Consider the following 72,089-nt stretch of genomic DNA (forward strand, 5'->3'; position numbering starts at 1 on the left):
TAATCGTATAAAGAAATAGTATATTTTTTATAATTATATATATATATATATATATATATATATATATGAGATAAAATCTCGTTTTAAAATGAGATTATTATTAATGGCATATAAATATTAAAATTGTATTAATGTATTAATTAAAATACATTATTAGAATAAAAAATTGTAAGAATTAAAATAACTGAAATTTATTAACTTTAATTAGTAAAATTAGCATAAAATAAGAAAGAGATGATTAAAAAGATTAAATAAATTAAAAAATATTACTGAGCAAAGCAAATGTCACAATAATTATATTACTAATTTAAAAAAAAATTAATTCAATCCACTTAAATTTTTATTTAAAATAGATAATTAAAGATCACCATTGAATAAAAATAAATGAGATATATATAATAAAGAATAATTTTGGTAGTATAAATAATTAAATTAAACTATTATATACAATTTTTACTTTTTATCTTATTATTATAATTTAAGTTAATATTAATAGTAAAAAACTAATTTTAAATAGTCTCGATTTGTATTTTACAACATAATTAAAGTACAATTCATACTTTTTTATTTTGTGATTAGCCAACATTTTTTAAATTTTTTAGTTAAGTCTTCTGTATTTTATGGTTGATAAATTTTTTCTACAAAACACAAATTTGTGATGAATTATTACAATCATAATTAATTAAAAAATCAAGAAAAAATTATAAAATAAAAAATAGAGTAAAAATTTAATTTGAAACTAAAAAATTGTCAATTGTGCTAGAAATTCTAAAAATTTGTATCTTATTATATAATCAATTTTGTTACTCACTTCAACTTGATTATCCCTTTGTGTTCAAAAAAGTATATAATGTCACACTTATTTTAAAAAAGATGAAACTCTTCTAATACACGATATAATGTATAATTTAAGAACAATAAGATAAAAAATATCAAAAATTTTATAATAATATTTAAAATTTTCAATGACGATAATACAAAGAGTTTAAAATTCAATAGTTACCCTTTCACATCTTATTTAAATTTGAATTTTAAAATTTAATTTGTATTTTCTTTTTTTTCTAATATAAATTATTTTTTGACAAAAAATAAGAAAAAAATATTAGACAAAAAAATTATTCTATCAAAGAATTATTATAAGAAGATTTATAATTTGAGAAGAAAATAATAAAAGCATTAATAATAATAAAGAAAAATAAATAAAGCTCATATTAAAAAATGTTAGAAAAGAAATAATAATGTTCGTATTAATAATAATAATGCTGAGGAATAATGTTGCTGCTTTAGGCTTCTAGCCTTTGTCTTTGGCCATCATTTTTTTTCTTATTTTGTTTTTTTTATTTAAATTATTAAGTCATACAAAAAAATAAAGAACAATTCAAGAAAATGAAAACAGCAAGATCAATAGTAACTATACAAACCAAAATACATAGGAAAAAAATAAACCACTATATGATAGAATTAACATGAGTATATTTCATCATTAAATAAACAAAGTTAACGCAAAACAAAATTACACGTAAAGAGAAAAAAAAAGAGTTAAAATATCTAAAGTGATAAAAAAATTATTTTTACAATTTTATTCTGTCATATATATATATAGACTATAGAATAATGAACATCTAACTAGATTAAATTGTATTTATTATTATTGGAAAGGGTAAGAGAGAGAGCAGTAGAGAAAAGATTTGTGTGTATTCAAGTTGTGTAGGATGATACAATATAAAAAGGGATTTATAGGTGCTAAGAGAATCGAAATAATAAATACGTAATATCCTATAATAAATATTCAAATATGTTAAATAATGCTAATTGATCTAATTGATCCTAATTATACTCTAACATCCCTTCTCAAACTCAAGTGACAACTTGAGTTTGAAACTTATTTGAAACAACTAAATAAAAAATGCATAAACTGATAGAAGAGGTGCAGATGGAACTGTCTGAAAAAAGCGCAGACAGAACTATCAAAAGGAAGCACAGACGGAATTGCTGAAAAGAAGTGCAGACAAAACTGGCAGAAGAAAGCGCAGACGAAACTGTCACAAGGAAGCGCAGACGAAACTGCCACAAGAAAATGCATACGGAACAACCACAAGGAAACACAGATGGAACTTCTGGAATGAAGTGCAGACGAAATTACCGGAAGAGAACACAGACGAAACTGTCGAAAGAGAACACAGACGGAACTGTCGGAAGAGAACGCAGACGAAACTGCCGTAAGAGTGGCCAACTGTCGAAAAACTACTGAAAAGATGGCGAACTAGCTGCAAGAAAACTGTTGAAAAGCGACAAAGTACAAAGAGATGACAAACTATCGGAAGGTGACGAAAAACATATGGTTTTTCCATGAGAATAAGTAAGTAGTGGATGAGCTAATCGGTAAAGTCAGAAAAGTATCAAAGCATCGATAAAAGAGAAGGAAAAAAATGTCACGGAAGAAAAGTATGAAAAGTATGGTGATTTCAACAGAAGAAAATAAACTTATCCTTCTCAAGAAGGATACCATGGCTCTGATACCTTATTAGAAAGGGGAGATGGAGCAATCGAAAAAATGTTTGTGAGTATTCAAGTTATATAGAATGATACAATATAGAAGGGTATTTATAGATGATAAGAGAATCAAAATAATAAAGACGTAATATCCTATAATAAATACTCATATATGTTGAATAATGCTAATTGATCTAATTGATCTTAATTATACTCTAACTATTATATTCAATTAATTGATATACATAATATTAAATCGTGTGATGCTTAAATATCTAATCAAATTAATTAGTTGTTATAATTAAGTCATTGTAATGAATTGTATTTGATGAGTTAAAAGAAATAAATTAAAAAACACTCTTAAAAATATGACACATCAGCTTTATCATTAAGTGTATTTGTGAGTATTCAAGTTATGTAGAATGATACAATATAGAAGGGTATTTATAGATGATAAGAGAATCGAAATAATAAAGACGTAATATCCTATAATAAATATTCAGATATGTTGAATAATGCTAATTGATCTAATTAATCTTAATTATACTCTAACAATTATATTCAATTAATTGATATACATAATATTAAATTGTGTGATGCTTAAATATCTAATCAAATTAATTAGTTGATATAATTAAACCATCGTAATAAATTGTATTTGATGAGTTAAACGAAATAAATTAAAAAATACTTTTAAAAATATAACACGTCAACTTTATCATTAAGTGTAAAAACCCAATTTTTATATAACAGAATAGATTTCTTCTCATTGATAGTTGAATTTCTTATAAATTTTATATTCTCATATTAAGTTTTTTCTCTCTCTCTTATTTTTTGGGTCAAGAAATTTTTTTTCTCTTAATTTCATATTTTTTTAGATTTTATGACTCAAACTGCCTAGCTATTATTTATTGTAGTTGCATCCGATGTTATATTCTATGCTACATGGTACATAGTGGCCCATTTTACGACTGTGGGCTTATTACTACGATAAATAATTTCTCTTGCAAAAAACTTTTTGAGGGAGCACAATTTTTAGTAACTTACTAGTGGTTATGGTATTGGAGAAATAAGAAAATTTTCACACTTCTACTATAAAGACCATCAAACTCGACACAAATAATAAAAAAACATGTAGAGTAAATTAAGGTGATATTTGAGAAGAAAAGATTGCTGAAAGAAACATAAAAAAGAATAGAAGTTTATGTTGGCTGGAAAGAACTGCTATAAAGCTGGATTAAACTTAACATGGATGGAACAGCAGATAAAAATTCTAGCATTGCGGAATACGGTGACTTATTGAGAAACCACTTAGGAAGATGAGTTGCAGGCTTTATGGTCAATATTAAAAAATGTACAGCATATATAGTTGAGTTATGAGATATATATCATGGATTGAAGGTTGTTTGAAACATAGAAATTCAAAAGGTTATTATAAAATCATATTCTGCAGTAGAAACTCTGGTTCATAAAGAAAAAATAGAGGAACATCCTGAAGCTTTGGTGCATAGCATAGGAGAATTCATGAAAAGAAACTGGCAGATCAAGATCAAGCACACTTACAAAAAAAAAAAGAGCGGTAGATTGGCTCGCCAAAAAAAATTTGACATATACCTAGAGTTTGTGTTCATTGATCAATCCCCATAAGAGCTAAGAAGGATTCTTGATAAAGACATTAGGGGCACGATGTTGCCAAAACTAATTTCTGGTTGTTAATTTTTTTTTTTTTTTTGTTGAACGTAAAGTCCTTTTATTTACTGAAAAAAAAACTTTTTAAAGAAGCAAATGATAAATTTTACGAATGAGGACAACAACAAAAATCCTAAATACAAATTTTAAAATATCCTAAATATAAAATTAAATTATAATAAATTTAAATATTTAAATTATATTACATTAAGTTAGGAATACATGTTTTAGCTTTAAAAAATTATATTCGTAATAATATCACCTAAACTAAAATTATACTAATTAAAATAAATATAAATACATTAAAATAATTAAACTAAAATTATACTAATTAGATAATATTGTTATGAATATAAATTAAATTACAATAAATTAAAATATTTAAATATAATATAAAAGAAAAAAATAAAAATAAAAATAATATAAAAAAATGAGCAAGAAGGTTTGAATGAATTGCATGCATACTACCTAGATAGCCTAAAACTTAGACAGTTTGTGTAAAGCTTGGGTAATTTGCATATATATAAACTTATTTTAGCAATAATGAATTATTTTAATTTATTTAAAAAATTCTTATAATTCTCCAGATGTTTTATATTTGTTACAAATCGCATTTTTATTGATAGTTAATAAAAAAAACTATTGAGAGAGAACTTTAACTGGCAAAATACTGATTGTAATTGAGGAAGTCGTTGACAAAAGAAATAATAATAAATCTAACATCGAAAAAGTCGTCTTGGAAAAAATTGCCTTAAAAGAGTCTTATTATACTCAATAAGACTCTTTGCAAGTGAATGGATGCAGCCATAAAAGTTTTTGTATTTTTGAAGTAGGGTTCGTTTGAAAAGCATCAAAATAATTTATTTAAATTTTTGACTTATGAAAAGTAATAATATGAATGTTTAGTATAATTTTTAAAATTAAATTGCAGTTTTTTAAAAAACTATTTAAAAGGAGAGTTACTTAGATAAGACGCTGAAAAAGTCTTTTTATAAAGATGTTTTTTAATAATTAAAATTTAATACATATAATCGATTAAATCATGTTATTTTTGTCAAATTTAGGTTAGACAAATTAATTTGACCGAAAAATAGTGAATTAAATTTTGAACTGATCTAAATTAATATTATTTTTTTATAGAAAATAACTACAATACCCTATTATATAAAATGACTAAAATACTTCTATTATATATATATTAATTTTGAGAATCCAAAATTTTAGTCTTTTATTTTTCTATCGTAGGGTTAGGATTTAAAATTTTTAAAATTAATATATATATATATATATATATATATATATATATATATATATATATATATAATAAAAGTATTTTAATCATTCTCTATAATAAGGATATTGTAGTCATTTTTTATAAAAAAATAATATTAATTTAGACCAGTTCAAGATTTGATTCACTATTTTTTCGGTTAAATCAATTTGTCTAGCCTAATTTTGACAAAAATAACATGATTTAATCGATTATATATGTTAAATTTAAATTAGTGAAAAATATCTTTAAAAAAAGACATTTTAGGCGTCTTTATTTGAGTGGTTCCTTATTTAAAAATTTATAGAGAAGTTAAAAAAATGACTTCTCTCATAATACTACTATTTTTTTATCATATTTCTATAAAATAAACACTTTTAAAACTAAAAATTCAAATACAAAATAACTTATTTATAAATTACTTTTAATATAATTATTTATTGTTTAAGTTATTTTATCAAAAAAAACTTAATTAAGCTGTTTATCCAAATTGAGCCTCAGTTATACGGGTGTCATTAATAACAAGTGATTTTTGCTTTACACAAAAGTAAAATAATTATAGAGAAAAATAATTTGTTATGTGCATAACATCCAGGGGCGGAGCTAGGTACAAGCAAAGGGGGGCAATGGCCTCCCTAATTTTAATTTTTTACATGTAAATTATATGTAAATTTCAGTTTAGCCCCCCCTTAAAATTTTATTTTAGTCTTATTTTATTGTGTAAATATTTTTTGCCCCCCTCCAATATTTTATCTAGCTCCGCCCCTGATAACATCATCGAAATTTTTTAAATTTTTCCTATAACGCATTTTTAAATAAAGTTAGGGTGCAGTATTTATTGAGTTTCTTCGTTTAAATTTAATCATTGAATCTCGTTCCTTGATGAGATTAGGGTTCCAAACCGTTCCAATCAGTGGATAATAATAATAATAATAATAACATTTAATGAGGGGATATGGTCAAACTCCAGAGATTCGTGGTGTCAACATATTCCACCATGATAATGTTTCATCAAGTGCTTAGAATTCGTCAAAGCTCGATTATTTTAATTTTTCCATTAACATATACCAAGCTATCATATAAAAAATATTATATAAGGCGGCGATGTTGTATTACTCAATATTAATTAACTTTATATTATTAAAAATAGAGTTTTACGTGTTCATGGAGAACACACAAAGGAGACTCAGAGGAGACTTACTTTAGAGAGTGTGTTAGTGACTGAGTGGGTGTTCTGGGTGAGAGAGAATTAGGTGTATATATACTTATAGTGATCTGTAGTTCGGTTCGATTCGGTTCGGTTATAAAAATTAAAATTGTAAATCAAACCGAATAGAATGAAAACTGATTAAAATTCAAAAATCATTTAAAATTGAGCAATTTATTTCAGTTTTCAATTTAGATCGATCCAGATTTGCAATTTTTTGGGTGGATTTGGATATGATCATTTCTAATATTGGACATTTTGTGTCGTAGTGAGATTAGTAGTAATAGATATTTGATTATGTTTTTTTTAAATATATTATGTATAGCGGTTGACGGTGCATCACAATTACATAAAACCTTTAATCATATTCCTACTTTTGAAAGATGCAATGAGATTACAAGGTGTGGAAAGTTGGTGTGGAAAATTAAAAATTTTGCATTACATAAAGGATTTCGCTAGGGAGACAAATAATCATCTGAGTACAAGGGATAATAAACATCTTCTCGAAAAATTAGTTTAATTTTTGGATTCACCAAAAATCGAACTCTTGACCTTTCGGATCTAGCACTTTAATACCATGTCATGATACTACTCATCCCAAAAACCTCAGCTGATAGAAAAATGTAACACTAATAATTATATCTCTAATACTCCATAAACCTCCATTGTACATATTGTATAAATATTTCATTGGCTTCTCATACTTTTCCTTACAGAAAACATCATCATGATTATTCCATCTTTAAAAACGAGAGCAATACCCAAGTTTTCATATGCTAGCACTTTTGCGTTACTGAATTAATTAATGCACAACTACTTCTAAAAGTTGATCTTTTACTTTCGGATTAGATTTTATACTAGATAGATATATTTTCTACAAATAAATTTGTTTTCAAATTATCGCATAATACGTATAAACAAACACGAGATTCTGTGTTATTTTTTTTCGAACTGGTTTAATCGAAAACAAATGATGAAAACAGTCCGGTTTAATATCTAAATCACAAATTTAAAAACCGTTTAAAAACTGTTGAATCAATAAAAAATCGATCAGTCGATTCTTTCAAAACGGCGCCATTTTACTTAAATTTTTTTTTTTTTTTAAAAAGAAACTTACCCCATGCGTGACCCCTTTCCCTAACACCCCCTTGGAAAGTTTATCACTTAGCCATAGCTTCTTCAAAGTTTACAAATCACAACCCAAACCAAAACTCTAGCTTTTTCAACGGTTCTGCTGTTGTTGTCTGTAGTTGTCAGCGCCTCCGCAACTTTCTTCTTCTCCCTGTCCCAAACCCAAACCTTCTATTCTAGCACAGCACGTCGTCTATTCTCCTGTGACTTTTCTGTTCGACGCTTCCAGCTGCTTGTCACTTGTCGTCGTCTCACCCGTCGTCGTTGTCTCTTTGTCGTCCTATTCTTCGTTGAAGGTTAGTGGAATTTTTTACTTTTTTTTCTTTTGTGCTCTGCTCTGATTTCTGAATGTTTGATTAGTGATTTCTAAATGTGAAATAATTTATTTTGTGGTGTTGTTGAAATTATTTTTAAAAATGAATTTATTATGCTGTTGCTGTTTTTAAATTTTTGAATCTCCTGTTTTTGAATTTTTATTGATAGATAATAGATTTATTGATTTCAGGGTTTAGGGTGATTATTTATTGCTACTGTTCTGTAAAAAAAAGTTACTTTTCCTTTTGGCTGGTGTAAAATATTATTTTTATTTTAGTTTTCTGCAACTATTCATTGTAAAAATGTATTGTCATGTCTATCATTTACCATTATAGTCAAGGTTCCGAAAATCGGACTATCTGTCCGATCGAGTTAACCAGGAATCGATCAGTTGGTTGGTCCGGTTAACGTCTAAAACCGACCTACAAAAAATTGGCAAAAAAATTGGCCGAACCGTTGGTTAACTGATGAACGGACTGAATTGACCAGGTTTTTTGAAGGTCTGGTTCTCCTATTCAGCATAAAGCGACGTCGTTTTGGTTCAAAAAAAAAAAAAGAAAAACGCACAGAAGACTCCAATCCCCTCTCCCTTCTATCTCACTCTCAGTCTGACCAAAATGGCAAAATCCCTAACCCTATCAAAGCAAACAGCCGCCGCTACTCTGTGCTCGCCGTGAAGTCCGGTTCTGTCCTCGCTGTCGTTGGCCGCCTCTTTCTCCTCATCAAAAATGCCTTTGTCTCTGAGCCATCTCTCTCTCTCTCTCTCTCTCTCTCTCTCTCTCTCTCTCTCTCTCTCTCTCTCTCTCTCTCTCTCTCTCTCTCTCTCTCTCTCTCTCTCTCTCTCTCTCTCTCTCTCTCTCTCTGTTAAGCACCACTTTCTGTGCGTAGTGCGAACGAACCTGTACCACTGTGGACTCTTTGCCGTAGCCGTGAGTTCTTCAATCTTCGCTGTCCCTCAACATCTTCATGCTCTTCTTTATTTTCAGTTTTTCACTGATTTTTCCCTTTTTCACTTTAGTTTTTGATTTATTTTCTCTGTTATGAGCGGAACAAGATTTTGAAAATCAGTTTAAACTGACCAGTCAAATCGTGAATCGTTGCCAAACACGGTTTAAACAGAAATAAAAACCATCCGATTTAATTTAAAAACTGACGATGGACAAAAATCATACTTTTATTTTTCGCCTCTTTTTTTCCTTTCAATTTTATTATTTTCTTTTACCGTAGTCAATCATCATTCATACCTATATTTAATTATCAGTTAACATCTTGATTCACTTTCTTATCTTACCAATAAATTGTTAAGAATATTTAAAGAATCTCTTCTCTTTCTTAAGAAGCAAACAGTATTTTTTCACACCTTCTTCTTTGTATAATTTTTATGCAAATAATTGACATCCAAGTCCTTATTGCTCTTAGTAATGAATTCAAAGTCATGTATGTGTACAAGAAAAATGAATGCTAAATTTATAGAAATTTAGTTGAAAGAAAATAAAGTGATTATTGACTCCAAAATAATCATGTCTTAGCACTTAATTAACTTGTGGAAATTTGGTCACAGTTTATTAGATGTGCTTAGCTTTTTTCTAAATTCAAAGTTGTGAACATTAATTGATGACTTAGTTATGTCTCAAAAGTAGACTCATATGGAATGAATTTAGTTTGATTAACGTAAAAAATAAAGAGGTTAGCCAACAAATCGAATGGATTAGCTCGATTTTTTTGAATACTGAAATAATAATATAGAAATACATGCCAAATAAAGTATAACTTTTATCCTTTAATTTCTTAGGAGACTAGAACATTTGTCGCGATTTTTTATTGGTATATGCATAATATATAATGAATATTATCATTTTTTGATATGATTTATGTAAGTTAGCTTTATAGTTTGTTAAAAACTTCATAACTTTTTTTTCTCTACTAATATGATATAATTGAAGGATGAAGTTGAATCAGCCATATGCATGTTAGAAATTATTATTACAGGCTATGCATTTCTTTCCTTCTCGGCTTTTTTTTATTGTCACAATGACTTATAATAATATTAAGAAAGATATGTGATAATTAAATTTTTAAGTACTATTTTAATAATTTAATTTCAAAAAATTTAATAAAGCAGATACATCATTTTACATCAAATCAATATCAATATAATTAGTCTTTTTTTCTTTTTTCTTAGAAATTTATATACAATACTAAAAAGAATGTACATATATCATTTTACGTCAAATCAATATCAATATAAAATTATAAGGTAAATTCTAGCCTATCCTTCCTATAATAACATGTAATTTACTCTCTGTGACATGTCATCTTTTAATTGGTTGTTATGTTAACTATGGTTAAATTATTGGTAATTAAATTATAGCCCAAAGTAGGTGATTATGTAATTAAATACCTCCAAATTTAATTTCAATGCCATCCAGAAATCCCATATCATCATCACCATCACCATCATCATCATCATCATTATTTTCATTTTCTTTTTCGTCTTCCCCTTCTACACTATCATCATAAAAAGCCATCATAATCAATTTCACGTTCTTAAATTTTAAGATTTTTTGCATTTCGCAAACGTAAACTTAGTCTCACCTGGGCTAGGTTCACAAAACAAAAGCAGTTTTTATAACTAAACACAAAGAACACAAAACACAGAACACGATCTTACTTGAACAGGATCTGTTCTATAGGCTCGTACATCTGTATCCTTGAGTTCTAAGAAGACTTTGGTTGAACTATGACCGTGTGGTCAGAGCGTGATTAATTGTTCCAAAGCGCATGCCATCTGAACGGTGGAGGATTGTTCGCGCTACAACCTTGTGGTCGAGATGGTCTCACGGTGTTCTGACAGACTCAAATATTTTTCCCTGGCCATTTAATTAGTTATTTTCTCTAAATACTTAGTGTGTGTTTGGATTACAGTTTGCAAACAGGAGTTTGAATAAAATTAATTTTGCAAACTTGATTTTGATGAAAAGTAAGTTTGTATTAAGTGATTTATGTTTGGCAATATTTATATCAAAATGAATTATAGTAAAATAAATGTTGTTTGGATTACACTATTCAAAATCACTTTTAGATACAAAATTACTAAAATAGACATCAACTTAAATAATTTTTGTATATTATTTTAATTTAGATATTTGAATAGATGTTATTAATTAATTCTATAATAAAATTAATATTTATACACTAAGATAAAAATAATATATAAAAATTGACAAAATATACTTTTAATTAAAACTAACAAAATATAAATTTTAGAGAGTACTAAAAATAATAAAAAATTAAATATTTATTTTGGTAGTAATTGAAATAAATCAAAAAAAATTTATGATATTTTTTATACAGTATATTTTTAGTACTCTTAGTACTCTTTTTTAGTATGTTATAATTTTTTATTATTATTATTTACAATTAATTTTTTGTTTAATTTACTTTCTTAACAGGATCAATATATTATATTAAAAAAATAAAAATAATACAAAAAAATTATAATTATAAAAGTGTATAATATCAAATAAATAATTAATAAAAAAATAGTAAATAATAGAAAAAGATAGTTCATATAAATAAAAATAATATAAATAATACAATAGTATGCATAAAGGATAAAATTGGTAAAAAATAAATAAAGATTGAGTATTGATGGCTAAAAGCCCGTTGGTGAAACGCAGAAGCTTAAAATTGTTGCTTCTTGAAAACGTGGTTTTGAATGCAAAATCACTTCTGGGTTCATGAATCAAAAATTTGCCAAACCAAAAATTACAGCTTTCAAGATATCTAAACGTACTTCTTCTCTTTGAACGTAGTTGCCAAACACACCCTTATTTCCTGGTTCATCAAAATATGGAACACCCAATGAGTTGATTTTTTCTTTCAATTTCAGAGAGAAATGGGACTGGGGTAAATTGAATTTCTACACAATGATAAAAATATAACTTTATTTTTTAATGTTTATAGAAATTATATATTTATCTCTCTTATAAAAATATTTAATTACAAAATTACCCTACTCTAATTAACATATTAACTCTTGTTGAGTTAAATTAACTAAAACTAAAACTAAGCATCCAATTAAAACATGTCACGTCACGAGGGGTAATTTACATGTTGAAATAGAGGGGGTTGGGTAGAACTCACCAAATTATAATACTTCTAATTTTGTTTTTTTTTTCTTTGCATGTAATTATATTTTCTTAATAGTAAATAGTAATAATAATTACGAAAAGTGACTTTCTTTAAAATTTTGAGGTTAACACCAAATTAGTCCTAAATATAATGTTTGTGACTTATTTTTTTTTTTTATGGATAAAGTAAAGGATCCTAAGCCTTATGATTTTTAAGTTTTAACCTTGGCCTGCTAAAGGGGGGTCAGCAAAAGTATATACGACAGCATATGGCATATTCAACGGAAACTATTTTTCATATGTCTATCTATCCTCTCTTAATAATAATAATAATAATAATAACAATAATTTATTGTCTATATATAGAGTCTTGGACAGAATTCTTGATAGTGGAACTGGAAGGCTCCAGCTTTTGTGTTGCGTCTATGTCCATACATTGTAAAGTTGTCTTGACCAATGAGTCCAATGAGAGGAAACATGATTCATGAATGGGAAAAGGACACATTATTGATTATCCCACCAGCGAGCAATAGCAATGACTTGTTGACTTCATCGCTTGACTTGACCCAAAACCATTAAAAACGTTATGCTTTTACTATCCAAAAGACTTTATAAGCTTATAAAAAGGGGTAAGGAAGTTTCATTGTAAGTAACAAGAACAAACACATAGAATATGAAAGTATATAAAAATATAAAAAATACAACTACTAAAATTAATCACTAATATATTTATCTATAAATATATGTAGTTTAATTTATTTTTAATAATTTATATTTTAATATATATTTTATACTAATAATTAATTTTAATAGTTGATTTTAAATCCATGCATAAGAAAGAGGCCCCACAAAGATTTTTCAAAAAAAATTAATACTTACACTTTCATATATATATATATATATATAACTTATTATATTATGTTTATTTTAAAATAAAATATAAATAATTTTTTTGTATTTTATATTAAAAAAATATTTTATTAAATTTAATTTAGTATAAAAAATAAATAAATAAACACAAAAATAGTGATAATTAACTTTATTATATTAGTTAATTAATTGCTAGTTAAATTAAAATTTAGTTTTTTAATTAAATACAACTTAAATTATTAGTAATTTTTTAAAAATTCTTTAAGATAAAAAAATATGTTATTTATATGTTAATATACTGTAATTATTTTGGTTAAAAAATTTATTTATACCATAAAGATTATAATAAGTAGATTTGATAATTAAATATAAGATAATAAAAAATAAAATAATTGTTTAAAAAATTAATATTTAGTCATGTTAAAAATAAAAAAAATCGTTATAAATTATTTTTTTATTATTTTAAATATTATACTGTATGTATGAAAATATATTTTTATTATTTTAAATATTATAATAAGTGATTGTATATATATTTTTAGTTCTTATCAATATGTATACATAGTTCTCATTTAAAATTTTAAATATATCTAAACCAATTTGGATTGGTCAAGTGATAGCTTAGTCATCCGCTTAAGTAAGTATATTGGGAGTTCGAATTCCATCTCGTATGTGTAGCACGTAAATCATTGCCGGTCAATTGCAGACTGTTAAATGGAACCCAAATTTACGATGAATTAGTCCTCAACTTGTTGGTGTAACACCCTCACTACCAGAATGTGACGCTTCCGGCTGCGCTACTTTTGATAGCAAAAAGTATTACGATTACTTTACATATTTAATACTAAAATAGGAGCCTGTGACTCAACACCGTATCGCTGATTACTTTATAAACCGGGAATAAATACTTCATCAAAAATAAACAAGCAGCCATAGATTCATATACAAGACTTCTTACATAATATCTTATAATATCATATATGTATATAAATCATACAACTACTATCCCTCTTACAAAATTATAATAACAAAGACGACGGAAGAAAATAATCTAATTAATATAACCACATATAAACCAAACGCAGTATAACCCTTCATAATGCTTCTTCATCCGGTTCCTGAAAAGGTAAAGCTGTATGGGGGTGAGAACCTAACCACACGGTCTCACCACAGAGTTTCAAAGTTGTCATAAGAAGATATTTAATAGGAAAATTGTTTTCAAGCTCAATGATTATCATTGCCTTATGAATCTTTTAAAAACCAATAGGTACTCGTTCAAAACATTTTTAAAAAAAAATAATGTTGAATCTTTCAGAAATAAAAAACCTTTCCTTACTTATAAGAAAGTCTCAATCAGAAACCAAACACGCAATCAAACAATACAATCATTAATTCAGCACCAAAGTTCATTCTCAAATGTAGCACGCTAGGACAAACACAAGCAAGACAGACAAGAAAAGCATAGGTTTAGGTAGCAATTACAACAAATAGTTCAAGTAGTAGTTAAGAACAGTTTAGCAATTAGGCAAACCAAAACAAGTTCAAACCCAAGCAAAGCATACAAATGCATATGATGCATGCCAGTCCTATGGCTGATGAGGCTCATTTGTCGATTATCCAGCCAATCCGATAAGTCTGAATTGTACTCAGACTGTCCCCCGACGTGCATCCCCAAGAGTCTATGCATAGTTTTTTCTCAAATAATCAATATTGCTCAAGGGGGTAACATTCCCGAGAATTTATATAGTGTTTGATCACACTTATGTCACAGGGTCAACAGAGTATCGGGTTTTAAACCTGGTACACGTGGTGGCAAGCCATGGTACTTTATCCAAAGAACTTCGTATCTCAGATAATTCAAAATCATAAGCCATATGAATAATTCAAAGATCATATCTCAACATTCTCAATCGATATCTCAACATCATAATCATTCGTCAACCCAAAACATAACTCTTCCTTTGATAAATGAGGTAATCTTAAATCATATAATACTTAAAATTAACCCTTTTAAAATAACTACTTCAAATGAAACTTCTAATTTTGTAAAATTTTGGCAGCATCTCCTCTAAAACTCGAATTCTGCCACTCTTTTCGGGTCCCATCAGACATTTCTCAAACCTTTTTCTCAACCATTCCAAATCTCATTCATTTTCCAAAATTCAACCAGTTCCAATATCAAATTGTTTCCAAAGCGAATCAGTGCCAATAATAAATCTCTTTTTAAAATCAAACCAGCTCAAATATATACTAAATCGTTTATAAAGTCAGACTAACTCAAAATTAAACCATTTCCAAAATTAATTCAATTTCATATTCCAAATCATTTCCAAAGCCGATTCGTTTACATTATCAAAAATAACTTCAAAACTAAGAAAGCCATTTTTCATAATAATCAACTAAATAACCTTTCAAACTAATTTCTTTTCAGCAATCACAACTACTGAAGCAATCAATCAATCAACCATTCAGTCCAGTAAACCACCACATTTTTAAGTCAATCATAATCACAGACATATGTTTCTCACATTAATATCTATATATAACAACTCTGTAATGAAAATTAGATTTAAAAAAAATTCTACCTCAATTAGCTGAATTCACATAGATTAAATGTGGTAACTTCCTTTTCTTTTAATTTTTTATGGTAGCAGCAAGCACGCAACCGAAAAAGCAGCATTGTCAATCTCTTATGGCAGTGACGATGGTTGAAGCGAGACAAGGATTCGAATTGGATAAGAATCAAAAGCAAACATAGCTCTGGAAGATTCAAAACAATTCAAAGACCAGAATTGAATTAAAACAAGAACATGACAATTAAAAGTGACAAAATAGAACGTGCCAAATAGGTCAGAACCAAGGAGAAGAGCACACCAGAATCAATGTAATAGGATTCAAAACCAACAACAGCAACGGTGACATCAGTTCTCTCAAAGCAAGAACAACAACGATCTTAGCATCAATTATGCCTTTTTCGAACGGTAAACCAGCAACGACTAAAACAGTAATCCATAATTCTATAATTAAGCCAAGAAGGAACAGAGGAACAAGATAAAAACAGAGCAAGGTTTAAAGCGTTACAGTTTCAAGAATAGGACAATTGAAATCAGAACAAAGCTGGTGCTGTCTTCAACTCTGGTGGCAGTGCACGACTCACTGGCGACTGAGGCAGCGACGTAGACAAGACTTCCCCTCGGCGGTGAGAAGCGGCGGTGGCATGTGGCGGTGGCGGAACAACAACGAATGGCGGCGCAACACCTTTCTCTCTCACCTGCGAACACTTTTTCTCTCACTTGTGAGCTCGACGGCAACGGCCAAGGAAACTTCTGCTCGGCGAGCTTGACGGCGACTGGTACAGTGGCGACATCTCCCCTCTCTCCACCGTGGGCTCTTTCGTTTCTCTCTCACTCTCCCTCAGCTGGCCCAATTGACAGTGACGGCGACGCGGGTTCAAAACGGCGATGCCTCTCCTTTGACACGGCAGGATGGTGACGCAACACGGCACGGCGAGCGGCGGCGAGTTAGCAGCGCAATCTTCTCTCTCTTTTCCTTCCTCAGCTCTTCCTCTCTCTTCTCTGTGCGACCTGACGGCGCGGTGGCAGTGACGCTCGCCGGTGCCGCCCTCACTCTCCCCTCCCCTTCTCCCGCAGATCCCTCTCCTCTCTTCCCTTTCTGTTTGGCTGAAGTTCATGTGTTAATGTGGGCGTTGTTTCTTTTCCTTTCATTTACTGGAGGGGGGAAAGGCGGCTTAGGATTTCATTAGGGTTTTAGAATTAGGGTTTCCAATTTGGGAATTAGGGTTAGGAGTATTTCAGTCATTTCACTAAAATTAGGAGTAATTGAAAATCAAAAACCAATTTTTAATGTTTGTAAAAATACTATTTAATTATTTATTAATTTATAAATTATTTTTAAATAAAGACTCTAATTCAATAATTTGAGATAATATAATTAATTTTTTTTATTCATAAAAATTAAAATATATTAAATTCCAAAATCTCAATTCTCTAAATTAATTTATACGAAGTTCTTATTATTTTGCAATTACTAAATTTTATAGTTCAAATATAGAAAATTATCCAACAATTATAAAATTAGAGAAAAATTCTAATTTAATTATCAAAACTTGATTTAATTAGCTTTAATTAAATAATTTCTAAAATTAAAGTCTTTAATAAATAATTAAATTAAAATCAATTTAGAATAAGGCTTTTCAAAAGTTTTGGGTCTTACATCCTACCCACCTTATAAAAATTTTCGTCCTCAAAAATTAAAAGAATACACAAGAGAATACCAAGAATCAGTACTCTACTGTCCAAAAACTTTTTAGATAAGAAAATTTAGCATATTATAAGAAATATCACATGATTTTAATACCTTTCTTTTAAATACTCTAAAAAAACAAAAAGATATATATATATATATATATATATATATATATATATATATATATATATAGGGGTGGCAAACGGGCCTAAATCCGCCGGGCCGGCCCGCGTAACCCGCCAAAAAAGGCGGGCTGGGCTGGAAAATCGGGACCGCCAAATAGCAAAAGCCCGCCTAACCCGCACCGCTTAAACCGCGGATTTTGGCGGGCTTTGGCGGGGCGGGGCGGGTTTCCCCGCCGGGCTAAGGTTTTTATTAGTGAGGGGGTATTTTTGCAATTTTTTTGCCAATACCTAACTTTCCCCAACCTAACTTACAAGAGTATGAAGATAAAAATTGAGTGTTTTGAATTATGTTTATGTTATTTTGGAGACAATATTTATAATTATGTTTTGGATTATATTTATTTTGCTTTGGAGAGAATATTTATACTTATATTTTGAATGAAAATTTGGTTTATAATTATATTTATTAGATATTTATAATTACAAAGACTTTAATGTTTGTGAATATAAAAAATATAATTTTTATGCCATTAGAAATTATAAATTTATTAATATGGTTGTGAAATTATATATTACTTAGTAGTTAATAGTAAAAAAAAAAAAAGAGGAGCTTTGGCGGGCTTAGCCCGCCAGCCCGCCAGCCCGCAGTTAGGCGGGGCGGGCTAGGATTCTAGGACCGCCTCACTAGGCGGGGCGGGGCGGGCCAGCCCGCCAAAGGGCGGGCTTCTGGCGGGGCGGGGCGGGGCGGGGCGGGCTTCCCCGCTTGCCACCCCTATATATATATATAACCATAAGACTTAGAAATAAATGAAAAGCATGGTGTAAAGCAGAAGTTATAAGATAGGCTCAAAAGAAAAGAGGTTACATGGTGTCAACCTTAAGGGTTTTAACATAGCTCACTATCACAACTCCTTTTGATGTTACATACTTATAAGCTTCACTTTCCACGTTCACGAACCGTGTCCTAAAGAACTACCGTGTTACAAGTTTCACCTTACACCTATCTATCTCACGTTGCTCCGGTCACTTAGCTAACTTGTTGCGAGTCGTCATTTTACACAAATGGAGCTATCGAAAATTTGAATATCTTTTCAACAATACTCATTTCCTGAAATTTAAACGTCATAACCTACGGCGTTTTCAAACTTGCCAAAGTTCACCTCCTCATCTACTAGTCATTCCCTGAAAATTAACGCTTCGTTTTTTTTCTAGGGACCACGTGTGACATTGAGATAAGCACCAGTATATTCAAGGAGTTACAAATCTAAGAAAAAGATGAATAAGTGACAAGGATAAAATTCGTATAAATTCAGGAGGATGCGTAAGATTGCAACTAAGTAACGATTTACAGGCACGAGAAAATGTTTTGAAAAGAAAATTATTTTGTATGCAAATAGGAAATTTGAATCCAGGAACTCCATAAGAAATAAGAAAAAGTAGTGATGATTTAAATTGAAATAAGTTCAAGCCAAAACAGAGGAACACTAAGTTCACAAAAGAGGAATAACTGAATTAATGATATCATTTGCAAAACTCAAAAGCATGAAAAAAAAATTTAAGAAAGTGTGATTTCTCATTCTAAAAAGAAAAGATATAAAATAGATATCTTTCAAGAGAGGTAACAGAAGCGTAAATATTGGGTTATGTTAAAATAAAATCAAGTTAAATTAGATTTGTACAAAACTTGAAATAATGAAAATTAATTGAGCTAAAAATGTTGAAAAATCTTAAAATATCATAATCAAACAAGGATATGCATAAAAATTTATATCAAACTTAGAGGTAGAACTAAATTCTATTCAGAAGAGAAAATCCGAGGTAAATTAGTCAATAAAAGAATACTTAGTACGTTACAAACAAATAGATTTCGATTGCATAAGAAAGTTTTAAAGCTTCATATCAGTGAATATATGCTAAATTCCAAAACGATTTTGTTGAAATTTAAATTAGGGCTACGGACAGAATGCAACAAAAGAACTTAATTGAATTTTTTTTCAATGGAATCCGAAACAAAAACCTTAGAACGTGATTATAAAGAGTGGTATGTTGCACCAAAATAAGTTTGAAATTTACTCAAAAGAATACAAATTTTGATAAAGAAGAATAAGCAATCAAAATGGTGTTTCACAAAAATTTAGAAAAACGCTTGAAATTATAAGCAAGGAGGTACAAAAACAAGAAGATGTACCGAAAGGGAAAATCAAGTTATAACCTATGAAGGAATAAATTCACTTTTCCAAAATGATTACTAGAAGTTTTAATAAGGTATTGCGTCAAAACAATCCAATTTAAAATAAATTATTGGAAGTTTGTCAATTAGAGATTAACTAAAATAGAAGCAAAAATTTCTTATCAAGAATCTTAGAGTACATAATCAAGTAAAGACATATATAAAAATTTGAGTAAATATTGGAGGAGAATCAAATTGTGTTCAAAGAAAGAAATTTAATGTAAAGTGTTCCTATATAGTTAATAAGAGTATAGATAGTACCTTTAAAAACAAGTATGTTTTTAGCTACATAAATGATTTATTTATTTCTTGTAGGAAAGTACATGTAAGATCAGAGATAGTCATATCCAGAATTCAAAGAATGGTTACAGACAAGATCAGATAAAATAAAAAGATCAAAACTCTTTTTAACGAAGATTTCAAAACAAAAACTTTGAAAGAATATTACTAAAATTGTTATCTCATACCAAGACAAACTCGAAATTTTTACTAAGGGGAGTACTTTATTCATTTAGAGGAAAACAGGATAAAAAATTGTAACCTGGGCAAAATACGCATAAGTTGTAGAAGGCAAAGTAGAAGAACCAAATCACACAATTAGCTTGCTACGAATCGTAACTCTCACATTTTCAAATCACTCAAGTATTAAGAATTATGTGTTACACTAGAACAGATTTAAGATAGAATAAAAGGATACAGAATTTATGAAAAAATGAATAAATAATAACAATGATGGATAATCAAATCTGGTTCCAAAAAGAATTGAAACAAGGAGTTAAAAAAATGATAAATCGAAGAATAAGCAATACGCGCATCATGTGGCATGATTAAAGTACCTACCTCTGGTGTAAACTAATCAAGGAATAACATCTGATGTTTTTCAAAGAATTAAGGACCATTATCATGCGAACAAAGTTCAAAACCAACTCAAAAGAATAACTCATGATTCATGAAGAGAAATATGAGCAACACCAAGGGTAAAGGTTCTAAATTATTTTTCAAATGATTTAGGAATCAAGGATTATACATTACACCAAAACTAATTCAAGATCAAATAAACAAATACTAAATTTATGAATAGTGTTAAGGTTGAATGTTCCTTAAAATTCAAGCAACAATTAAGAACATAATCAAGCTATATATATATGAATTAGATGATATGGTAGAAAAATATCCAAAACACATTCCAAGAAAGAAAGTAAGAACTAGAGATTCCAATACGATTGATAAAGAAAGAGATAACATCAAGCACGAATAAAGATTATATGTCGAAACAGAAATAATCTCTAGAACTTAGTTTCTAATGTTCTCAGAACCCGGGACTCGCGTTATATATGACTCGCATATCGTCTATGATAACCTATTAGTTTTTACATATACATAATTCATTAGTGTTAAGCTGGCCAAACTTAATACCATAAATTATGCAATGCAAGACTAATGGCATTAATCAATAGACCGTCATGTGCATAAAGCTCTATTCTCGTTATTCAAACAAGACCTACTACATGACAGACTCTCAGAGTATGCAATTGAAGCATAATCAGTCCATTCTCAAGGCTCTACAGGAAAGACTGCTCTGATACCATAATGTAACACCCTCACTACCAGAATGTGACGCTTCCGGCTGCGCTACTCTGATAGCAAGAAGTATTACGACTACTTTATATATTTAATATTAAAATAGGGGCCTGTGACTCAACACCGTCTCGCTGATTACTTTATAAACCGGGAATAAATACTTCATAAAAAATAAACAAGCAGGCATAGATTCATATACAAGACTTCTTACTAATATCTTATAATATCATATATGTATATAAATCATACAACTCCTATCCCTCTTACAAAATTATAATAACAAAGACGAGGGAAGAAAATAATCTAATTAATATAACCACATATAAACCAAATGCAGTATAACCCTTCTTAATACTTCTTCATCCGGTTCCTGAAAAGGTAAAGTTGTATGGGGTGAGAACCTAACCACACGGTCTCACCACGGAGTTTCAAAGTTGTCATAAGAAGATATTTAATAGGAAAACTATTTTCAAGCTCAGTGATTATCATTGCCTTATGAATCTTTTAAAAACCAATAGGTAATCGTTCAAAACATTTTCAAAGAAACAATGTTTAATCTTTCAGAAATAAAAAAACTTTCCTTTCTTATAAGAAAGTCTCAATCAGAAACCAAACATGCAATCAAACAACACAATCATTAATTCAGCACCAAAGTTCATTCTCAAATGTAGCACGCTAGGACAAACACAGGCAAGACAAACAAGAAAAGCACAGGTTTAGGTAGCAGTTACAACAAATAGTTCAAGTAGCAGTTAAGAACAGTTTTGCAATTAGGCAAACCAAAACAAGTTCAAACCCAAGCAAAGCATACAAATGCATATGATGCATGCCTGTCCTATGGCTGATGAGGCTCATCTGTCGGTTATCCAGCCAACCCGACAAGTCTGAGTTGTACTTAGACTGTCCCCCGACGTACATCCCCAAGAGTCTATGCATAGTTTTTTCTCAAATAATCAATATTGCTCAATGGGGGTAACATTCCCGAGAATTTATATAGTGCCCGATCACACTTATGTCGTAGGGTCAACAGAGTATCGGGTTTTCAACCTGGTACACGTGGTGGCAAGCCATGGTACTTTATCCAAGGAATCTCGTATCTCAAATAATTCAAAATCATAAGCCATATGAATAATTCAAAGATCATATCTCAACATTCTCAATCGATATCTCAATATCATAATCATTTGTCAAACCAAAACATAACTCTTCCTTTGATAAACGAGGTAATCTTAAATCATATAATACTTAAAATTAACCTTTTTAAAATAACTACTTCAAATGAAACTTCTAATTTTGTAAAATTTTGGCAGCATTTCCTCTAAAACTCGAATTCTACCACCCTTTTCGGGTCCCATCCAGACATTTCTCAAACCTTTTTCTCAACCATTCCAAATATCATTTATTTTCCAAAATTCAACCAGTTCCAATATCAAATTATTTTCAAAGTGAATCAGTGCCAATAATGAATCTCTTTTTAAAATCAAACCAGCTCAAATACTAAATCGTTTATAAAGTTAGACTAACTCAAAATTAAACCATTTCCAAAATTAATTCAGTTTCATATTCCAAATTATTTCCAAAGCCGATTCGTTTACATTATCAAAAATAACTTCAAAACCAAGAAAGCCATTTTTCATAATAATTAACTAAATAACCTTTTGAACTAATTTCTTTTCAGCAATCACAACTACTCAAGCAATCAAGCAATCAGCCATTTAGTCCAGTAAACCACCACATTTTTAAGTCAATCATAATCACAGACATATGTTTCTCACATTAATATCTATTTATAACAACTCTATAATGAAAAATAGATTTAAAAAAAAACCCTGCCTCGATTAGCTGAATTCACATAGATTAAATGTGGTAACTCCCTTCTCTTTTAATTTTTATGGCAACAATAAGCACGCAACCGAAACAGCAGCATTGTCAATCTCATGGTAGTGACGATGGTTGCAGTGAGACAAGGATTCGAATTGGATAAGAATCAAAAGCAAACATAGCTCTGGAAGATTCAAAACAATTCAAAGACCAAAATTGAATTAAAACAAGAACATGGCAATTAAAAGTGACAAAATAGAATGTGCCAAATAGGTCAGAACTAAGGAGAAGAGCAAACCAGAATCAATGTAATAGGATTTAGAACCAACAGCAGCAACAGTGACATCTGTTCTCTCGGAGCAAGAACAACAACGATCTCAGCATCAATTATGCCTTTTTCGAACCGTAAACCAGCAACGACTAAAACAGTAATCTATAATTCTATAATTAAGCCAGGAAGGAACAGAGGAACAAGATAAAAATAGAGCAAGGTTTAAAGTGTTATAGTTTCAAGAATAGGAGAATTGAAATCAGAACAAGGCTGGCGCTGTCTTCGACTCTGGTGGTGGTGCACGACTCATCGACGACTGAGGCAGCAACGTAGACAAGGCTTCTCCTCGGTGGTTGCACGCTGCGGTGGCAACTCCGGCAACGACAAGGTGTGGCGGTGGCTGAACAGCAACGAACGGCGGCGCAACACCTTCCTCTGTCACATGCAAACTCTTTTTCTCTCACTTGTGAGCTCGACGACGACGACCATGGAAACTTCTGCTCGTCAGGTTCGACGGTGACTGGTACAGTGGCGGCATCTCCCCTTTCTCCACCGTGGGCTCTCTCGTTCCTCTCTCACTCTCCCTCAGCTGGCCCAATCTATAGTGACGGCAACGCGGGTTCAAAATGGCGACACCTCTCCTTCGACACGGCAGGATGGCGACGCGACACAGCACAGCGAGTGGCGGCGAGGTAGCAGCGCGGTTTTCTCTCTCTTCTCCTTCCGCAGCTCTCCCTCTCTTTTCTCTGTGCGACCTGACGGCGCGGCGGCAGTGACGCCCGCCGGCGCCGCCCTCACTCTCCCTCCCCTTCTCTCGCAGATCCCTCTCCTCTCTTCCCTTTCTGTTTGATTGAAGTTCATGTGTTAGTGTGGGTGTTGTTTCTTTTTCTTTCGTTTACTGGAGGGGGGAAAGGTGGCTTAGGTTTCATTAGGGTTTTAGAATTAGGGTTCCTAATTTGGGAATTAGAGTTAGGGTATTTCAGCCATTTTACTAAAATTAGGAGTAACTGAAAATCAAAAACCAACTTTTAATCCATTAATAATATTTGTAAAAATACTATTTAATTATTTATCAATTTATAAGTTATTTTTAAATAAAGACTCTAATTCAATAATTTGAGATAATATAATTAATTTTTTTTATTCATAAAAATTAAAATATATTAAATTCTAAAATCTCAATTCTCTAAATCAATTTATACAAAGTTCTTATTATTTTACAATTACTAAATTTTATAGTTCAAATATAAAAAATTATCCAACAATTATAAAATTAGAAAAAAATTCTAGTTTAATTATCAAAACTTGATTTAATTAGTTTTAATTAAATAATTTTTAAAATTAAAGTCTTTAATAAATAATTAAATTGAAATCAATTTAGAATAAGACTTTTCAAAAGTTTTGGGTCTTACAGGGTATTGTGAAAAACCAAAAAAAATTCTATACCTAAATTTTGTTATACTTTTGCCCCACTACTAAATTTTTCTTAGTTCGTTACTGCGTAGTATAATCCTAAAAATATATACTATTTTTTTATAAAATTTAAGTTGTGTGATTTTTTATATTTTTATTTTTATAAAATATAACAATAAAATTATTATAAAAATATATGATAGATTAACGAAAATTATGTCTAATATAGTAATATCGGTTAATGTTTAAACACTTCTAGTGTTATTTACTATAATATATATATATATATATATATATATATATATATATATATATATATAAACTATTTACATACATAAATATAGGAACATCATTGTGTATATATTTCTCAATTTGGAGGGTCTTTGCCGTGTTAGACTTCATAAAGAATGAGTCAAGTCATTGCGTAATTTATACTTTTTTTTTTGTTATTAATAAAAAAGGTTTTTTTATGAAATTAATAAAATTATGCTACATAAATCCGGGTATGTCTAAAACGAGCTCAACCATTATGTGTTTATTGAATGAGCCACATTTATATAGGCCATTAGATTTTATTAGATGAAAATCAAAGGCTAATATAAAACAAGAGCATTGATAGACTCTAATAAATATAGAATATCTTAGTACATAAATAAATGTTTTAAATAACAATATTTTAATACACAATACTTTAAACGGCAACAAAATCTTTTATTCTTAAATAACTAAATATAAAATATATAAATATAAAATATATGAGTATTTTTTATTTAATAAAATTAATTATTATGCAAAACTTTTTTATAATATTAAAAAATTATATTAAAATAATATTTTAAATAATAACATAAAACTATAAAATCATTAAAATTTATTTTATGTTACTTGATAAATAATTAGATTATTATATTCAAAATTTATTAACTAACTATTTTTATTAAAGATATTATTATATAATATAATTTTTTATAAAAATATTTTTAAAAAATAATTTATTTAAAATATTATATATAATACATGAAAATATTATTTTTTATTTTTTAATTTTTTTAGAAAAACAAAATAAATAATATAATTTAAAAACATACCTAAATAAAAAAGTTAATATTTTCATGTATTATATATAACGTTATAAATAAAATTTACTTTTACAAATATTTTGATAAAAAATTATATTATATAATAATATATTTAACAAAGTAATTAGTTAATAAATTTTAAATATAATAAACTAATTATTTGTCAACTAATATAAAATAAATTTTATTTATTTTATATTTTTATGTTGTAGTTTAAAATATCATTTTAATATTATAAAAAATTTGTATATAATAATTAATCTTAATGAATAAAAAAAACTTATATTTTTTGTATTTATATTTTATATTTTCTAAAATAAAAAATTTTTATCTTTATATAATAAAATATGTGATAATCTTCTTTTATATATATTAGGGGTGGTAAAACGGGTCGAATTCGTCAGGCCGACCCGCCGAACTCGCTAAAAAATGCGGGTTGGGTTAGAATTTGAAACCTGTCAAATTAAAAAAATTCACTAAATTATGTATATATATTCTAACTTCTAATTATGTGACTTTATTTATTTTATTTTATAATTTCGTATATATGTTCAAATTATGTGACTTATTTTTTAAAATAAAGATGGTTCTATTGACAAATATTATTTTAAACAAATTTATTGAAGTTAAAAATTTTAAAAATAATAATAAAAAGTTATATTATAATTTGACTATTTTTTATTTGTAATTAATTGTTTAATTATTATTTTTTAGTTAATTTTAATTAATTTTATTTTTCAAAAAAAAAACAAAGTCAAACGACTAGCATTTTGTACCCACTTTAGTTGGCGGAGCGGGCTTGCCCGTCCCGCTTAAGGTGCGGGCTTGCCCGTCCCGCTTAAGGTGCGGGCTTGCCCGTCCCGCTTAAGGTGCGGGCCTAGGTGAGGCGGGGCGGGTTGGGGCGAGCTGGCCCGCATTGCCACCCCTATATATATATATATATAGGGGTGGCAAGCGGGGAAGCCCGCCCCGCCCCGCCTAGTGAGGTGGTCCCAAAATCCTAGCCCTCCCCGCCTAATGGCAGGCATAGCCCGCCAAATATCATCTTTTTTTTTTACTATTTGGCGGTCCCAATTTTCCAGCCCAGTCCGCCTTTTTTAGCGGGTTACGCGGGCCGACCCGGCGGGTTTAGGCCCGTTTGCCACCCCTATATATATATACTATTTAGTAATTTTTTTATATATTAAATAATTATAATCATATAATAACATTGAAATCAGAAAACATATTAAATCTATTATAGTATAACTATTTAAAATATCATTTTTATATAATCTTTTAATATTATAAAATAATTTTGCATAAAAATTTTGTGATTTTGGCAAATTTTTTTAATTTGACCGGTTTTAAATCCTAGTCCGACCCACCTTTTTTAGCGAGTTCGGCGGGTCGGCCCGACGGACTCGACCCGTTTTGTCACCCCTAATATATATTAAGAAGATTATCACATATTTTACTATATAAAGGTAGAAACTTTTTGTTCTAAAAAAAATATAAATTAAATAAATACAAAAAATATAAATTTTTTTATTTATTAAGATTAGTTATTATGCAAATTTTTTTATAATATTAAAATGATATTTTAAGCTATAATATAGAATATAAAATAATTAAAATTTATTTTATATTACTTGACAAATAATTAGATTATTATATTTAAAATTTATTAACTAATTACTTTATTAAATATATTATTATATCAAATAATTTTTTTATCAAAATATTTGTAAAAGTAAAATTTATTTAAAAAGTTATATAAAATACATGAAAAAATTAACTTTTTTATTTAGGTATGTATTTAAAATTATATTATTTATTATGTTTTTCTAAAAAAAATTGAAAAAAATAAAAAAGTTAATATTTTCATGTATTATATATAATATTTTAAATAAATTATATTTTAAAAATATTTTTATAAAAAATTATATTATATAATAATATATTTAATAAACTTAGTTAGTTAATAAATTTTAAATATAATAATCTAATTATTTGTCAAGTAATATAAAATAAAATTTTAATTATTTTATATTTTTATGTTAGTTATAGTTTAAAATATTATTTTAATATAATTTTTTAATATTATAAATTTTTTTGCAATAATTAATTTTAATAAATAAAAAATACTCATATATTTTATATTTAATTATTTAAAAATAAAAAATTTTGTTGCCGTTTTAAAGTATTGTGTATTAAAGTATTGCCATTTAAAGTATTTATTTATGTACTAGGATATTCTATATTTATTAGAGTCCATCAATGCTCTTGTTTTATATTAGCCTTTGATTTTCATCTAATAAAATCTAATGACCTATATAAATGTGACTCATTCAATAAACACATAATGGTTGAGCTCATTTTAGACATACCCTATAAATCCAGCCAAATTAAGTTTCACTTTAATTTTATTGACGAACGTAATTTTTTTTATTTGTGCCTTTTTTTTATTTGTCGCGATTTAAATCACTCAAAAAAGATTTTAGTTATTTTAAAAAATCTTAAAATTTGAACTGTCATGAGTTTTTTTTATGGTAGTTTTTCATAACGGTCACAATTTCATTCATACTAATAATCTAATATCTAATCAAATCTTATTATTATGAATTTTTAAATTTTTTTTTTTAAAAATAGTATGTATAGAAATTAGACATTTTTTCTTCTATGATAACACTTTTTTCCGATCGGTGCGTGGTTACAGACCCGCGATCCCAGAAGAAAGAAAAGCACTCTGTGCTTAATTGCTTTTTTTAAGCGGATTGTTATGGGATCTAAAATTATTTGTCTAATTTATTAAAAAAGATTAAAAATTAATATTTAATTTTAAAAATATAAAAATAAATAATTATTAAATATTTAAAAATTATTATAAAAAGTAAGTTAGACAAAAGTTAAACATTAAGTTATAGATATTATATAATTCATTTTTTTTAAAGAAAAATATTATAGTGTCTAAAAAATAATGTCTATTTATTAAAAATAATTAAAAATTAATATTTAATTTAAAAAATATTAAAATAAATTATTTTTAAAAATTTAAAATTTATTATAAAAAATAAATTAGTCAAAAATTAAACAATAATTAATAAACACTATAAAATTCTTCTTTTTTTAAATCAAAAGATAAAGAAATAAATCTCTAATCGAGTATAATATGCCATTTAAACTATATTTCATTGACTTTCGTGTTTAACTACACAACAACAAATTAAGCTACAAAAACTTATGAAAATACTAATGGAAAATTATCACATGTTTTTTGAAAATACTTTAAGTTACCATTATTCACATATTCATCCATTAGTAGCTTAAATATTGAAACAAACACAAACAAACATGCTATTAATAATACAAAGAAATAGATACTATGTACTCAAGAGTTGTGAGAGCATAGATAATAACTTAAAATGATTTGCTTTGCTAAAAATAAATACTTGTTAACTCCCTCCAAGCGGGCACATAAGATGTTTATGTCTAACATGACCTATAGCCTCCACTTCAATTATGAATTCTCTTTTCTTGTTCTCTATTAAATAATTTCAAATTTTAATCACACAATAACAACTTCACTTTAATAATTGACAGAATCAATAGTTTCAACTTCTGTCTAGTGTTATAATGAAAGAAAGGTTGAAAGAAGCAAATCAAATAAAGTATCCTTACAATTTTTTACGAAGTTTTTTTTACTGCCATCTCATTTCTATTAATCAACATATAGAATGCTTCTTACCCTTCTTGAAACTTCCTTCTTCTTCATACATCAAACTAAAATCTCTTTCATTGAGATAGTTTGATCTACACTGACTAACATTATTATGATCATAAAATAACACTCATGTAAAAAAAATATTCACAAAGACTAAGCTCTTAAAAAAAGTTAAGTATATAGAAAATTACATATTTGAAGAATGGATGCTACCATAATGAACTAAATGCATAAAGTTAGACTCAAAAGTAAGAAACACAAGAAATGATAAGGAATGTAAATAATAACTCTTGTTTGCTACATTGCTATGGCTATGAGCATTACCAAAATAATATTGATTTTAGAAATTTCAGCGTATAAAAGAGAACTAAAGTTAATTAGGAATATAATTAATCACATTAGTACGTACTACTAAGTGAATAAATGAATAAAACATGCAAATCCGTGCACTCATCTCCACCAACAACAAAAAAGAAAAAATTTAAATCGACCAGTGTTTTAGAGAGGCAAGATTTAGAGCACTACCTCTAGAAAGAGTGACGGTGAAGGAGGTACAATAAAGTAACCTATGATTCCTTCAAGTTTTCTTCGCGATTTGCCGTAGAATCGAATTCTGCCGATTTTGCTTACTTCTTCGACAACTCGAACTAACGGCACTCGAACTGCAAATCATGGTCCCTTCTCTTCCACAAAATGTCTAATGCGATCAAACGGATTGAGCAAAACGGATTTACTCTGAAAGTTAGTTAGCTTGACCTGAGTGCAAGAGCTAAGAAATTACGGATTTGGAAAAACTGAAGAGAATGTTATTAGCGAGAGGGTTGGCTGCATGTTATCAAACTTGAATCAATTGCAGGAGCTAACAAATAGGAAATTTGAGAAAAAAGAATAGTGTGAGGGAGTTATCGTAAAAATTGGGTGAGTGGGCTACTAAATAAAAGTTACATTTAACATTACCGCTAAAAAATTCATTTATCTTATTATAAATGTTAATTTAAATTTTGTTTAGTGAAATAACTATATTTTTAATTTAGAATAAAATTTAATTTTAATAAAAAATATTAAATTGTAAGTTTTATAACTTTAAATTATATTTCAAAAATTTTACATACAAATTAAAATTTAGAATTTTGACCCGTTGAATTTAAAAAAAATGGCATCAATAAAAATTAAAATAAATAAACTTAAAACTTAAGAATTTGATACCTTTAGATTAAAAAAGAATAAAAATTTTGTACATAGTTAAAAAATGAACTTTCATAAAATTTATTTTATTTTATTTTTTTATTAAATTAATAAAATGTTAATAAATGGATAGAATAATAAAATATAAGTATAAAACTAATATTCTGAATTTTAAGAGTTAGAACTTTGTTCATTAATATTGTCGTAAATTAATAATGAGTAATTAAATTAGTTATAGTTAGTATTTTTTATTTTTTAGAATTAGTTAGAATTATTTTGTTAAAGATAAATATGTACTTTTTTGTACTCATTTGGTACTCTTTTTATATATTTAACATTTATTTTTAATTGAATCATTTTATTTCATTACTAAAGTCTCTAAATTAATGTATATTGTGGAATTGAACACTGAAACTGTATTTGGCCAGAAAGAGTACGAATAAAAAAAATGACGACTAAAAAATATAAATAGTAAAATTGTATGTATATGAATTAGTCTTTTTTATTATATTCAACAAAAATTACTTTTAAATCAAGAAAGAAAAATTAACCAAATCAGCGCATAATTAGTAGTAAGTAAAAAAAAATTCGGAGATATGACAGAATATAATTTTTCAGCGGCAGAACTAGAAAGGAAGAATGGAGAAAAAACTAACAATTGGGGAATTGGAAAAGCCTGCATAAAAATTGGAAAAAAAAAGTATAAATTGCATACAAATATTTTAAAAGGAATGGAGGAAAACGCTAAATTAAGAGCGAAATTTTGAAGTAAAAATCATTTGAATTCGCCACGGTAATCATTAAGTCTGTGGTAAATGAGAAAAGTCATCTCAAGTTGGCCACGAACAAACAAAATCGTCGAAAAAATCCACAAAATTTAGGTACGAAAATATAAGACGTTGCAAGTGATTACCACGATGGTATAATTTACCACTATTTTTCATTCGTGGGTATTTTACCGTTGGTAATACCCGTGTTTTTAGTAGTGTACCATGTTTTTTGTATTATCTGCTTTCTATGATGTATTTGTCTTGTAGTTGTAGTGAAGAACGTAATTTAAAGACAAATTTATCTTTGGAAGCGAAATTGAAATGACCCATTTGTCAGTTTTGGTTGTGACATTCATTGGTTGAGTTTCTAATTTTTTGGCTTGGCTAGTAATGAGACATTGAGACGTTAGCCACTATTTATTTCATTGAGAATTAAATCTTTATGCCATTCTTAAAACACACGCTATTAGTAACGAATATCCTAATGTATTTAATTTTATATTTCTTAACAAATCATTCAAATTTTTAGTAAGATATTATAAACATATTCACTAATCTTTTTGAAGACGATATTTTTACTTCTCTATGGAATTTTTTTTGACTGACAGGTTTAAGATTTAAGAAGTTTTGGCACAAAACTACGATCGAATTATGTAACTTTACGTATATATATGTTTTTATTTTTTATGTTAGATTTAGTTTTAAATTTTATTTTATCTTTCCTCATTTGTTATTTTAAAATTTTAGAAGGACAAAATTTGTATATTAAAAAATTTTAGATAAATTTATGTATTTATTATTATGTGAACATGATATGTGATGGTGTGATTTTAAAGTAAAGACTTTTCGTTTTTATAGTTAAAGTTTTGGTTCATATTCGCGAAAGCTCAATATTAAATAAATATAGTATCAAATTAAATAATTAGAGATAAGTAACACTTAAATTTTTAGTACAATCATAAAGTGTTAAAAATAAAAGTATTACATAATATACAGCAAAAAAAATACAAAGTTAAAAGAAGAAAAAGGTGCTTTCAATTATATTAAGTGTAAAATAGACATAGATTTTATATTTAATTAGAATGAAATTAAAAAGATACAAGTGTGTGATCTTCTAATTTTAATTAGTAATTGAGGTATTTTTTATATATATTTTTTTACTCATAATCTCATATAATGGGTATTTATTTATTTATTTATTTTATAAAATATGATAGTCATGAAATTTATACGATAATACAAATAAATTGATAGTATAATATTTTAATCCTAACTATTATTGCATAATCCATGATTTATTTTATTTATTTTTTTTTTCATGATATATTCTATCCTATCTATGTAACCATGAATAATTTATATAATAATTTTAGTAAATAAAAAATCAGTAATTTTGTGATAATAAATACTACATACATCATTGACTAAAATAACTGTATTTAATCAAATTTGATTTTTTCTTAATCATAAATTAATTAAAAAAATATAATTCATAAACCTAAAATTTAAAAATATAATTGATTATGTAATCATATTGATAATATCAAGTTAAACTTTTAGATATATTCATTAATCCTTAAAAGAAGAATCCCTATTACACTTAATTTAAAATATTTTATTTTTTTATAAAGTCTATCGATTTTACTATATTTTTTATTAATATTCAAAATTCCTACTAAAATAATTTTTTAGTTTTTACAAAATATAACATACATAATTTTGATTACAAACAAAATTAAGAGCTTATCATTATTTTTTTATCAATTTTTAAATAAAATTTTAAGCTCATTACAAACATATTTGTAAGTTAAAAAATATTATGTGCATAAAAAAATAAATATTAAAATAATTACTATGTATTAAGGTAATATATAGGAGCGGAATTATGTTATATTTTGAAAAAGACTAAAATTAATTTTATAAAAAAAGTTAAATAAAAATTTATACATAATTTGTTTAAAAAAATTAAGAGGGGCATTGCCCCTCTTCCCTTGCACAAGATTAGAATAATTAAATATGTAATAAACAAATAATTTAATTATTTTATAGTACTATAATAAAAATTTTTTATGAAAATCAAATGATATTTTTATACGCAATGCATTGCATGATTATTGTTGTGAGACTTGTTTAAAAAAAAAAAGAAAAATAATTCCATTTAGTGCAGTTCAATCAAGACATAGCACATATAGCGACCGGAAAAAAATAGCTTTTAAAATTCGTCTACGAAGACAAACTGACAACTTCAATTATATAAAACTTGTTAAAGAAAAAAAGGTTGTATGTCTACATACACCATCCAACCTTCATGTTCATGTGTGTTTTATAAATCTGGACCTTGAATCTTTTTATTATTATTATATCTAAATGGTTAAAGTAATTGGAATATCATATTTTAAGTTAGGACATGGACATAGTGAACATCTTCCAATACTAATAACCAGCCAAAAAATAACCGTTGGGAATAAGACATCATTCCCCCTTGAGAAAATACTTTTGATAGAGAAATAAAATAGACACAATCACAACACAAAAATTTAACGTGAAAATTCCAATTACCGGAGAAAAAACCACGGCCATTGTCAAATGACAACCAGAGAATATCACTATGTGAAAATTGTTACAACACATAGACTTCTTTCTCTCTAACACCGGCACCCCAGTACACCCACACTCTCTCAAAGCAAATATCTAACTACACCTCACAACACTCTCTAATCAAAGAGTACAGAGGAAAAGAAAAATCAGATACAAACTTAAAGTGTTTTTGACCGGTGCAAAAACAAATGGAGAACTTAGCCTCATATTTATAGCCTAGGCCACCCACTCCATTTGCTATCCTAAGCAATGTGAGACTAATTCAACCAAATTCTAACAATAACTACTAAATAAATTTTTAAATTTAAATGGGAGACTCGGGGCACTTGCCCCACTACTATATGCATAGGTTCGTACTTGTATATATTACACAAATTAATCTCTAATAAATTTTATTATTGAATAATTAGATTCTAAAAAATATCACACATGTTAATTCTCTTTTAAAATTATAAAAAGCTAATTTGTCTAACAAAATTAATTTTCAAAAAACAAAAATTTACTAAAAATCCAATAAATGTGATCGAAAATTTGTTGAAGATCAACTTGCTGGTGGTGGAAAATAAAAAAGAGGGACCCATCAGCAAAAAAATTCCACACTCTTTTAAATTTGTGATAAAATAAATAAAAAACATTGAATTGATAAACTCTCCGGAGTGCTGGTGGAAAATTAAGTCCAAAGAGGGACCCATCAGCAAAAAAATTCCTCACAGCTTTTAGCACCTTATAATGTTTATAAATAACCATTAAACAAATACATAAAAAATTCAGAAAACACCATTCTCTTCTTCTTTTCCTTCTTCAATAGCTTCATAATATCCTATCTTCTTCTTTCTCTTGTTGTTCTTCTTCTCTTCAATCATCAAAGCCAAGCTTGATTTCCACCCTTCAAACCTCAACGCCTTTAGAACTCTCCAAAGAGACCTTGGTCTCAATGCACTTTTAGTCAACCGTCAAGGCTTCCACCCATGCACCATCGATGGTGTGTGCTGCGACACCGCCACAGCCACCTACGTCCTCCGCATCACGCGCCTTGTTTTCACCTCCAAGAATCTCAATGGAACCCTCTCTTCTGCCATTGGACACCTCACTGAGCTTAAAGAACTCTCTTTATCTGATAACCACCTCGTTGACCGCATCCCAAACTCCATAGTCAACCTCAAGAAGCTAGAAATCCTCGACCTCGGTGGCAACGGCTTCTCCGGCGAAGTCCCGCCTCACCTTTCTTCTCTTGCAAGGCTCCGAGTCCTCGATGTCTCCTCCAACAAACTCTCCGGCAACCTTAACTTCCTCAAGTATTTTCCGAACTTGGAAAAGCTAAACGTCGGCGACAACCTCTTTGTTGGTCGTATCCCGGTTTCTATTCGCTCGTTTCGGAACCTCAGACACTTCAACTTCTTCGGCAATAGTTTCCTCGAAGGCTCGACTTAATAATTTGAGAGGTAATGTACGTCGAATATCACTAAAAATATTTTTTTTGGATTTATCTAACAACTCATTGTCTGTATCATTTTTCATTTTTGTGTCACAAAATAAAAGAAAAATAATTTAAAATATTTAGATCTCTATCGTAATCTTTTTATCAAAGGAAGTTTCGAATACTTGAAACATAATAATTTTAGAGGTCAAATTTTTCATTCAATAAATATTTTATCCAACCTCATTTTATTTAGTCTATTTAATAATAGATTATCTAAAAAAGTGTCTCTTTCATTAAAAAATTGTGAAAAATTTCGTGTTCTTAATTTAGATGAAAATAAGTTTTTAGGAGCTATATCAAATTTAGTAATAAATAGTAGATATATATCTTTAAAATTAAAAATTATAATTGTCAAAACAACTTATATTGTAGTAAAACAATATTCCAAATACTTCACAAGTTCTAACCATTTTAAATTGTTCCATCCAATTTGATATAACTCCTGAAAACTCATTTTCACCTAGATTAAGAATATGAAATTTTTCACAATTTTTTAATAAGAGAGACACTTTTTTAGATAATCTATTATTAAATAGACTAAATGAAATGAGGTTGGATAAAATACCTATTGAGTGAAAAATTTGGCGTCTAAGATTATTGTCGTTCAAGTTAATATATTGTAATGATTTTTAATGCATTCAACCATTCGAAACCTCCTCTAATAAAAGATTACGAGAGAAATCTAAATATTTCAAATTATTTTTTCCTTTGTCTTGTGATATAAAAAATGAAAAATTGATCCAGATAAAGAGGTGTTAGATAAATCTGAAAAGAGTAATATTTGGTGATATTTGTGGCACATTATCTATTAAATTATTGCCATCTAGGGATAATATTTTGGAATTAAGCAACACATTCAAAATGTTACCATTGATTGAATTGTTATGCAAACGAAGATGCTAAACTTGATCAGAAACAAACTTCAAGAATTTTTTAATTGGTTCCAATGAAATTCTTAAGTTCATAATAGTTAAAAGTGACAGAAAATTTTGTGTATATATCCATAAAAGAAGTTTGGAGCTCATAGCATCTAACATCAGAGTTTGAAGTTGAAAGGAGGGATCTATTAAGGATCAAAGTCAAAGATCAATGATTGTTGAGTTTATCTGTTAGGTAATATGATTTGTCAAGATTATTACCATAAACAAGATAAACTTTTTGACAATGGAGATTTATTGGAGGAGGAGGTTTTGAGCCCTCTTGCTCATCACGGATGACACGGAGGACCGTGCCAATATTTAAGTATGGGGAGGTCTGTGATCGTCTTCTGTAAGTAACAACTCTTCTCTCTAACACCTAGATCTTAATTTTTTGCGTTAGTTAATTAGGATAATTTACATTTTATAGTTAGTTGTTTACATTTAAATGTCTAGAATTCATTTTTAAGTGCTTTTTACATGATATATAGTTGCTTGTAAATATCTCTAGAGCTTTGTACATATTTTGTTTATTCTTGTTGAGTGATTGGATGTATATGAATTAGATGAATTATTTTTCATCCAACCACTTCTTACTAGGATTACTTGGTTGAAGTAATGAGTTTCTTTTCAAGAAAATTATTTTAGGACATTTCACTAATTTGAATTAAATTTTTTATTGAACTTGCTTGAAGAAATCAATTTTGAAATATAGTTTAGAGCTAGAACATATAAACCTAGTGAGATTTTGAGTCTAATTGATTGGTTGCATCTCTTCAACTAATATTTTGTTTCAGTATGTTGTTCTTTCTAAAATTGTGATCTTTGGCTTGCTTGACTCTATATATCCATTGTTTAATATATAAATGTATTTATGTGATTAAGGTCTTTGTTTCACTAAAGTTCACATACCCAAAATGACCTTATCCCTTTTATCAATTCTTGTAAACCAATGTTGAGCCTATTTAACCCCCTTTGTTCTTTATTTTAGCACATCACTAACTCTAAGTGAAAAATAATAAATATCCTTCATTTGAATCTTTGATTAACTTAGACTAATGAGAATGTGCATGATCTAAGTATGGAAAAATTGGAGTTGGAAATATTTGGTTGGGTGAATTAGGTATTTTATAATTCTTGTTGAAAATTTTGAAAAATTGGATATATATTCATGTATTCAATACTTAAATCATATGCATTAGTCTCTTGTGTATATAATAATAATAATAAAAAAGAAAGCAATAAAAAAAAGAAAAGAAAAAAAAAGAGGACAAAATGTCTCAAAGTAAAGTAGTGATAACAATGCATATGTATTGTGTTTAAAAACGGGATGCATGAGTATGTAAAAAAAGATAAATAATGGATAGTTAAGCTTTGCATTATGGTTACATGGTTGTCCTAAATTAGGTGGGAAGTTTAGGTTAATAAAAAATTTAAATTCTAGTCCACTTGACCAAATACAATCCTACCTTGCCTCTAACCCCATTATAACCCTTGAAAAGTTCTCTTGATATGTGTATCCCTGCATTGAATATATGTTGACTGGTAGAAGAAGAACAAGCCTTAGAAAGCAAGATTAGAAGATAATTGAATGAATTGACCCTCAAACACTAAAGAGATTAGAGTGCAAACACTTCTAGTGAGGATTTAATGCTCAATCCTATGTTCTCCGCTTTCATGAGCTCTCATCTTGCAAGTTTATTTATGCTTTAATTTGAGATTTAAATTAGTAAAATTTGTTGATCATCATACTATTTTAGCCCTATGTGTTCAAATATGTTCTTGGGGATTGATTTATTTTTAATCAAGTGAGGAGAAGTATTTTACATTAGTTGCATTCATATAGATAGGTTACATTTCATAACTCTTACGATTCTCTTTATTCTTTTGGTCTTCTAATTTTTAGTATGAGGATATGCTAATATTTAAGTGTGGAAAGATTGATAAACCACAATTTTATGGTTTATTTTGGATTGAATTGAGTGGATTTTATCAACTCTTTTCACACTTATTCATATAAATTGCATGATTTTATGATTTCTTCCTAATTATGCTTTATAGTTGAAGACATGCTTCTAAGGCCTTAAAGATGCTAATTTTTTAATTCTCTTTTATTACCATTCGATGCCGTGATGCGTTTGCTAAGTGATTTCAGGGTCTATAGAGTAAGAATGGCTTAGAGGATAGAATGGAAGTATACAAAAGTGGAAAGAACACGAAGAATTGAAGTTTTGAGAATCTGGTGCTCGCGTGTACGCTTGGCTCACGCGTATGAGTAACTTGTGCAAAGTTCGACTGCTCACGCGTACGCGTGACATGTAGCGCGTGATTTCCTTAAAATTGCACGTGCCAGCAATTTTTAGACCTTTTTTGGGCCAAATCAAACTAATTCTGAATGAAAAAGACCAAAAGTTGAAGGGAAAATGGAGGCAACCAAGCATACACACATTTACTTACTTTTTAGCTAATTTTTGTTCATAGATTTCTAGAGAGAGAAACTCTTCCTTCTCTCTAGGGTTTAGTGCACTTTAATTATATTTTGTCTCAATTACTCATTTGGATCTTATTAGACTTTCATTTTATTGCTTGAATTGTAGTTTCTATAGCTTAATTTCACTCGAAACCTTGTTGACTATTCTCTCTTATTTTGTTGGTTTATGGATCTTGTTAATTTTAAATTTTTATTAATGCATTGAAGTTTCTATAATTTATATGTGTTAATTGAGTTGTGATTATTGCAAATTAGTAGTGGGTAGATTTAATTGCGTTTAAATTTCTCAATTAGATGATGCTCTTTTTGCTTGTTCTCCAAGTGTTTGATAGAATGTTTACTTTAAATATGGAATAGATTTCTATTCTTGGTTTTGGGGTTGAGTAATTAGAGACTCTTGAATGATCAAAATCAAATATTGATTGGTAATTGAGAATTGCTAGTTGACTTGAATGCCACTAAATTTAATATTTCATTAGGATTTGATTAGGACTTGTGGACTATAGTCAATTGTGCTTACTTGACTTTCCTTCAAGTGTTAGAGGATAACTAAGTGAGAACAATAGATAATTATTATCACAATTGAGGATAACAATGAAGATAGGAATTCTAATTCTCACCCCTAACCAAGACTTTTTATATTGATTGATTATCATTCCCTTTTGTTAGCTTTTATCACTTAGCTCTTCTAGCTTAAGTTCACATTCATTATGCCTTTGTTAATGTTATCATTTCATTGCATGCTTGTTATTTAGTTAATTTTTTAATTGGTAATTTTAATTGTCCCTTTTTAATTGTTATTTGTTCATTATCTTTATTTTCTTGTCACTTTACTTTTTTCGGAAGCAAATCAAAAACTTCCAAGCTTTTTTAATCAATGATGTGCATTCAATTGCGAGTTCTAAGGAAGACGATTCGGAATTTTACTCCCGGTAATTGATTTGATTGTTGTGATATTTTTCTAAACTTTGATTGGGAATTACTTGTCAGTTTAAACTATATTTGCGACACTTGAGTTGAAAATTCTTTAAAAAATTTTAAGCCGGCATTTATCCCCCGTCATGGATACCATGACAAGGAGAAAGATTAATATCATGTTCCTACAAAAAATAAAATGAGGTGGCATGAAGGCTAAGAAGTTAGATATTTTTAGATTCAAAATTTGGTATACAAAAAATGTGAAGAATAGAAATGAGATAGATATTATCTTGGATAAGTAATGGAAGGACGTGAATAAGAATAAATTTTTGGATAAACGAGATTGAGCTTTGTGACTTTGCCAGTGATGTTATCACAATAACTCTTTTTTATTGGCAACAATTTTATTTTTTTAATGGATCATAAAAAAAATATACTCGAGAGATCAGTGACTCTATATTTTAATTTGAGCAATGTGCTCTTATCCTTTTTGTTGCACTGAACAACTTTGGAAGTATACATGATTTTACATAATAATAATAAAAAAAATAAAAAGATTTGAATATGGTATTGAAAAGAAGAGGAAGTAGCCATATTAATTTCACAACAAAAAGATTTTGGTGATGAGTGGAAATATGTATCAAGAGTTCCCTTTAAAGAAAATTTATTATAAAGGTGTGGAACATGTGCAATATGAAAAATTCATTTAACTTCTTCAACTATATCGTTCAATCTCAATTTTAATATAAGAAAAAAAATGTTAAGGATGTTACAAATAAAAATTTTAATAAACAATATTACTTTTTAAAAATTTTCAATACAATAAAATGTATGGAAAAATGCTGAAACTTTTTATTTTACCTTCGTTAACTAATGCCGAAAGTCCAATCCCATTTTCCTCCATTCATGGACTATGTCAATGTGACATGATAATGATGGTTATCAAGAACTTAAATTTTAGTACAACTGGTATAAAAAAATATTGAAAGTAATAGATAGATTTGAGAAGTGAAATTAAATTATACATTAATTGAAGGATGACTCTGAAACATCTTATTAATCTCTTCCACCTCCACAATGATATCACACACTCCAATTCATAAATAAAAACATCATTTTTTATGCATCTTTTAATAATTTCAAAGTCTTATGTTTAAGATAGGAGGGCAAAGATAACAACAATATATGATGGAAGCTTCAGAAAGTCAAAACAAGTTTAGTCATCATTTTATATAAACTTGGAATGGTCCTTTCAATTTAATATGAGAGAAGGATTTAAAACTGAACACATTTCTTTGATTTTCATTCAGGTTCTCTATTATGTTACAAATTTAATATCAACAAATTAATAACAAAGCAATACATTATGAAGCAGCTTGCCAAGTAGGAACACACTAAATGGGTTTCATAATAAAGTATGAACATATAATGCGTTAGTGAGTAGGACAACAAAAACCGTTGACCTTTGACCCTCCACGCCCACCAAGTCACCACCGTCTTTTACCTTTGATATACGAAATCTTTTTGTAGCGTTGAGTATTGATTATTGAAATTGTACATATATAAACCTTAATCCTACCTCATATCATTCCCACATAAAAACCAAACCAATCCTTGATCACATAACATCCAATAACATGGCATTATTCTCATTTTCCTCACTCTGCCTCACAATTTTTGTCATCTATTCTTCTTTATCTCTATCTGCTGAATCACGTGTCTCACCAATTGCACCAATCTCTTCTCTTATTAGCAAAACCCTTTTCGACTCAATTTTTTTACATAAAGATGACAATGCTTGCCCTGCTAGAAACTTTTACACTTATGAATCCTTCGTTGAGGCAACCTCGAGCTTCCCAGCGTTCGGCTCGACCGGATGCTCGGCCACACGGAAGCGCGAGGTTGCCGCATTTCTTGCACAGATCTCACATGAAACCACAGGTGGTTGGGCTACTGCACCTGATGGACCATATGCATGGGGGCTGTGCTTCAAGGAAGAAGTTAGTCCTCAAAGTGATTATTGTGATTCCTCCAATAAAGAATGGCCCTGTTATCCTGGAAAGAGTTACAAAGGCAGAGGACCAATTCAACTTTCCTGGTATATATAATATATAAATCTTTCATATTTGCATGTTCTTACATCCATAATATTATTTGCACCCCAAGAAAGTTATGGTTCATTTACATACTCATTTTTCTATGAGATTAGATTGTGGATTTTACTCATTTTGCATTCATCTAATATTTTTTCATCTTTAAGTATGATAAGTATATATGCAGTTGATTTATCAATTATATTAGTAAAAGTAGTATTAAAGACAGTATATTTTGTGATTTATAGTTATTAATTAATTATTATTAATATTTTTAATGATATAAGATTATATCTAATTTAATAATATAAAATTATATATTTTTATTTATAGTTAAATTTTGACTAAATTTTAATAAAAATACTGTCTTTTCAAACTTTCTCTATTAATAATTAAGTTTCTTTTTATCTTACTTGAGATACTGTGTTCAACTCACTAATAAATGCCAATTTACTTGACAAACAACATTTTTATTTCTATATTATTATTTTGACCACAGATGTTTACTTAATTTGACCATTGTCTTTTTTACTAAGTGAAAATTCAGATATATAGGTAATTTTATGTGAAATTGATTAATTTAAAGTTATTAAATAATAATTTAGTCAATTTATTAAATTATTTAATAACTTTTAACTATTAATTTCACATAAAATTAATTGCATTTGAATTTATACTTTTTTTAATAATACTAAAAATAAAAATGATATTTACTAATAAAATTAAATTCTTAAAAAAAGAAACACAATATCATGTGCATTTTTAATTAAATATTGAATTTAATTTGTATATATTATTAATGTAAAAAAATTTTACACATAATTAATTGTGTATTACTATACTAATAAAAATAATTAATTTTTACATTGTTAGTGTGTCAAAATTAAAAAATTATTTAAATATATAAATATTATCAAATAATCTGTTTACATTATTAGCGTGTTAAAATTAAAATCCTAATATATTTATTTTTTAATTCATGACAAATAAAAAAAGACATGTGAATAAAACACTACTATATTATTAGGGGATTGGATCCTCAATTTTTTCAAGTAATCTGCCATTTGTGCCAAGTCTCAGCTGCGTGATTGTTTAGATTATTATTCAAATGTGAAAAGCCAATTGTTGCATGGTTGTACTTACTCTTTCTTTTTGTTGTCTTAGGAATTACAACTATGGGCCAGCAGGGAAGGCCTTGGGATTCGATGGCCTTAAGAACCCAGACATTGTGTCAAACAATTCAGTAATTGCATTCAAAACAGCACTCTGGTTTTGGATGACAGAGCAGAAACCAAAACCTTCTTGCCACAACGTCATGGTTGGGAATTACGTGCCAACAGCATCTGACAGAGCAGCAAATAGAACCTTAGGGTTTGGGTTGGTTACTAACATAATCAACGGTGGACTTGAATGTGGAGTTCCAGATGATGCAAGAGTCAATGATCGGATTGGATACTTTCAAAGATATGCTAAGTTGTTTAATGTAGATACTGGACCTAATTTGGATTGTGCATATCAGAACTCCTTCTAAGCTTATATTGTTTTTGGTGTATCCTTTCTTTTTCTTTTATTTCTATAATTTTATCCCTCGAATAAATGGTTAAATTCATTCTTAAAAGATTACTCATTTTTTAAATTAGTTTTTGAATTTTTTTAATTAAATTTGTCTTTTAGGTAGCGTTTGGTGGAGAGACAGAAACTGAAAGACTGAGACTGAGAGACAGAGATTAAGAGACAGGGATTGAAATAAATCTCAATATTATGTTTGGTACAAAATGAGAGACATGAATTGAAACAAGAATGAAACTCTAATTTAATTTGCACAAAGGGTAAAATTGGAATTAATTAATTGAAATGAAAGTATTTTAGGTATAAAATATTATTAAAGTTTCAGTCTCCATCTCTAAAAATTTCAGTCTCCTGTGTCCCTATTTTTTGGAGGTACTGAAATTTTAGAGACAGAGACAGAAATTTTAATACCAGTCTCTAAACTAACAAACACGATACTGAATCTCAGTCTCACGGTCTCTGTCTCAATACATAAAAACAAACGCTACCTAATTAAAGACTTTAAATTGGTTGCATTAGTCCCTTCATCACTTTCAATGCTCATGGCGTCAAAATTTACTAATATGGCACTTTAAGGCTTCGTTTGGTTACTGTCTTCAAAACATATAGACACAGACACAACTATACCAAAAGACATAGACACAGATAGACAAATTTTTTTTAATGTGTTTGGCATCAGTGTACAAGAACAACAATTTAATTCAAATGTCCATTTTATCCTTATTAGTTCTCTACCATCATCTTCCACCAACATTAACGCTGTCGCCACCATAGCTTTCTACCACCACTACTGCCACCTGCAATTTTTTAATTTCATCGCAAAATACTATCTTCAACTTTCATTTATTCATTAGTTCAGCAATTCAATTTTCTCATAAAAAAAACTGAAACAGGTTGAAATAAATAAAAAAAAGAACGAAAATGAGAAGACAGATCTCAAGAATGATCGACTACTATTTTGGGTTTTCTTGATTTTTTTCGCCTTTTTTAATGAAATTGATTCAAGTAATAGTGGAGACGAGCAGATCTGAGCAACACCTGATGAATGTAAACGAATAAATTTGACCGAAGATGATGACCCATGGTGGTGATAGACGCGACTGTGTGAAGAGAGAAAGAGAGAAGAGGAGGAAGAAGAAAGAAGGAGCGTCAATGGTGGCGGCCCGTGGCAGCGGTATGGAGGGGCACAACAACGGAAGGAGTAACAGAGTGATGGGTGTGGCGATGCGAAGAGAGAAAGAGAGAAAGAGAGGAGAGGCAATGGCTATGGCGGTGGTGTGGAGGAGGGACATAGTCATGGAAGAGGGAGGATGGAGGAAGAAACGTGGAGGTTGAAAGGATTTTGGAGTTAGAAATACAGAATAGAGAAGATAATAAGAGAGAAAAAGGGGACTTAGGGTTAGATTAATTAGGAACATAGTTGGAATTTCAAAAAAAAAAAAGGGATAAAAATGTAAAATTTTATGTCTTCTAAGTTGTGTCTCAATGTCTCAGTTTAATGGAGAGACACTAAAAACATGTATTTTGTGTATACTTGTGTACCACCGTATCCATCATAAATTTGTGTCTCAACAGACAAACAGTAGACATATGTCACCGTGTCTATGTCTTTATTGTCCAGGAACACCAACCAAACGCACGCTAAGTGACGCTACAATATACATCTGACAATCTTAATTAGGTAGTAACATGATAAATTTATGAAATTAAATCAAATCAAATTGAATTTAAAAAATTTCAATGTCTCAAAGTCTTGTTCAATTTAGGGTTGATTTGATCTAATTGTATAAATTTAGCTTGTTAACAGTCAATTAGGATAGCTAAGAATATATTATAGTCAATATGGTATTACTTAACGTGCCACATCAACAAATTTTGACGTCGTCAACAACGGAAATAACAAAAGGACTAATGTAACTAACTTAAAATTTTTAAAGGACGAATTTAATTAAAAAATATTTCAAAAATCAATTTAAAAAATGAGTAATCAATTTGAGCATTTACTCTTTAGCTCTTGTTAATTATCATCCCTCGAGGAAAATGTTATAGCCTAATAGACACCATTTTCAATTTGTAGTTTATTATGACATAAATCTTATAACCAAAATTCAAAAAAAAAAAAGTTACGAAATTCACATACAATAAAAAGAAAAAGTATTGAAATTGAACGGATATTAAGTAAATAGCTATTTTTAAGCATAAAAAATTCAAATGCCGATAAATTTATCAATTAAAAATATAAAATTAATTTTATATCCATAAAAGATAAATTTTGATCGACAAAATTAATTTAATTCTAAAAAATTATTTAAAATTCTTAAATTATCCTCTATCCTAACCTAATCCATTTGCCAATTCTAACACAAAACTTCTGCTTCTCATGACTCTATCTGACCTGAAGGTTTGGCTTGGACCTGAATACTTGGGGGTTAATTTGGTATGATTTTATTGGGTCTAGGATTCGGTAAGAATCTCGAAAATAAACTCGGTCATTATTTAGAATTTGGTCCGGATTAAGGTGAATTCGGCTTCACTTGACCCATGTGCACCCTAGGGGAATTAAAAAATGTATATATATTTTAAATTAATTCCAATATTATGTTATATTGATTATAAACTTATTGTTTTATTTTTAATCACATTTGTTGAATTAGAAAATAGATCAAAAAAGTATGAAATTAGAATTCATGGACAAATTCAAGTTCAAGTATGGTTATCAACTTCTCTGTAACAAGTATTTTTTTCTTCTTTATAAATGAGTGTATCATAATTTTTTGACATAAAATTTATCAAGACCCAGACTTCACCCGGTGTCGAGATCCGATTTTAGTGTGGCCCGAAAGTAGTGATTTCACCGGGTCTAGAGTCGGGTAAGAGTCCCAAAAATAGAGCCGGATCTCCATCATTTTCATTTGTGAAAAAGTCTACCCAAATTTTGTGAGACAATTCTAAAGTAACATGTTCTACAAAGAAGAGAGGATTGCTTCTTTTGTCAAGGGTCGCACCATTATTCTTGACAAATATCATCTCAGCAAAGCCCTAAATTACCAAGAAAAAGGGATCAATGTGTTCAACTCTGGTAAGTGGGATTAGTCTTTAAATGTGTCTTACTTTGACGTCCTAAGGACTGTCTGTATCAATATTCTTCTTCTTGAAGGGACCACTTCTATTCATAATAAATCTCTTGGTCCAGTCCGTGTCTAATTGCACAGGATTGTGAATGACATCATTCTTTCTCAAAATGGCTCTTTTCAACGAGTCTCATTTTGTGACACACTGGTTATGTTTACTCTCTTTTCTAAAATTTTCATTTTATTTGCTTATTTATCATTGAAGTACATGCATACATGTGTTAGTTCGAAAAATGATTTACCTTATGCCATGCTGCTCACAAAAATATTTTAATATTATAATGTTAATTTTGTGGCTGAGCTTTTTAGATAAGTTAATTCTTACATTAAAAGGATGGTGCAGTAAAAAGAACAGCAACCAAGTGTAAAAGCACCGATGAGAATATTGAAGTTCCATCTCAATGTCATAATCCATTGATTCTTAATTCTAACTCAACCAATATCCGAATCATGACTGGTATCATAAATCCAAGAATTTGTAAATCTGACAGATCTTTTCATCAACTTTAGGGCCGAAAGGAAGAGAGCTGAAGGCATGGAGGAAACTGCGCTAAAAAAGACTAAAGGCCGCATTCACATCCTAAGAAATTATGTGGAGGAAATTAAAGTTGGGTGTACCACACTACTAGAAAATTAGTTATTACAGACGGATATTTTCGACGGATTTTATTCCACTGAAATACAGACAGAATTTTAGAGAGATTTTTTGTCAGAAAACAAAAAAAATAGATTAGCATAAATTACAGACGAAAAAGAGAATCCGTCTATAATTCCGTCAAAAAAATTAATTTTTTTTCCGTAAAAAATAGTTACAGACGAAAAATCCGTCTGTAATTAAATAGACAAATGCTACGTTTTATTAAATTATTACAGACGAATTTTCCGTCTATAATTTAAATTATTCTGTCGAAAGATGTGAATATAAGGGTATGAAAATCACGTTCTCCTCGACGGTGTCTTCATTTTACAAAACACCCCATCCTTCATCGACGCTGCTTCTCACCGATTCACTCCTAATCCTTCATCATCGGCGCCTTTCGCCCCTTCACCGCCGTTCCCGAAGCTCCATCACACCCCTTCCCCAATCTCTCTCTTTCAGTTTCGATGCCGATGAATTTCGCTATCTTCTCCATGCCGTTTTCTATCGCTGCTCGCTAAAGCTCGTCAGCGTCGTCGCCACCGCTTCTACCTCTTCTTCTCGTCGCTGTTGGTTCAGGTAGGTTCTGTCGTTCCTTCAGATTACATTGATTTTCTTGCAATTGTATCTGTTCTGTTCTCAAAACAAATTTAGGGTTTTATTACAGTGACAGATATGGCAAGCTTTCTGTGAACGAACTCCCTTCATTCTTCTCTTCTTTGTTTCTTCCCTATGACTGTGTAACCCTTTCTAGTCTCTGCCATTTTTTTTCTATTGAATTGAAATTTTGGATTGAACTAACCTGTGTATTAATCCTTGGTTTATATATTCCAGTGATTTGGTTGTAGCTTCTCCTGTGGAGGATTACTTTTTATAGATTGATGATCTGAAAAATCCTGATAAGGTTAGAATTTTGTTCAAATTATTTTTCTACTTTATCTCCAAAGAAAGAAACTCTTTTGACTCGATTCCTTTCCTCGTCATTGTTAATGGTAGGAAGAAGCTGAGAAAATTACACAACCATATTTAGATGCTCTTGGTGAAGACTATTCTGTTTGTTGCAAGGTAATGAATGAATCAGAGTTAGTGTTAGCCTACTGGTTATTGAAATTATGCAGTTTTATTTGTAGTTATACCTGAATCCTTTTAAATTTTACTGTAGGAACTGCTTTTTTTCCTTTGCAAAGCTGCATGAACCATTCCTGTAGTTCTAATGCCAAAGCCTACAAGAGAGACGAGGTACGTTTCAAACTGAGTCAATCGGTACCTGGTTTAATTTGATTCTGCAAAGATATGACTATCTTTGTAGTCCTAATCTTTTTGTATGCAGGATAGGGATGGCCAAGCAACCATAATCGCAGTAAGGCCGATTCGAAAAGGAAAAGAGGTTGGTTTGTGAAAAATGTTTTATATCTGTAGTGTAAGTACTGCTGGATCAGCTTTAGAGCATATTAAGAGGACTCATGAGGCTGTACATGAGAAAGAGTCCAAACATATTTCTGCAGCAGTGTCACTAATCAGGTATCTAGTGAATTGATTGTGAGAAACTGAAAATAACTGTCAGTATTTTCTGTTTGCTTAACAAGTGCATATATGATCTGTTTAGTGAAGAATTTAAAATATAAGAAAATTCTGGAATTTGATATCAAAATTAGTCTAAAACTTGTAGAGTTGGAACCAGCAAGCATTTTAATATACCAATTTTGTTAATCTGACAGTTGTTGTTTTCTTGAATATGAAAGAAATTTATGCATTTATGTAGTAGTATTAATATTCTTTTAATGCAATATGTTTCAGCAAAACTTTATAGAAGTGGTAGTAAACTATATCACAAATCATATGCATATTTTATGAAGTTCTTTAACCTTCTTAGTTCTAATATTAATTCGCCTTGTACTATGCTGCATAGAATAAGTGATGTGGGCAACCAAATTCTTCTTTTATATTTGTATTAATTATGATGGAGCGATCAAATTGGTGCAGAAAACATGAATAAATATAGAAATTTGTTACAAAATTCAGAATTAGTATCAAATTACTTGTTTGCTTGTTTCAATTTGTGCATCATTAATTTCATTATGAATGTTAAATAGTTATTTGCAATTATGAGTGATCTCTTAATCTGGAAAATTCTGATTCTCTGATGTATTTTTCTTGCAGGACAAAGAGTTGCGCTATCGCTTTATCTATAATCACTATCCAAGATTGCAAGAGGAGGTAAAGATTTCTGTTGAAGCTGAATTTCGTCTGTTCAAATCATTAATGTTGCATTAAATATTTTTTACCATAATCTGTTGAATCCTCTTTACTCTTCATAAGTTAGTTTACTTCTTTTGCTAACAGAGTTTAACTATGCCTTAAATGTCTCATTATGTTTTGCTTTATCAGGACATCATAGGAAAAACAGATGTCGAAATTTTCACAGGTTCCGGTATGAAAGAATCTCAAGATTTTAAAAGAGAAGTTATGGAGAAAGGATTACCTACAAAAAAGGAAATCACATTCGAGACAGATCTATTCGGGTCAAAAACATTCTTGATATATGTATAACCTGTGTTTAGCAAGGCAGGTGAAACAATAAGAATAAATTACATGGGAATGGAAATAACAGATCAGGTAAATTGTTAAAAATTTTGGTTTTAAATTGTTACTTCAATTCTTGGATTTTGGATATGTTATTTACATTGGATTCTTCACAAAACTGTTTAGGTGAGAAAAAGAGAAAGGTATCTAGTGATTTCTGTATTTCCTGCAGTTTTTCTGTTTTAGACTTCATACCTACTATCCACTTTTAGTTTCCTTCTAAACTTCTTTGTTTTAAGAAAAGCTTACTAGTTACTGGTGTTTATGTTTGTGCTTCTTCAATTTTTATATTTTGCTGAGTTGTTTAGCAAACTTATCTCCAGAGAACTAATTTGTATTCATTTTTCCCCCTTTCTGAAGAGATGTTTCACTTTTATTGGATCAAGGATTCAAGACACAGATGCACTGCTTCTTTTTTATTTTTTAGTTTCTGTTACTATTTGGTTGCTGAGAAATCATAGGAAATTGAATTCTGCATTTTTTTATAAGTCTCACTTTTCAGTTTGATTGGTTAAATTAGCTTGACATTTTTCTTTTAACAATGTTTTCTTTTAACAATGTTGATACTTCTCATTTCTTGATTTTCATTACTTATGGTGCCCTTGCATGAAAGGGTATGTAGTTAGTCTTTATCTTTCCTTTTGTACAATAGGAAGAAATCAAGAAAATAAACTTACATATTTATTGGAATGCTTTTGTGTATTTGTTTTTTATTATTTTGTTATTTTGTACAAAATTGGTAATTGCTGGAACTTTATGCAGTTGACATGCTAAATATTCACTGATATAGAATAATAAACGTAGGTCCCTCCGGTAGGGTTATTTTCCAACAGTCTTGTGCAACAAAAAGTTCTTCATCCATTCCGGAAGCAGGTGAAGTAACTTTCTTTTCCCTTGTTCATTTTCCTTGTTTTGTCTGTTTAGCTTTTTCGAAATTCAGGTCTTATTCTTATTACTGTAGTAGGTTGGTGGAACTATTTTGTCTGCCAAACTTGCAAAAGAGAGAGGATGGGCCATTAACGTAGGAGGAGGATTTCATCACTGCTCTGCAGAAAAAGGAGGTGGATTTTGTGCTTATGCAAATATTTCTCTTTGCATCCACTTTGCTTTGGTTCGGTTGAATATATCAAGGTAGTATAACTGTTGTTTAGGCTTTATCATTGCAAGCTAGGACATGCTCTTAACACGTGCAAATTAGAATTATCTTCTAACTGTCTGCAAAATCTTTAGGGTGATGATCATTGATCTTGATGCATATCAAGGAAATGGCCATGAAACAGACTTTGCCTATGATAGTATGGCCACCAAAATTTCTCCTTATGTTGTCTGACTTCTTACCTTTTAGGATTTTCACTGAAAAGACTGTGTAATGGCAGGCCGAGTCTACATTTTGGACATGTACAACCCTGGAATATACCCTTTGGTGAGCTATCTGCTCCTTTGTTTGTTTTGTGTTCATAATTTTGAAGTGATTTTCTCTAATTTTTCCTTTTCACATTTGGCTTATTTATTCATCATCACTGCATGACATCAGACATTCTTATTATTAGTTACTTATTATAGAAACTTAAAGCACATATATATTTACAGAAAATTGAAAGGAGTATCTAATAATAAGTTTGGTTGGGTGACAGGCAATTCTAGCATGTGCCTTTGCTGAGAAAAATTTTGACAAAGTAACTGCTGCTGCAACAAGGCTAATTTATGTTTCCAATATTTCATTTATCAATGGATTTGGTAATGTTTCGTTATATGTTAATTTGCTATAATATTCTCTGTTTTTCAGGTTTTGGTTTCACTAGCAAGTATTATATTATTCTATTAAAGTTTCATTCTGCTAGCTTGGAGAGAACTGTTGATTATCATATTAAATAAAAAAGCTTGGTTGTCATAATTTAATTTCTATAGAGACTGATATAGTATTTTCTGATCTGGTTCTAGTTGCATTTACGGTTAACACTTGCTAGATTGGGGTGAGATATCAGCTAATCTTGGAGTAGCTATTTCCAAGCTTAGTAATTATAGATGTATTCTTTGAAGGATATCTGATCATTTCATGGACTCCAATTTTGTTTACTTAACAAAACTTAAGCTCATGTCAATATAATCATTAATTAGAATCTCTATTTGTTTAGAAATCTATGGTTTTTTCTTTCTTTCATTTTTTTTCCTCAAATGCATTTGCACTGCTTGCAGCATAACTCTTTCTGATGAGGTGTGTCCCCTTTAGCTGGTTTCGAGAGGTACTTCCTTCTTATTTCAATTTCATTTTTATCAATCATTTCCATGAATTTGAACTTCAATTAGATGTGTTCTTTTCTTCTTGGCAGCCACGCAATTCTTATCTATCTTGCTTCTGCCTTTCCTGGTATTGCTTATCATTGGTTGGTATTATCCCCTTTTCACTTATTTAATCACAATAATTTTCTTATGACTCCACAGATATGTGAATGACCACAGTGTTAGGTACTTAGTTGTCACATCTGTGTCACTTATTTAATTGCATAGATGGGAGGTCAAACTGGAAGATTTAGCAATGGCCTTAGGCCTTGTTGAAAATATTTGCATGATGTTTCTGTTCTTTCTAGTATTAAGAGTGTCTTCGCTTTTGCAGTTCATTGGCCTAACTTTAGAGGGAAGTATCAAGTACCACATCTAGCTAGGACCACTGCAATGGTCCTCTTCACAGCCCATGGACTTTGCTATATTATCTTTTGGGACAACACTAATCAAATCTGAGGTAAATTCAATAAGCAACTTGTTCAATGCAAAGTCCTTTTTCAATCATAAACTATATAGGCTAACATTGCAAGAGCTTTCATTGTAGATGCTCATGTGGAATAAAGTTGGCGTCTCAAATGTGGCTGGAGAAGTAGCTTTGCTAGCAGGATTAGCCATGTGGGCCACTAACTTACCTTTGATAAGGCAAAAATTTTATAAACTTTTTTCTACACTCATCAACTATATACAGTTTTTGTAGTCTTTTATGTACTACATGTAGGATTTTATTCTTTCTGTGTGTTTCTTACAAGCTTTTACTTATTCTTGATCGATCGCTACCTCAGGTTCCTACAGTCCCAGCAAAAAATTTAGCTGGTTTCTGCTCGCATCTTATCTTGTGAAACTATTGAACTGAATTTCTCCAAGAATCCAGGTGAATGACAAGTTCTATATCTGAATTTGTCTCCATTTCAAGCAACATAATATTTATTTCAATTTCCTCTCATGTTGCTACAATAGGATTCAACTTTTCATATATATTGCTCTCACGGGGACATAGAAATTGTTGAGTTCTGATCAGTGCATATAGGTAGCTAATTTCAAATCTGCATCGTGATGTCATACAAATCATATAAATCATTGAGAAACTGTGTTGATCATTTTCTCTACATCTGTTGCAGTGCTCAAATATATTCTTGACAAAAGATCAAGATATACGGTAATTGATTCTTTTGACTTCACATGTCATTTGGAACAGTCAATCACTATCTGCAGGACTTATTTTTACCCCCATCAAGCAATCAATCCAGAATTCTTTTTCAATCAAAACTTGTTTAGAAATAGGGTACATTACACTCAACCTCATGATTATATACTAAAAATAAAAGCTCAATCATTCATTACTCTTTTTCTTTGTTATTCTTCTTGTAAACTTTTGTATACTAGCTTTAAAGGAGTTTGCTGAGAGGAAGGACAATGGAAAGATGGCTGAAGGATCAAAAGGAGAGGAAAAAGCAGGAAATTAGGACTCATAATGCTCAGTTGCATGTTGCAGTATCCATGGCAGGCATAGCTGCTGCCGTTGCGTCCATTGCAGCTTCAATAGAGTGTACATTGTAGAATCAATAGAGTGTACATAGCAGCCATAAGAAAGTATACATAGCTGCCATAAAATTCTACACTTACCATATGAGTAGTCTCTAGTTTAGCTTGCATTGTTCAAAAAATTTTAGAAAATTTTAAAGATACTACTCTACTAATGTTTGTGAGACATGGATGTAATTTTCACTCCATATGAATGTATAACTGTATTGAATAAGTAGAGTTATATGCAAAGAAATATTATATAGATAATCTATTTTTCATATATCTCAAAGAAGAAAAAAATAATATATAATTTATATGAGTTGAGTTGAGCTTTTTTATATTTATTTTGTATGAAAACAAGTTTATTTTGTAATTAGAAAAATAAAAAAATTCTATTTTACCTTATTGACGAATTTACAGACGGATTTTCTGTCTGTAATCAGAACGTGGGATGATTTTCCAAAGTTTAAATTACAGATGGAAAATTTGTCGAAAAATTTGTCTGTAATTACAGACGGAAAATTTGTCTGTAATTACAAACGGAAAATCCGTCTGTAATTACAGACGGAAAATCCGTCGGAAAGTTCGTCGCCTTTGGGAAATGGATAGAAAATTTACAGAGGGAAAATCTGTCGGTAACTGGTAAAAATCTGTCTGTAATTTTCTGACGAAAAAAATCCGTCGGTAAATAATTTCCAACGGGGCTTTTACAGAGGGACAAAATTCGTCGGTAACCAAAAATCCGTCTGTAATAAAGACCAAATCCCTCTGTAAATCTGTCTGTATTAATCCATTTTCTAGTTGTGCCACCACTGACAATAAAGATGAGGATGAAGGCTCCGATGACTCCAATGCTGATGCCTAGCTTATCTCATCTCTGATTTGGACAATTTCAAACAATCTCTATTTTTGTTTTGAGCCTTTTTAGTTTTATTTTGTTTATTTTGGATGACTGTAAACACTTTAACACTTTTCATTGACTGCTACTTCAGACTGCCTGTGTTAAGTCACAAACAAATTTTTGCAGGATCTTTCATTTTTCTCCTTGATGTCAAAAGAGGAAGAAAAGAAAAGAAAAGTTAGGCTTGCTTTAGGATATTGATGATGCTTAATGATATATATTGCCTTATGTGTTGCTGTGTTATTTTATTTGCTTAACTTTATTCAATTATTCTCTTTTATTATGTTTATCATTAAGGGAGAGATTGTTCAGTTGAGTTTGATTTTGGGTTTTATATAAATAATGATAAATATTCTTTGAGTTATAAATCCAAATTTGTTTAATGTGTGTGCTAAGTGATGAAGGCTCATTTATTCACTTCTCAACCCAAGTTCATGTTGTTTCAACAAATTTAAATGTCACAACTTCAAAGTTTCAACCCATTACATTTTAATGAGCAACAAATAAGTTCCTATGAGCCAAGAGAGAGAGAGTTCCAAATGATCAGGGTTGGAATAAAAGAAGAAAGAACAAGAACGACATTTGGCACTATTAGCGGATAGTTGGGACTCTAAAAAAGTAACAAAGACACAAGGATAATACCACTACTTCAAAAACATTAATAAAGCAATATTTAAAAAATTACTAGCAAAGTTAGATAGAGTAAAAACAAATTGTAGAGCAATGGATAAAAGTTGTAATGGCACAAAAATAAACAGCAGATCCAAGGATAGTAGAATTGGTGGAGCAGCTCCTTAAACAAATAAAGTTAGTGTAGCACAATAGAAAAAGCATTGCATGCCAATGAAGATAGCTTCAACGGAAAAGAGATACAAGAAATTGAAAGAGCTATAGAAGAAAAATGGAAAGAGCAAGCTGCATCTATAAAGCTGGCCTCACTTCAACATTGGAGGACAAGAAAAAGAGAGTGATACAAGAGCATCATCTCAAAACATTTGAGCTGAATTCATTTCCTTCAATTTATGCTTCATTTCAAAATTTTTTTTGTTATGACTATTTAATGTCATCTTTTTGTATTTGAGAAAAAGACTTATAAATGTGAGTTGAAAAAAGATATAAGAGAAGAGGCAAGAAAGATTCAAGAAAAAACCAATGAATTATTTCTATGCATTCGTATTTGTTGAATTATGATTAGTTCCTATTGCTAAATTGGGATAGCACTTGATGTATCTGAATTTGGATAGATTCCTCTTCTAAGTTGGGACAACATTTGGGTAGCTAGATTTTGGGGTAAAATGTGTAGTGAAAGATACTAGATGAATTAAGTTGTAATTCATTAGTATTGGTGTTTGTAATCAATTTGATTATAGTGAAAATTCTACCATGATTTTGATAGAAATTAGAAGTAGATTTCATGATAATTGAAAATCAAACCAGGATATATGTTAGCACATTCTCTTCTTTCCTTCTCTGTTTTTATCTGATTTTAGAGATAAAACAAAAAAAGATCTCCTACATAATTAACTTTCACAAAAATAAAATATAAAAATTTTATTTTTGAGTTAACTTGATTCAACTCTCTTTTTCAAGTTCTAGCTGTTCTATTAGCATGTACACTATCTAAATCGCCTAAAACTTGTACATTTTTAGTAAAGGTTGGGTAATTTGCATCCCAGTCCGAAAACATTGAATTTTTATATATAAACTTATTTAGCATAATGAATTATTTTAATTTATTTAAAAAAATTCTTATAATTCCCCAGATATTTTATATTTGTTACAAATGACACTTTTATTGATAGTCAATCAATTGAAAAAAAAAAAAGCTGTTGGAGGAGAACTTTATTAAGTGACAAAATACTGATTGTAATTGAGGAAGTCGTTGACAAAAGAAATAATAATAAATCTAACATAGAAAAAGTCATCTTGAAAAAAATTGCCTTAAAAGAGTCTTATTATGCTCAATATAAAGACCTCTTCAACTCAATCTTAGCAAGTGAATGGATGCAGCCATAAAAGTTCTAGTATTTTTGACTGTTATACGGGTGTCATTAATAACAAGTGATTTTTGCTTTACACAAAAGTAAAATAATTATAGAGAAAAATAATTTTTTATGTGCTTAATATCATCGATTTTTTTTAATTTTTTCTATAACACATTTTTATATAAAGTTAGGGTGCAGTATTTATTGAGTTTCTTCGTTTAAATTTAATCATTGAATCTCGTTCCTTGATGAGATTAGGGTTCCAATCCTTTCCAATTTAATCAGTGGATAATAATAATAATAACATTTAATCAGTGGATATGGTCAAACTCCAGAGATTCGTGGTATCAACATACTCCACCGTGATAATGTTTCATCAACTGCTTAGAATTCGTCAAAGCTCGATTATTTAATAATTTTTCTTAACATATACCAAGCTATCATATAAAAAATATTATATAAGGCGATGTTGTATTACTCAATCTTAATTAACTTTATATATTAAAAATAAGATAAAAATTCAGCTCCAATCAATTTTATATGGAATTATTTTTAGATGGTGGATACATATTATTAGTTAGTTTAAAACAAATCGATTTATTTTATATAAATTATTTAATTAAAAAAATTGGTTTAAATAGATCAAATTACCTTTAATTTTTTTTTGTGTATTATTTTTAAATTCTTAAATGATAAATTTGATACGTTTTTGTTTTTCATTTTTTTGACCAATCTTTTTTTAACTTTTATTTATTTAATTTTTATCAAATATATGCATATAAATTATTTGAAAAAGTAAAATTTAATATTCTAAAAAAAAACAAAATTCACGGTTTTTTTTGTCTGTACAAAAGAAGAAAAAAAAATTAAAATTTACATAGAAAAAAATATGAGTTTACGATACAGAACAAAAGGTTACAAATGGTACTATATTTCAATTTTTTTTGTCTCTATTTTTTTATCTTTCTAAAAAACTTTAATTTGTTTTCAATGCCTCAAATTTTCAGTTACTAAATTCCTTTTCTAATACAAATTTTAAATTAAGTTGTAAAAGATATATTTAATTATAAATTTACCGTTAAATTAAATATCATGGTAATTAACCAATTAGCTTTCATTTTATTAATAAATTATTTTCATGAAAATTATTGTTAATTTTTAAGATTATTCTATAAATAAATTATTTTTTTTAAGATAATAAGACCATAATTTACTTATCTAAAAATTATGATTTCACTATAATAATGCATGCTTTTGTGTTTTTATTAAAACACTAAAATTTATTTTTAATGAAATGAAAGTATCTAATCAAATTTTTATATTTATGTAACTATTTAAAAGTTATCATTTTTTTTATGCGTAAATGCTTAATTATAATAAGTATTACAATATAATAATATATAATTTAATAACAATGTAAAAAACTCATTCAAAATATTAATTATGAAAAATAAAAAAAATAAATTTTAAGAGCGTAATAAAAAAGAAAAAAATAAAAATAATTATTTAATTTAATTTAAATTAATTTTTTAATTAAATTATTTATATAAAATAAATTGTGTTTTTTTAAATTAAACAGTAACACATGTCAATCATTCACAAATAACTTTATGTAAAATACACTACCCGTGAATTTCTGCCCAAAAATAAAGAGTTTTACGTGTTCATTGAGAACACACTAAATGGGATTCATAATTAAGTATGAAGTATAATGCGTTAGTGAGTAGGACAACATAAACCGTTGACCTTTGACCCTCCACGCCCGCCAAGCCACCACCGTCTTTTACCTTTGAATATACGAAATCTTTTTGTAGCGTTGAGTATTGATTATTGAAATTGTACATATATAAACCTTAATCCTACCTCATATCATTCCCACATAAAAACCAAACCAATCCTTGATAACATAACATCCAATAACATGGCATTATTCTCATTCTCCTCACTCTGCCTCACAATTTTTGTCATCTATTCTTCTTTATCTCTATCTGCTGAATCACGTGTCTCACCAATTGCACCAATCTCTTCTCTTATTAGCAAAACCCTTTTCGACTCAATTTTTTTACATAAAGATGACAATGCTTGCCCTGCTAGAAACTTTTACACTTATGAATCCTTCGTTGAGGCAACCTCGAGCTTCCCAGCGTTCGGCTCGACCGGATGCTCGACCACACGGAAGCGCGAGGTTGCCGCATTTCTTGCACAGATCTCACATGAAACCACAGGTGGTTGGGCTACTGCACCTGATGGACCATATGCATGGGGGCTGTGCTTCAAGGAAGAAGTTAGTCCTCAAAGTGATTATTGTGATTCCTCCAATAAAGAATGGCCCTGTTATCCTGGAAAGAGTTACAAAGGCAGAGGACCAATTCAACTTTCCTGGTATATATAATATATAAATCTTTCATATTTGCATGTTTTTACATCCATAATATTATTTGCACCCCAAGAAAGTTATGGTCCATTTACATACTAACTCTTCTCCTATGAGATTAGATTCTAGATTTTACTCATTTTGCATTCATCTACATTTTTTTCATCTTTAAGTATGATAATTATATTAGTAATTAAGTTTCTTTTCATCTTGCTTGAGATACTGTGTTCAACTCACTAATAAATGCCAATTTAATAGACAAACAACATTTTTACTTAGTAAATTTTGACCGAAGGTGTTTACTTAATTTGACCGTTATCTTCTTTAACCAGTAAAAATTTAGCTCAAAGTCATTAAATAATAATTTAGTTAAATCTATCAAATTATTTAATGATTTCAGTTATTAATTTTTCATAACATTAATTACACCTGAATTTTTATTTTTATAAATAATACTAAAAATAAAAATGATACTGAATTCTTAAAAAAGAAAACACAATATCATGTGCATTTTTAATTAAATATTGAATTTAATTTTTATATATTATTAGTGTAAAAAATTTTTACACATAATTAATTGTGTATTATTATATCAATAAAAATAACTAATTTTTATATTGTTAGTGTGTGAAAATTAAAAAATGATCTAAATATATAAATATTATCAAATAATCTATTTACATTATTAGGGTGTAAAAATTAAAATCTTTATGTATTTATTTTCTAATTCATGACAAATAAAAAAAGACATGTGAATAAAAAACTCTACTATATTATTAGGGGATTGGATCCCCAATTTTTTCAGAGGTCCACAAGTAATCTGCCATTGTGCCAAGTCTCAGCTGCGTGCTTGCGTGATTGTTTAGGTTATTCAAATGTACTTATTCTTTCTTTTTGTTGTCTTAGGAATTACAACTATGGGCCAGCAGGGAAGGCCTTGGGATTCGATGGTCTTAAGAACCCAGACATTGTGTCAAACAATTCAGTAATTGCATTCAAAACAGCACTCTGGTTTTGGATGACAGAGCAGAAACCAAAACCTTCTTGCCACAACGTCATGGTTGGGAATTACGTGCCAACAGCATCTGATAGAGCAGCAAATAGAACCTTAGGGTTTGGGTTGGTTACTAACATAATCAATGGTGGACTTGAATGTGGAGTTCCAGATGATGCAAGAGTCAATGATCGGATTGGATACTTTCAAAGATATGCTAAGTTGTTTAATGTAGATACTGGACCTAACTTGGATTGTGCATATCAGAAATCCTTCTAACCTTATATTGTTTTTGGTGTATCTTTTTTTTTTATTTCTATAATTTTATCCCTTAGTAAATGGTGAAATTCATTCTTAAAAGATTACTCATTTTTTAAATTAGTTTCTGAATTTTTTTTAATTAAATCATATTTTAAAGACTTTAAATTGGTCGCATTAGTTCTTCCATCACTTCCATTCTTCATAGCATCAAAATTTGCTTATATGGCACCTTAAGTGACGCCACAACATACATCTGACAATCTTAATTAGGTGCTAACATGATAAATTTATTAAATTAGATCAAATCAATCTCAATTTAAAAAAATTTCAATGTCTCAGAGTCTTGCTCAATTTAGAGTTGATTTGATCTAATTGCATGAATTTAGCATATCAACAGTCAATTAGGATAGGTAGGAGTATATTATAGTCAATATAGTATTACTTAACGTGCCACATCAACAAATTTTAACGTCGTCAACAACGGAAATAACAAAAAGACTAATGTAACTAATTTAAAATCTTTGAAACACGAATTTAATGAAAAAATCTTTCGAAAATCGATTTAAAAAACGAGTAATCTTACATAAATAAATTTGACCATTTACTTTTTTGCTCTTGTTCATTATCATTCCTTGAGGAAAATGTTGTAGCCTAATAGACTACCATTTTTAATTTGTAGTTTATTATAAAATAAGTGCTTGTTTGGGTGTGTTATTTTGATAAAAAAGATTTTTTTTATTTTTTAGCATTTTTGACAAATTTTTAGTAGTAAAAGTAAAAGTACTAAAAAAAATAAAAAATATCTTTTTTGAGAAGGTGCAATTTACATCTTTTTTTAAAAGATTTTTTTCTTTAAAAAAAAGATGTTTTCATGTAATAAATAAACAAAAAAATATTTTTATATTGTTATATCCAAACATAATTGATAGATAAAAAGATATTTTTACATAAAATATCCAAATATAAAATTACTTTTACTTTTTTTATAAGATCTTTTAAAAAATAGATGACTCAAAAAAAGATATTTTCTTAGAACCTCACCTAAATAAGTCTTAAATCTTATGACTGAAATTCAGAAAAAAAGTTACGAAATTCACATACAATAAAAAGAAAAAGTATTAAAATTGAATGGATATTGAGTAAATAACTAATTTTAAGCATAAAAAATTCAAGTGTTGACAAATTTATCAATAAAAAAAATAAAATTAATGTTATATCTATAAAAGATAAATTTTGATCGACAAAATTAATTCAACTCTAAAAAATTATTTAAAATTCCTAAATTATCCTCTATCCTAACTTAATCCATCTTCCAATTCTAACACAGAACTTCTACTTCTCATCATCATAAGAAACTAGGGGAGCACATGACCCGATCTGACCTGAAGGTTTGGCCCAGACCCGAATATTTGGGGACTAATTTGGTGTGATTTCACTGGGTTTAGAGTTGGGTAAGGGTCTCGAAAATAAATTTGGTCATTATTTAGGATCAAGTCCGGGTTAAGGTGAACTCGACTTCACTCGACTCATGTGCACCCTAGGGGGACTAAAAAATGTATATATATTTTAAATTAATTCTAATATTATGTTATATTGATTATAAGTTTATTGTTTTATTTTAAATCACATTTGTTGAATTAGAAAAATAGATCAAAGAAGCACGAAATTAGAATTCATGGACAAATTCAAGTTCAAGTATGGTTATCAACTTCTTTGTAACGAGTATTTTTTCTTCTTTATAAATGAGTGCATCATAATTTTTTGACATAATATTTATCAAGACCCAGACTTCACCCGGTGTCGAGACCTGATTTTAGTGTGGCCCGAAAGTAGTGTGATTTCACCGGGTTTAGAGTTGGGTAAAAGTCTCAAAAATAGACCCAGTCATTATTTAGGGTCGTGTCCGAGTCAAGGCAAACACGGTTTCACCCGACCCCATGTGAACTGATAGACCCCAATTTTGTGGTTTATCTTGTGCTTAATTTGGGGGATTTTATCAACTTATCTCACATTTATTCAATGAAATAGTATGGTTTTGTAATTTTTCTTAAATTTGTGCTTAAGTGTAAAAACATGCTTTTTAAGCCCTAAAATTGCTAATTTTAATTCAATTTAATTCCATTCGATGCCTTGATATGTTTGTTGAGTGATTTCAGGTTCACAAGGCAAGTATTGGATGGAAGAAATGAAGAGAAAAGCATGCAAAATGGAGAATTCATAAAGAAATGAGGAGTTGCAGAAATCTGCCAAGTAACGCGTATACGTGGCCCATGCTTACGCGTGGGAGGGACATCTGTCAAATGACACCTATACATGGCACACGCCTGCGCGTGGGAAGGAAATCCGCCAGGCGACGTGTACGCGTGACCCATGCGTACGCGTGACAAGCTGCACGTGACCTTACAAAAGGCAAAATGTTGGGGCGATTTTTGAGCTCAAGAAGGCCCAAATCCAACTCATTTCTGATGCTTTTGACTCCAAGGAGTGCAAGGGAATAGGGGGAGAAGTCATAGTTTAGTTTTCATCATGTTGTAGGGTAGAATTCTAGAGAGAGAAGCTCTCCCTTCTCTCTAGAATTTAGGGTAGTTTGGGTTTAATTTTCTTAGATCCAACTTTAAATTCTTGTTTTGATTTAGTTTTCCCTTTGAATTTCTTGTTGTTACATATTTACTCTTCTAGTTTTACTTGTTATTTCCTTTATTTTGTTGCTTTTATGTTCATGCACTCTTGTTGATTCCAATTTTCTTTCAATGCAACTTTATGTTTTTATGTCTCTTTATGTTATTCTTAGTTGCTATTGTTGATTTCTTGCTTATGTTAGTTATGGATTTTGTTAATTCTTACATTTTATGATGTTTACTTTTCTTGCACTCTAGGTGTTTGATAAAATATTTTCACTAGTTTTTGAGTAGTTCTCTTTACTCTTGGCCTAGGCTAAGGGAATTGGGTGACATTGAGTCATTGGGTCTCATTGATTTAGTGATTTGAGAATCCTTAGTGGTCAACTTGATAACCATTAACTCTAGCCTACTACTAAGTCAATTAGTAGGTAGGTTAGTACTTATGGATTGATGTTGATCAAGCCTATTTGACGTACTTCAAGCTTAGGAGTAGACTTTTAACGTACTTAAAGCTTAGAAGTATACTTAATGGGTTGGTCTCTCATAATTGTCAATACATTGTTTGTAGACAAGAATGATGATCTCAATTCCTATGTCCTAGCCAAGAGTTCTTTTACTTTCTTTTATTAGTTAATTGTCATTTACTTTCTTTTATATTTTCTTGCCACTTATAAAATCAAACCCCCTTATTCTTCATAGCCAATAATTGATCACTTCATTGCAATTCCTTGTGAGATGACCCGAGGTTTAAATACTTCGATTAATTTTCATTGCGGTTTGTACTTGTGACAACCAAATCTATTAAAATTTGATGTTAGAGTTATTTGTTGGTTTTGAGCTATACTTACAACAAAGTAATTCTTTTCTATAAGAGAAATTCTAGACCGACAATAATTCTTTCTATCAAATTTTTGGCGCCGTTGTCGGGAAATTGCAATGGTGTTATATTATTGGCTATTGTGAATATGTGAATATGTTTGCCTTTTGCTTGTTTGTTAGTTTGTGTTAGGTTTAGGACTTTGTTGCTTATTTTTGTTAGCTTTTTTATTTGCTACTATGAATTCTCATCCTCATTTTGGCTATGCGTTTGGTTCAAATTATGTTGTAGAAAATGAAAGCTACAATGACAACATGCATCAAGGATGGAACAATCAAGGATGGGAGGAGCCTCAAGGAATTGGTCAACCTTCTTGGCAACAACCTACTCCGATCTCTTATAGCTATAATTCCACCCCTAATGTATATCAATCTAATGGATGTGGTGATCCTCATTGTGGTTGTCAACAACCACCACCATATGCCTATGAACCATCTCCTCAACATGGTTTTGAACCACCTTACTCACAAGCCCTCTACTACCAAACACCTCATTATGACCCTAATCCTTATCCACCATACCAACCACCTTATGAGCCATATGAACCATACATAGAGCCACCACAATTCCAACACAATTACTTCCAAGAACCACCTTCATATACACCATCTCCATACCCTTACCAAGATGAACCACCTTCCAATTATGAGACCTTTCTCCCAAACAATGAACCCTCTCTTCCCACATTACCTCCAATTGATGAATCTCTCCATTCCTTCATGCTGGAAGAACAAAGAGATATTAACTCTTACCTTCAAAGGCAAAAAGAGACACAAAAGGTGTTCAAGAAGATAGAAGCCGTGATTGCCACCGTGGCGGAAGCCGTTCGCAACATGGTCTCCTCCCGCCTAAGCCTATGCGATCAAGGCACTCCCATTGTTGAATGTGGAGAAGCAATCAAGGAGCATAGTAAGGGAATGAGTTGGGAGCTTTAAGGTGGAGAAGAGGAGTTGAAGCAAGGAGTGCAACAAGAGGAGAAGGTAGAGATGATTGAAATGGAAGGAGTGGTTCAAGATTTAGGAGATATTGAAAGTCCATGGGAATGTAGAATTATAGGGCCCTCTTCTAAGAAGCTTGATATTGATGTTGAGGAGGGTGTACAACCTCCAAAGTATATCATGATTGAAGAATTTGAAGAGGTGGATCAAGAGATGGATTCTATAATTGAGGAATTCCTATCTACAATTGAATCCTCTCCCATTGGATATGAAATTGAGATTAAAGAAGAAGATACCTCACCTCCCATACCCTTGGTAAGCAATGAAGAAGAGATTGAATTAGAGGGAAGATACCAAGAGGAAGAGATTGAAATTAAAGAAGCTTGCAAAGAGGTGAAAGTTGCAAAGGAAGAGCACAAGGGAGTGTAACTTGTAAGATCATTGGGACCCTCCCTTCCTAAGTCACCATCCTACACAACATTCAAGTGGATAAAATTCTTATTCCTAATTTTTACCCTCTCACTTGAATATGGTTTGATTGAAAATGATGGTCACTGTGGAGTTAAGAGTAGTAGAGATTAGAGTTGTGTAGTGGTTGGAAATATCACTCTAGGTTCATGATGGTTGCATGCTCGAAGTTGAATAGCAATGGTTGGTGTAGAACCAAATTGCATGGGTTTAGGAAGTTGTTTGGAGGCTTCATTGAGAATTCGGCTCGCCTACCACCCAAGTGGAACCATGATGATCAATTAGAGGATGGTTGTGAAAATAAGATATGGAATCCCGGATCACAACATGAAGACCAATTTTGGGAGCTCATATCTTGGGAAGAACTTCACCCAAGCTTGGTGAAGACTGTTGAAAATTCTGACAACCATTTGAGGAGTAAGCATCCTTGGATGTTCAAGGATGAGTACAAGCATAAACCACCTTGACAAGGAGCTTCCCAAATATCCAACTTAAGGACTTAAACTAAAAGTGCTAGGTGGGAGACACCCCACCATGGTAACCTCTTTCTATTCTCTTGTAGATATAATCAATGAATGAATTTAGTTGCCATTGTAGGTAGTTTTTCTTATTTTGTATACTCTTATACATTTTGCTTTGATTGATGGATTGCTTATTAGATTCATGTTTTGATTAGAATAGTTGTTGTTGAATTGTATTTTGCTTGAAGTGTAAGTTTTGTTTTTTTTGTATTTGAAAATTTTTCAAAAACAAAAAAATTTGTTGTTAAATTTGAATTTTGATTGATTTAGAATGTATGTAGGTTAGGAGAGTGCCCTGTTTCTGTTTTATGTCTAAAAAAAAGTGCATGCCATGCTCACGCGTCGTGTGCCATATTTGGACTCCTGGTACAAAAATTAGAGAGTTGTGCTGGAGTGATGTTGGTTTTGTGCGAATAGCACAATTTGGCTTCCATGCGTACGCGTGGGTGACGCTTCCGTGTCACCTGTACTTTCTGCGTTCCATGCATACGCGTGGGCGACGCTTACGCGGTGCTTGTCTCCCCTGCCTCCCACGCGTCGCCTCGCGCCCTGTTTTTTTTCCTATTCTTCTTCTTTTTTTCTTCTTCTTTCTTTATACCTTTTTTCTTCTCTCTTCTTCTTTTCTTACTTTCTTCTTTTACCTCTCTTCAAAAAAAAAAAGAAAAAAAAGAGAAAAAAATTTCACTTTTTATTTTTCTCATCTTTCATTTTCTTTTGTATGTTGCATTTGCCTATTTTCATTCATGGCATTTTAATTTTATTTTTGTAGTTTGTTTTTAATTTCTTTCCTAAGTTTCTTATTTTAATAATAGTGTTGAATTCTCTTACTCAATTGTTGAGAATTTCTTAGTTAATTTTGGTGCTTCTTGACTTGTTTGGTGTTGTTGGGTGATGAAATCTTTTAAATCAATGCTTACTCCTTTATGACTCTTGTGTTCTTTGTGCATTGATATGAACTCATATTGTCTTTCATGACCCACTCTTTCTCGTTTGAACTTGATGCTCAACATGCTCTTTATGTCATTTACTTATGCTTTGATTTTACTCTTGCATCAAGTGTAGTGATATGCCTTAGCTTATATTGTTTTCTCACTTACATGTTGTACCTACCATGTAGTTGAGAACCATACTCTTATTTGGCATTAGCCCCCGCCTACGTTCTATTTGCTTCCATATCTTTGTTGTGGGCTTAATTTTCTCTCTTTTTCTCTCTTTTTAGGCTGGCCACCAAGAAGGAAAGGAAAAGCTTCTAAAAGGGGCAACAAGCAAGTCCCTCTGCACAATCTTTTGAAGGGGCTCATCAGTTGTAGCAACTCGTGCACCTTACTCTTCTTTGCATGCACCGAGGACGGTGCAATCTTCAAGTGTGGGGAGATCGTCCGACCGATCTCCGTGGGTAACCACTTCCTTTTTCAACACCAATGTTAGCTAGTTGTTGCATTGCATGATAGGTTGCATGATAGTTAGAATTTGTACATATTTTATCACTTCTTTCTTATTAGGACTACTTGCTTAGGGTGATGATTTCTTTTCCAAGAAAATATTTTAGGGGACCCTACGAATTTGAAAAGAAAAATTTGTTGAACTTGCTTGAAAGAATTTATATTGGAGCATTATTTTGAGCTAAGAACACAAGCATGTAATTTTTGAGCCTAATTGTGTGGTTACATCTTATAACCACTTATTTCCATTATTGTGTGCATTGTTCTCTTTCAATGATTATAATATTTGATTTGTTTGATTCTATATGTCCATTATTTTGTGTATGAATGTATTTATATTATTGAGGCCATCATTTTATTTAGCTCACTTACCCAAATAGCCTACCTTTCATCAACTATTGTTAGCCAATTTTGAGCCTATTTAATCCCCCTTTGCTTTTAATTTTAGTACATCATTATTCCTAAGTGAAAAATAATAAATGTCTCTTAATTTGGATCTTTGATTAGCTTAGGCTAGTGAGGATGTGTATCATTTGGGTATGGGAAACTTGAGAACATTGGTTGAGGTAAAAGTGTATTTTGTATTTTTATTGAAAATTTTGGGAATTGGATACATATTCACGCATTAAATATGTAAAACCATATGTATTGATACTCTTGTATATACTTTATTATAAAAAGAAAAAAAATAAAAAATAAAGAATATGGAGCACTAAAGCTTACTGCCGTCACCTGCCCTCTTTGAGTTCTATTAGAATGCCAGCCAGGGTGTGGCGCCCATACAGCCAGCGGGGAGGATGGCACTACTGGCAAAGACCGGTGGAGTTTGAGGTGGAGAATACAAGTTCTTCACAAAATGATTCACAATCAAATTCAGTCCAGCTATCTACTTCAGAGGATGCAGAAGATTCAGACGGTGCCGAGTGGAAGGGCCGTCGCTCAACGGATAAAAGTTACTCTAGGGATAACAGGCGGATCTTCTTTGATTTGATGGGTGAGGCCCTGATTCTGAAGATCCAAAGTGCATATATATATATATATATATATCGAAAGAAAAAAATAGAAAAAGAAAAAACTATATATATAAAAAAAAGAAATGCAATAAAAAGAGGACAAAAATGTCTCAAAGTAAAGTAATAATAACAATGCATATGGAATGTGAAAAAGTGGGAATCATGGGTAGCTAGGTATTGTATTAGAATTGTATAGGTTGTTATATGTGTTTGGAGAGAGTTTAGGTTAATCAAAGATTCAAATTTCAAGCTCACTTGACCATATACATCCTCACCTTTACCCTAACCCCATTACAACCTATGAATAAGACCTCATGATAAATGTATTCATGCATTGAATAATTATTGATTGTTAGATGAAAAACAAATTTTGGAAAGCATGATTAGAAGAGGATTGAGTGAATCAACCCGATACACTTGAGCGACTAGAGCAAGAATACTTCCGGTGAGAGTTCGATGCTCAATTCCTTGTTCCAGGCTTTCATGAGTTTTCTTCTTGCAAGTCTATTTGAACTTCATTTTTATATTTGAATTGGTAGGATTCATGAATCGTCATATGACCTTAGCCCTACTTGTTCGTATATGTCTTGAAGTTGATTTACTTTTAACCAAGTAGGTAGAATCATTTTGTATTTAGTTGCATTCATATAGATAGGTGCATATAGTTTATTTGCATTGAATAAGTGTTCATACCCCTTTTCTTATCTTTCTTGGTTTAGTATGAGGACATGCTTAGTTTAAGTGTGGGGAGGTTTGATAAACCCCAATTTTGTGGTTTATCTTATGCTTAATTTAGGAAATTTTATCAACTTATCTCACATTTATTCAATGAAATAGCATGGTTTTGTAATTCTCCTTAAATTTGTGCTTAAGTGTAAAAACATGCTTTTTAGGCCCTAAAATTGCTAATTTTAATTCACTTTAAATTCATTCGATGCCTTAATGTGTTTGTTGAGTGATTTCAGGTTCATAAGGCAAGTATTGGATGGAAGAAGTGAAGAGAAAAACATGCAAAATGGAGAATTCATGAAGAAATGAGGAGTTGCAGAAATCTGCCAAATAACACGTATACGTGGCCCATGCTTACGCGTGGGAGGGACATCTGCCAAATGACGCCTATACATGGCCCACGCCTGTGCGTGGGAAGGAAATCTGCTAGGCGACGCATACGCGTGACCCATGCGTACGCGTGATAAGCTGCACGTGACCTCACAAAAGGCAAAATGATGGGGGCGATTTCTGATCTCAAGGAGGCCCAAATTCAACTCATTTCTGATGCTTTTGACTCCAAGGAGTGCAAGGGAATAGGGGGGAGAAGTCATAGTTTAGTTTTCATCATGTTGTAGGGTAGAATTCTAGAGAGAGAAGCTCTCCCTTCTCTCTAGAATTTAGGGTAGTTTAGGTTTAATTTTCTTAAATCCAACTTTAAATTCTTGTTTTGATTTAGTTTTCCCTTTGAATTTCTTGTTGTTACATCTTTACTCTTCTAGTTTTACTTGTTATTTCCTTTATTTTGTTGCTTTTATGTTCATGCACTCTCGTTTATTCCAATTTTCTTTTAATACAACTTTATGTTTTTATGTCTCTTTATGTTATTCTTAGTTGCTATTGTTGATTTCTTACTTATGTTAGCTATGGGTTTTGTTAATTCTTGCATTTTGTGATGTTTACTTTTTTTGCACTCTAGGTGTTTTATAAAATATTTTCACGAGTTTTTGAGTAGTTCTCTTTACTCTTAGTCTAGGCTAAGGGAATTGGGTGACCTTGAATCATTGGGTCTCATTGATTTGGTGATTTGAGAATCCTTAGTGGTCAACTTGATAACCATTAACATTAGCCTACTACTGAGTCAATTAGTAGCTAGGCTAGGACTTATGGATTGATGTTGATCAAGCCTATTTGACGTACTTCAAATTTAGGAGTAGACTTTTGACGTGCATAAAGCTTAGAAGTAGACTTAATGGGTTGGTCTCTCATAATTGTCAATACATAGTTTATAGACAAGGATGGTGATCTCAATTCCCATGTCCTAGCCAAGGTTCTTTTACTTTCTTTTATTAGTTAATTGTCATTTACTTTCTTTTATATTTTCTTGCCACTTATAAAATCAAACCCCCTTGTTCTTCATAGCCAATAATTGATCACTTCATTGCAATTTCTTGTGAGACGACCTGAGGTTTAAATACTTCGGTTAATTTTTATTGGGGTTTGTACTTGTGACAACCAAATCTATTAAAATTTGATGTAAGAGTTATTTGTTGGTTTGGAGCTATTCTTACAACGAAGTAATTCTTTTCTATAAGAGAAATTCTAGACCGACAATAATTCTTTTCTATCATGCACCCATACAAGAAACCTTTCATCTTCTCCTTCTTCCTCTCCTTATTCATCCCTTCAACACGATCCTCCACAGATTGTTGCTGAAATCGCTGCTGCTGTCGTTGGATCGAAACATCGCCATTGCCGTCGCCGCCCCAAGGATGCCATCGAACCCTCCCTTCTCGAGCCAGTAACATTAGTGTAGCCCTAGTGCTCCTTTTCTTCCTATTGCGGTCATGTCACAACCACCACTCCTCCACCCACTGTCACTGCTGCTTAAGGTTGCTGCAACTTCACCTTAACTCCATCCCACTACCACTCCCACCATGACCTCGTCACTTTCGAGCCCCTCATCACCAAGATCGAGCGCCATCGTGAGGACAAATAGTGAGAGATGGGGCACCTCTGCCATAACCACCCCGAACTTGTTCACGAAGACGACGATGATTCCGTCCCCAGCCACGAGTGTCAGCCAGAGTGGAAGGACTTCATGAATGCCAAGAACTACCTCAATGATGAGGACAAGTTCAATGTCACCAACAGGCTCATCCTCCTCTTCTCCAAGATTGATGTGGTGGTACCACCGACAGGTTCGTTAGCGAGCACGAGCTGACTTAGTGAAACGTTCTCCAATCTAACAGAGAGGTTCTATACTGCTCCCAGAGAGAGATGGATCTCAACGATAAGAACCACCGATGGTTTCGTCTTCTTCGCTGGGTATGATCCTCCCATACATGGGTTCACACTTTAGGTTCACCTTCTCTTTTCAATCTATGACCTTTTTGTTAGTTCACTATGAATAAATGCTCGTAAATTAAATGTAGCAGTAATGCTTGTAGCAAATTTATGGTAGAAGCTAGTTTCTGATTCTGATTGGTTTGTTATTATTATTAGAGTGAAGCTTGCAATGCTTGGAGCATTCTCTAACACAGTGTCATCGCCGTACCTTCACTTTTTTCAGTTCAAGTCCTAAAAATTTACTATCTTACTGTCTTGGTCTTTTTCTACATTCAAATTTTTGTTTGATCTGAATCTATTTTTGTTTTTATTGGTGTTCTTGTTATTAAAGCTACTCTTAAATTTGAATATAGAACTATTTTTGTTTTTATTGTTGTTCTGAATTTGATGTTATATTTGATGGTGGTGGTGATAGTTTAGACTTAACGTAGTGAGTGAGAATAGAGAGAGGGGGAGAATGATGGTAGTAGTGGTAGAAAGAAGAGTAATTTGGAGTTTTTGAATATTTTTTAGAATTTCAAACGATGCTATTGAGCTCTGTCATGTATCATGTCTACAAAGAGACCGTTTACATGTAGATCTCATTTGACCACATCATGGATGGTCTTCTTAGGTCTTCTTTATCCCTTGTCCATCTTCCATCTCATCCACCCTCCTGATTGGTGTTCTGTCGGTCTTCTTCTCACATGTCAAAAATTTTTTATGGGTACAATGTTAATTTTATTTTTTTTATGGGTAGATTTGTCAGCGTTCACATTTTTTATCGTTAGAAATGACTATTTACTCGAAAGAAATAAATTGTTCTAATTTTTATTCAATTTGTTGATGTAATAAATTTTTTTTTGCTTAACTTAACATGAA

General features: G+C 30.1%; 2 protein-coding genes, 1 long non-coding RNA gene and 1 pseudogene across 3 annotated transcripts; all 4 read left to right on the forward strand.

Moving 5' to 3' along the window:
- Positions 1 to 10,766: 10,766 nt before the first annotated feature.
- LOC130953597 (small nucleolar RNA U3) lies at positions 10,767 to 10,962 on the forward strand (annotated as a pseudogene).
- Positions 10,963 to 34,924: 23,962 nt separating this feature from the next.
- Positions 34,925 to 39,253, forward strand: LOC130948826 (uncharacterized). The gene is made up of 2 exons (XR_009073277.1): positions 34,925 to 35,592; positions 36,641 to 39,253. It is a non-coding gene; the product is annotated as an uncharacterized LOC130948826 (long non-coding RNA).
- Positions 39,254 to 41,565: 2,312 nt separating this feature from the next.
- On the forward strand, positions 41,566 to 43,664 carry LOC130951068 (chitinase 10-like). Its single transcript, XM_057879679.1, has 2 exons — positions 41,566 to 42,054; positions 43,214 to 43,664. Exons 1-2 carry the CDS (start codon positions 41,594 to 41,596, stop codon positions 43,578 to 43,580), a joined length of 828 nt encoding a protein of 275 aa, XP_057735662.1. The 5' UTR covers positions 41,566 to 41,593; the 3' UTR covers positions 43,581 to 43,664.
- A 14,878-nt stretch (positions 43,665 to 58,542) lies between these two features.
- Positions 58,543 to 60,925, forward strand: LOC130948140 (chitinase 10-like). The gene is made up of 2 exons (XM_057876859.1): positions 58,543 to 59,044; positions 59,943 to 60,925. The coding sequence occupies exons 1-2, from the start codon at positions 58,584 to 58,586 to the stop codon at positions 60,307 to 60,309; spliced, it is 828 nt and encodes a 275-aa protein (XP_057732842.1). The 5' UTR covers positions 58,543 to 58,583; the 3' UTR covers positions 60,310 to 60,925.
- Positions 60,926 to 72,089: the final 11,164 nt, after the last annotated feature.

The sequence above is a fragment of the Arachis stenosperma genome, chromosome 9 (genome assembly GCF_014773155.1).
Source record: "Arachis stenosperma cultivar V10309 chromosome 9, arast.V10309.gnm1.PFL2, whole genome shotgun sequence".
In the NCBI taxonomy this organism is placed as follows: Eukaryota; Viridiplantae; Streptophyta; class Magnoliopsida; order Fabales; family Fabaceae; genus Arachis; species Arachis stenosperma.

Bases quoted from the DNA above. Each gene is read 5' to 3' on its own strand.
- LOC130948140 (XM_057876859.1), top strand. From the start codon at position 58,584: ATGGCATTATTCTCATTCTCCTCACTCTGCCTCACAATTTTTGTCATC. The intron at 59,045-59,942 runs GTATATATAATA...TTGTTGTCTTAG, and splicing joins GGACCAATTCAACTTTCCTG to GAATTACAACTATGGGCCAG.
- LOC130951068 (XM_057879679.1), top strand. From the start codon at position 41,594: ATGGCATTATTCTCATTTTCCTCACTCTGCCTCACAATTTTTGTCATC. The intron at 42,055-43,213 runs GTATATATAATA...TTGTTGTCTTAG, and splicing joins GGACCAATTCAACTTTCCTG to GAATTACAACTATGGGCCAG.